This window comes from Pinus tabuliformis, chromosome 3_1, assembly GCF_031772625.1.
Source record: "Pinus tabuliformis cultivar Carrire ecotype Pingquan chromosome 3_1, CPIR1, whole genome shotgun sequence".
Classification (NCBI taxonomy): Eukaryota; Viridiplantae; Streptophyta; class Pinopsida; order Pinales; family Pinaceae; genus Pinus; species Pinus tabuliformis.
In genome coordinates, this window is record NC_142301.1 from 783,607,487 (window position 1) to 783,679,575 (window position 72,089).

General features: G+C 35.8%; 1 long non-coding RNA gene across 1 annotated transcript; it reads right to left on the reverse strand.

The window, feature by feature from the left end:
* Window positions 1–17,728: 17,728 nt before the first annotated feature.
* Window positions 17,729–18,335, reverse strand: LOC149189741 (uncharacterized). The gene is made up of 2 exons (XR_016255925.1): window positions 18,199–18,335; window positions 17,729–18,070 (listed from the first exon to the last, which is right to left on the reverse strand). It is a non-coding gene; the product is annotated as an uncharacterized LOC149189741 (long non-coding RNA).
* Between the last annotated feature and the right edge of the window lie 53,754 nt (window positions 18,336–72,089).

A 72,089-nucleotide genomic window follows, 5' to 3' on the forward strand; every position in this document is an offset into this window, starting at 1 on the left:
ACTCAATTTTTTGGCCATCTAGTTTTTTTCAATTATGCCTAGGGGTACTAGCTACTATTACAATTTTAATTCCTATTTCTAGCATTCGTATTACTTTTCTTCTTGTTTGGCTTTCCAAACAAAGAAGGATATCCAAAAACATTCTTGCTGCATGAAGATTTTCCATTCTGAGGCTAGTTTTCTTTTAATTTCCTGTGGGGTATCTACATTGAATTAGACCGACTCAGGGTGAGAGTATAAATCTCAGTTTATCATTTTCTTCACCCAGTTTGGATCTACTTGCCATTTTTTAGCTGCTTTCATGGAGTGAGAAGAACTTATGCATCTCTGGAATTGATGGTCTCCGTATGTCTTCTGGGATTGGGTTATTGAATATACATTCAGGAATGACAGAGTTTTTACTTTTTCTATGTAACCCAGTCCATATCTTGGACTGCCTGGGGGCCTGAAGTAACTGAAGATAGCTTGCAATCTTAGATCTAAAGTCTCTAGTGGCGAAAATGTATCATCAATATATAGAAGCAGATGTATGCACATTTAGGATGTGGACAAAGATCAACAGAGGTATATGTAGGTGGTGGAGTATTAGTTATGGGATTATGATTTTGGTGCTCGAACTAGACTGTTTGGGGAGATTCACCATATCAGGTTGTCAGATCCTGGAGAGAAATGAGTTGAGTGCAATCAGGATATTTAACAGAATACATAATAGATCCTAAATATTGGGCTAATTTTTATAGAGAAATATGTACACAGTGTGGTTGAGGTGTTACAAATGTAAGTGAAATGACTATAGAGGAGCTTGACTTTTGAATATTTGCAGAAGTGATGGCTTTTTGCTTAGGCAATTTCAGCACATCTGTAAGCCAACGTTCAACAAATGAAAGATTTTCCCATTTGATCATCTGATTCTCCATTTTCCAATTCAATGGATCAGTGAGGATAAAAGTGCTAGATTGGGATTCTTTGTTGGGAGTATGCAAAATAGATGGAAACATACTTTTGGTATGTCGAAATCAACCACGGTTTTGGATAGAAATGTTTGTTCTTCGTTCTCTTAAGTCAAAACCAGTGGTTTTAATTCGTAACTTAAGAATATCACCCAGGTGCTCATCAAATGCATATACTGAAAATTTCAGGAAGAAATCAAATCATACATGGCCATTAGATAATGGAGCAACTACTCCCCCATGAGAGAATCAAATAATTTATTGTGAGTGAGGCCTTAGATTGTACATAGGACATAAGCATTGATTCCCCTATGGGAAAGAGTTGAAATTCCTACTTTGACACTCCCAAGGTGTAGATATTGGGTTTTGTATTTCTTTGCTTCAGCCTGTATTTGCTTTGGATCTAAAAGAGAAATGGTCTGGGTTATGTCATAGTTTTGTTGAACTTGTGAAACAAATACTACTTGCAGAAATAGGAGAAACTTTCTTCAGCCTTCTTAATGTCTTTGAAAGAAACAAATCTTTGGCTAGAATCCATTATAAATATAGAGATTGACTAGTAGGAATTTTATAAGCCAAACATAAAGCTTAAACTGTTATGAGGTTGAAGCCTACCTGGGCTATTATAGACTTTGCCTATTATAATAAGATCTAGTATGCAAATTAATATAAATAAGAAATATGTACCCGAGAAACTTTTGTGATTTGTGGCTCTGATACCAAATTGAACAGAGGCTCCCTCAGAGAGGAAATGAAGGATCCTATGGAAAAGTAATCTAAAGAGTCTATCAAATCCCTGCTTTTAGGATGATTCCTGCGTGAATTGTCAGGGAAGTCATGATATGGAAAGATGCCTTAAGCTCTTTCAAAGAACTATAAATAAGGGGGATGTATTCATTCTCCTCATGGAGAGTCGAAGTCAGTCATGAGTTTGTCTATGCTCTACAACTGCGCTTCGTGTGATCTGCGTGCAATAGAAGCAAACTCATAGTCATTCTAGTTTAGAGTTCGACAAGTCTGCACATATGCATGCGAGCACATGTGTGAACCTAAAGTGGTGGGGCTCTTAGGGTGTTTTGAGTCTGTTGAAGTCTTTAAATTTGTTGAGATATGTAGTATTTAGCCATTCAACTCTGTTAATAAAGGAATTATTTCTGAGATCGTGTCTGTGGTATGTTATTCTATGTCTTACTTCTGCATAAAATTTGTTTTGAATTTGCTTAGAGGCCTAGATCACTAGTTGCGCTGAGTCCCGTAGAGGCAAAAAGGTAGAGTAAAGGGAGGTTGCAGAGTGTTAGGCTTGCATGAAGGTTCATGTAAAGGTTTTCAAGAGTTTATAAAGTGTAGAAGATTGTTAAAGGATCAAGCTCATTTCCTCTCTATGGGAGCCTATATTCAATTTGGTATCAGAGCCAGAGATCAGAAAAGTTTCCCGAGTGCAAATCTCTTCTTTCTATTAATATGCATACTATATCTTATTATAATATGCAGAGTCTATAACAGACCATGTAGCCTTAGATCTCTTAACAACTTTAACTTTTTGTTTGGCTGATAAAATCAGCGGTTCCTGGGTCCCTTCCCTTTATTGCTAAGCCCCCGTTTGTTTTTGTCCCCTCCTTGGTTTCCTTCTCCTATCTTGGTTTTGTTAATTTGTTTTTCTGTGTTCTCCTTATTTTTATATGTTTGTTTTGTTGTTTTGATTTTAGTTTATTTTGATTTTTGATTTTATTGTAAATTTTTATTTTATTTTATTATTGATATTATTATGATTTATTTATTTTATTATATATATAAATATATTTGAATGAGTATAGTTAAATCTTATATTATATTAAAAGCATGAATAAGTATTAATATTTGTCAAAGTCCTTTTTTTTTCTCGTTAAAACTATTCTATTATATACATATATAGAAAACAGTTACATCATTACAAATCATAAAGAACTAGCTGCCTGGAAGTAATGGCAGCTTGGAACCGCTGAGACTGCAATGTCCGAGGACTTAACCAGACCAAAAATAAACCAACCCTCATAGGGGCGCCAGTGGAGCAACAGACTAATCCCGCGCAGGGGAAACAAACACTTCCCAACCACAGAAAAAAGATTCCAGAACCCAAACATAGACAATTTGCCATCAGCATTGGCATAGAGACAGTAACACATAACCAAAACATAATCAAAACAGCAAGAGAGGCCGAATGCCCTAACAGATGTGTCGCAGAGACCTGGAACGAAGGCGCAGCTATTCTTCAAGTTCCTCCTCCACCACCCAGCACCACCTGTATTCCGCCACCTCCGCTGCAGTTGGAGCGGTTTCCATATTGACATCTTCTTTTTGGCTGATCATCGCCTCCTGAGCCAGAGGGCTTTTTGAGACATTCCCTGGATCTGCAGAGGGCGTCTTCATGGCTTTCTTTGAGCCGTCAGCTGGCTGCTTCCCTCGACTGTCTTTAGTATCGCTTCCATCAGGGGACTCTTCGATGAAGAGAACCGACACATGGGCGTTGATCTGGGGATAGTTCAAAGAACTGTTGAAATTGAAAATGGCAGAGCCGAAGGCGGGCGAGGAAGCAGAATCAGGAGCGCTAGAATCCAGGAATTGACTGGACTGAAGGGGGTTGGCTTCAAGGGTGCGATGGCAATGGCAATGGCAGCAATGGGGAGAAATTTCATCTACAGGAGGACGCGAAGATCCTCCATGAGAGGTGCCTCGATGGCTAAGCATTCGCTGTCGAGGTCGAACCATGATTGCAGGGCCCAAATGTATAGAGCGCAGAGTGAAATTGAGAACCAAAATAGTCCCGGGGAGACCACGAACAGGCGGTGGGTTAGCCCAGACGGAAAGGCAGCCGCTTGGAGCTGCTCGCAGCTCCAGAGGTTGCATAAACATACCCTGAGGTTGAACAATGAACAGACCATAAACAGGCGCAGTGAAGCCCAACCCACCACTGCATTTATCATACCTGCCTGCGCCTCGAAACCCGTCCGCCATTACTGCAACCTTCATGGGAGCCGAGGAGCCGGACCCTGGCTTGCGTACAAGGGTGGACGGAGCATTTAAGCTCCCCTGGTATATGTCAAACAGACCACTCCCGCGCGGCTGAAAACAGGCCTGCTCCCATGTGTGTTCCTCTCTGCTGCGCATGGCTGGCAGGTGGCCGCATTTAAACGCGCATCCCATCCCTTCAATCACCCGCATACGGGGATTAATATTTGTCAAATTCATCTATGAATATTAGATAAATAAAAATTATAAATTAATTAAGTGCTTATTTTAATTATTTATTTGGATCCTATAATATTTTTTACTGTTAAAAAATTACCGTTACATCTCTGATATAAATAGGTGATCTATTGATCTTGCTCTCCAACTTTGTCCTGATGATGAACCTTGGTAGAGGTTCAAAACACGTCAACCATAAGATATCTATGTGATTTCTCTCGAAGATTTTTGCTAAAATCCCTAGTAGCCAATCTATGTATTTATAATGGATTCTAGCCAGAGATCTATTTCTTTCAAAGACATTAAGAAGGTTGAAGAAAGTTCTACATCTACATTAAAATCTATGTTTGAGTCCTATCATTTCTCATTTGTAAATGACGCTAATATAGAAATAGTTGAGGCTCAACCTTACGCTGCTTGGAAACTTCCTCCTATTTCTACAAATAGTATCTATATTGATCTGATAAAATGGTAAAATATTTCATTTTAGAATGTTGGGTTATAGACGTGCCCAAATTACCTAAGCGAAAAGCTGCCACTTCTACAAATGTTCAAGAGTCAAGCTCCTACGCAATCATTTCATTTACATTTGTAACACCTCAACAATTATCCCAATCTTTAGGATCTGTTTTGTATTATGTTAAATGTCCTGATTGCACTCAACTTATTTCTCTCCTGAGTTTGACAGCCCAATGTAGCGAATCTCCCCAAACAATTCAGTTTGAGCACCAAAATCATAATCCCACAACTAATATTCACCATCTACATCTACCTTTGTTGATCCCTCTCCACATCCTAAATGTGCAAACATATGCTTCTATATATTGATGGTACATTATATGCTCTCTAGAGACTTTAGATCTAAGGTTGCAAGAGATATTTAGTTATTGTAGACCCCCAGGCAGTCCAAGATATGTGTTGGGTTACTTAGAACAAGTTGACTCTGTCATTCCTGAATGTAGATTCAGTAATGCAATCCCATGAGACATAAGGAGACCATCAATTCTAGAGATGCATAAGTTCTTCTCACTCATGAAAGGAGCCATAAATGGCAAGTAGATCCAAATTGGATGAAGAAAATGATAAACTGGGATTCATACACTCACCCTGAGTCGGTTCAATTCAATGTAACAACCCCATAGGAAATTAAAAGCAAACTGGCCTCAGAATGACAAAGCTTCATGCAGCAAGAAAACTGTTGGATATCCTTCTTTCGTTGGAAATACAAATGCTAGAAACATGGAAGAAATCTGAAGCAGAAGCTAGTACCTCCATTTAGAGGTATAATACTAGAAGAAGAAGAAAAGCAGTCCAAAACCCTTCCTCTAGTACTCAAAGAAGAAAGCCAACTACCCGACACTAACAAAAGAATTCAAACAGTTTTAGAGCAAATTAATTGGACAAACCTTGCTCTAAGAGGTATGGAAACTCATGTTTATACCACAAATTCTTATGCTAAAAAGCAACATACATACAATCTGCAAGTGTCTGTGAATTCAGTAGTCTCCTCCATGAATACCTTAAATTTAAAGGTCACAAAAATCAAAGAAGTTGAAGAGATAAAAAATATGGTTATAATAGATGTAACCACTACTAAAAGATTTAGAGAAGAGCTAACAAAAGGATTGTGTTGGGTCCCTATAATACTAGTGATTACCCCATTAATATTGTAGTTATACCCCTTACTTATATTGTTGTGCCCCTATTACCCCCCATATTGTTATTTCTGTGCCCCATAGAAGCCCCCTATTGTTATTTGTGTGGCTTTATATTATTATTGTTAGGTCGGCTGGATTATATTGTGACTCCTTAGACTCCTATATATAGAAAGGAGGTTTTGTCATTTGTATCATCCAAGAATTGTTCATTTATGTAATGTAAAGGAGGTTGCCCCCTCGAAGAGGCTGAATTCTAAGGCGTGGATCTCTCTTTTCTATCTTTTTGTGAGCTGGTTTCATAACATTTGGTATCAGAGCTTGGATTCTAGGGTTTCGCTGCTCCAAACAGGTCATCGTGGAATTTTCGCTATAACTTTTTTTCTGTGACGTTTCAGAAGTTGCAAAAAAAACCCATTTGAGAAGAATTGGCGCTGAACCTTGGGTCCGAATTTCAGAGCTTTTTGCGCGATATTTTCGGAGATATGATCTGAGGAAGTTGGCCTTTCTGCAGACTCCTGAATTACATTCAAAACAGGTGACCTGGGGAAAATCGTCATAACTCTCTCTCTGAGGATCGGATTGAAATTTCATAAAAAGGTACAGAAAGAGGACGGACTGTAGTTGCTTGTATGTGTGTTTCAGATTCAAAGGTTGAAACAGTGACTCGTGGCACGTCGTACAAGTTCGCTCTACTGAACCAGTCTAAAAGCAAGTCACTGTGGGAGATTTCACATAACTCTTACTTGGAGAATCCAATTTGGCTCAGACTTGTGGCATTGGAAAGAGGACACAGAAGGCTACTACAGGTAGCAATTTCAAAACTGGATGATCCAAAATTACAGAGATACATCAGATTCAATATCAGGCTTCTATAAAGTGAAAAAAGGTGTGTAGTTTTTTTTTAAATTTTTATGTAAGCTTGGTTTAACGGAATTCAAAGGGCATAGTAAAGCATTATTATCGGTAACTGATGCCCTGAGGAAAGAAAATGCAAACACCTAGTAAGGAACCTGAAAGCTCTAGCATGACTCATGAAGAAGAGGAAGAAATGCTACACGATATATCAAAATTACAAGAACAAGTGCAACAAATGTCACGCTCACAAAAGCTAACAGAAGCTAAGATAAGTGGCGTGGAATCTAAGATAAATGGCGTGGAATCTAAGATAAAGGGCATGGAAACTAAGGTGGAGGATTCGATGGTAAATTTGAAGATAGATTTGAAGACAGACATGGAAGAATTGAAGAACTTGCTACAAGAAAGGGTCACTAATGGTGAAAAGGTAGTAAAGGAAACTCATGATGAGAACAAAAGAAATGCTAATCATGATTCCATAGACTCTAATGTTGGATCGAAGACTCACCATGTTCCAAAAATCGATATGAGGAAGTTTGATGGCAAGGATCCCGCCACATGGATATTACAGATGGAGCAATTCTTCGATCTCAATAATGTGCAAAACACACAAAAGGTACGTATGGCAACTTTATATTTGGAACCAAATCAGTTTGTATGGTATCAATGGCTTTGTTCTCGTAAACAATTTATCACTTGGGCAATTTTTACGGAAGAATTGATAGCACATTATGAGGATACAAAAAGCAACACTTTTTTTAGCCAATTGATAAGTCTCAAACAAAAGGGTTCAATAATGGAGCACATTGAGGAGTTCCAAAAATTGAACATAAGGGTGAAAGATATTCCAGAGGAGCATAGGATTGATGTGTTCATAGGGTCTTTAAAGGATAATATCCAACATGATGTGCGCCTTTGGGAACCTGATTCATTAGAGAAGGCATTCAGGTTAGCAAGAAAAATGGAAAGCAAAATTATGGCAACTAGGAAGCATAACACTCACAACTATAAAGATGGAAGTGTTGTTGCCCATAGTCTTCCACAACCTACAAGGTTGACACCACAACAATTGGAAGAAAAGGAGCAAGAAAGGTCAAAAGGAGAGGATATATTCCAGGAACAAAGCCTAGATGAAGAACAAATAAATCCGACCATATCTTGTAATGCATTGGCGGGAATTACCACTCCTCAAACCATCAAGATAGAAGGACAAATCAAGAAGAAAAAGGTAATAGTGTTGATTGATTCAGGAAGCACCCACAATTTTATTCATTGTAGGGTAGCAAAAGAATTGAATTGCTTCCTATATCCAACACCAGAGTGTCAAGTGATGATTGCAAATGGAGGAACAATAAATTGCTCTGGAAAGTGCCATAATATCAAGCTATCCATGGGAGAATATGTATTGACTAGCTGGTTTCATAACAGATTGGAAACAACTTTCCTTGCAGTAGGGAAAATTGTTACAAACATTTATGAGAATAGAAAAAAAAAACGTACATTAGTAACTCATGTCCTTCTAAGGAGACAACCTTTGCCACCACATTCATATAGGCCACCAACACCAGATCTGTATGGCAAAAGAAAACTTCATGAAGTTCAATCTTTTGCAAATGAATATTATTATGAGTGTAATATTGACAATCTATCTGTAGGACAAATCAGACGAATGATTGATAGAATGTTTGTGTCCTATAGAATAATGTGTATGAAAGGTAAAACAAAAGTAGAAGCATGTAAATTAATAATCCAATGTTACATAGGAACAATAGAAAAATGGCGGGAAACATAATATTCTCCTGCAATGATTGAGAAGATGGAAAAATAAGTCTTAAAAGACGACGCTGGTGATATAGTTCTAAAAGAAGATGGCTATGCTCATAATAACATGATAGGTGCTATAACTACACTTATATTAGAGAATTTGTGTGGGACAAAACAAGAAATAGTAGAAAAACATTCAATTATCCTCATGAATATGAAGTGCAAGAAAATGTTACATTATGAAAATTTCCATAAAGAATGGACACAGAGAATATATGAAGTAAAGGACAACAAAATTCCATTATGGAAACAGGTATATCTTGCTGCCTTACCTAGTAAATTTGTGGGATATCTGAAAGCACAAGACATTTTCAAGCAATCATTTGAATTATATACATGGGAAGAGATATATTGTATGGTTACAAGTTCTTTAGTTGGATTGTGTACAAATATGAAAGTCAATAAATCAAGCCAAAAGATGTGTATATTTCCAGATAATAAATCCATCTATGAGATGTATGGCCAATCCATTGAATATCCTATCAGAAGAAGTAAAAAGGCCAAAAAAATCATGAAGAAAATTCAAAAAACAAGGAGCAAATCAAGATCATTTTCTCAAAAAGGAGATCCGAGAAGGAGAAGGAAATTCAAGACAATCCCAAGGATCCACTATTACAATTATACATATATAAATTTAAATGAAATAAAATAAAGGCCATAAAAACTTCATTTGTTGGCTATGTGGGACACCAGGGCATACAACAAATATGTTCCCACAAGGAGAAGCCTCCAAGAGAGGTAAAGGAAAAAGATCACAAGAAAATTTTAAAAGAAAAATGAAAGGGCTAAAAGTTCACAACAAATCTCTATTGTTCATTGTAATTGGCGCGGCTCAAAAGAAAAGAAGTCCATACTTTAAATGAAGGATGTTATGATTCTAGCCCAAAAACCTCATATTTTGATACTGAACAAGAAGCTTTGTTGGTCACTAATCTTTGTTCTTTCACAAATCAATACGTTTGCAATTGCAACAATGAAAGCATCACTAACAATAGTGGAGAGGATGACACAAATGAAGATCTAGTACCTGCTGAAAAATTAAAGTTTGTATGGTCGAGACAAAAGAAGATGGAGATGCCCAAATGCTAGCATAGATCAAAGCACTGCTTGAGGGAGACACGAAAGCAACACTCTTGGATTCATTCCTGAAGACAATGGGAAAATCTTGTAAGTCCTTAGAATTTCATAGCACCCAAATTAGAAAGCCGAATTTTGTTGATGCAAGTTTTGAAAGAGATACAAAATCATTCATACAGGCATAACATAAATGAGAGGACACAACCCCTTATAATAAATGATTGTGGTAAGGAAATAACTTTTTTGAAAAGAGTAGAAGCAAAACTTAGGGTGAAAACAAACACCTAAGAACAAATTTGCCACACATATGCATGGGCTGGGTAAGAAATAAAGGATCTTAAAACTCAGCTTAGACAACTTGATCAAGTACCTCCTCCATTAGAAGACTATGAAGAAAATCCAAATATTAACATGTTTGAAGCTCAACACATTGAAAGACTAAATGCAATGAGCATACTTTCTATTCAACATCAAAAGTATCATGTCCTCATTAAATTAAGAATCAAGGGACAAAGTTTTAAACTAAAATCTCTAATAGAGTCAAGCTCTGGCTTGAATATCTTCGATAAAAAAATCATTCCTAGTGTCTATTGGGTTCACTCAAACCATTCTGTGATTGGCCTAAGAAATAAATCAATGCAAGTGGACTATGAAGTACCCAAAGCAACTCTGTGCTTTGATCATTATTGCCCAAATATGAAATTGATGCTAGCGGACATCCCATTAGCCTGCATTTTAGGAACACCATTCCTTGTAGCAGTAGAACCCCATAGGTCTACCAGGGGAAAAGATGGGAAAGAAAGATATTTTATCACAATTCCATCTATAATGGGAATGAACAAAACCGGAGTTGGGACCAAAATTATCCTTCCATTTGTATCCACTCCACAACTAGCAACAATGGTCCAAATGGAAAAAACCATAAAAAAGAAACAACATAAAGTTCAAGAGTTTAAAAAATTTAAGACCAATTCAAAAGTTAGGGAGCAATTGCAAAAAGAGGAAATCAAAGAAAAAATACAAGACTTGCAAAGACAATTTGAAGATCAAATTTGCTTTGAAATTCGAACTACATTTTGGAAAAGAAAAAAGCATTTAATTGAAATTCCATATAAGTCTCCGTATGAAGGGAAACCATGCAAAAGCATAGCCATCCCAATGAATGTTGAATATCGAGCACTCTGTCAAGAAGAAATAAGGGCACTCTTACAAAAAGGATTGATAAGGAAATCTAAGAACCTATTAGGGGATTTTTGAGGTCTAAAATGGGCCTCCTAAGAAAAACGTACAACCAAAATAAACTTTATAAGAACTAATAAGATTCAAGATGATGATGTCAACCATGGGGGATGATTCACCATTTTTGGAGTAAAAAAGTACAAAGATTAAAAAATAATAAAATAATAAAACTAATTTTTCAACTCGTATTTTCAACTTATCTCCCTAAGTTTTTACTCAAATTTCGAGCGGGAGTACTCGTTGGATGCAAAATTTAATTCCTCATCCAAGGAGTACCCATGTTGCATATTTTCGATGGACCCTACTACATGAAAAATGAGAAATACATGAAAAAACATGATTGCAATCACGTTTTTCATGTATTTCTCAATTTTCGTGTAGTAGGGTCCATCAAAAGTATGCAACATGGGTACTCCTTGGATGAGGAATCAAATTATGCATCCAATGAGTGTTTCCACTCGAAATTTGAGTAAACCCATATGGAAAAAAGTTGAAAATATGACTTGAAAAAATAGTTTTGTCTTTTTTTCCTCTAAAATTTGATGATGTAATCTAATCTTATTTTATTATTTCCATTATTATTTTATAATTTCCTTAGGAGGCCCATTTTAGACCTCAAAAATCCCCTAATGCTTGGAACTGCTATGGATTTTATGTAAATAAACATTTAGAACAAGTTGGAGGTGTGCCTTGGCTTGTTATAAACTATAAGCCATTAAATCAGGTTGTAAAAGATGATACATATCCCATTCCTTACAAATCGAGTATTGTAAATAGAAATGTTGTAGCCAAACTATTTTCCAAGTTTGATTTGAAATCAGAATTTTGGCAAGTAGCTATCAAAGAAGAGGACAAGTTCAAGACTGCATTTAATGTTTCGGCAGAGTGGAATGTGATGCCCTTCATACTAAAGCATGCACCTGAAAATTTTTAGAAAGTAATGGATAGTGTACTAAAACTCTACTTTGATAGAATTATTGTATATATGATATTCTTGTTTTCTCAGATTCTATTGAAAAACATTTTAAACATTTGCAACTTCCCTATGCATTAAACCTCAAACAATAAATCAGCAATGAGAAACATGCACTCCTACCCCGTGCATATCATTATAATGCATGCACATAAATAGGAGGAGCCACATGTCTTTCTCACATAGCCTTGTTTCCATTAACAAATCCATCATTACATTTTAGGTTGGATGTTCACTATTGTCCAAATCATTGTACCTAGCAAGGACCTCTCATCCATGATACAACTTTAGAACCTGTACCAATGGGGAGGTGCCATTTGTTCCATTATGACCCATCCTTTGGTTATCTAGCCCACTATCTCCCTATCGAAAATTTGACCAGAAAATAAACCACATAGATCCATCTAACTCTGGATCTATCATGCACCGAGAGAGATCAAATCCCTTGATGTGAAAACCTTCTTTTTGGAGTGTAGAATTTGAGGAAATGTTTGCACCCTGAGGGATCCGATCCCTCATAGTTCATGATAGATCCAGTGTTAGATGGATCTAGGTTGATTCCATCAGAGGGCAATAATGTCATATTTATAGATTATCATTATTATGTATATGTTTGAGATAAAATTCGTATTTTGAAATTTACATTATGTTTTCTTTACCTGACATGACCATACAATTATGTTCTTTAATTTGGTCTATGTTGTTTTCCTTGAATGGTTTGTACGTCTATGTTTGGATTTTTGAGTGGATTGTGTGTATCTATGTTTGGATGCTTTGAGTAGCTTTTGTGTTTGGATTTGGATGGTAATGTTTGTAAATGTTACAGTTTTTGTGTTATATTTCTATATGTGTATGTAATTATCTATTAGTAATTAATTGGTGATGAAGAAGGAAGACAATCTTGTCAATAGCTCACAGGAGGATTCATACTGCACATCTATTTAATTTAATTTTAGGTATCATTTTTTTTGACAATTAATTAATTATTAATAGCGTCCCTCCAGGTATTACTAAATATATTTGAAGAGTAGTTTTAATTTTAAATTTTCTCAGTTACCTAAATCTGTTGAGATGATAGATATTGTTAATAACTTGAATAATGAAAAATGATGAAATAAAATTTTTGAATGCAAAGTGACAATGTAATAGTGTTGAATGGCAAAAAATGTGAATAATAAAAATGTAGTCAATTAAAAATAGTCTTCATTGTGATCAATATCAAACTATTTTATTCTACTATTCTTATTGTCACCCATGTTAGTTTATTATATGAAAAGTGTAATTGAAATCGTAAACCATTCAAATCTTTAACTCAATCTATTGTAGTAAGCATCTTACATTTTCTCTCTTGCTCTCCAATATTAATAGATTGAATTACTATAACACAAAAATAAATGCACATTGTCAATAATTTTTTTGTGCTTACACTAAAATCAATCACATTGTTAATTCAATCACTTTAAAATTAATGTACCATCATACATCCAGTTACATCAAATCAAAAATCAACATCTACACTAAAATCAATGCATCTAATGCAAGCAATCAAGTATGATTAGAAAAAAACATCTACACTAAAATCAATGCATCTAACACAAGCAATCAAATAGGATTAGAAATCAACATCTACACGGAAATTAATGCATCTAGTGCAAGCAATCAAATATAATAAAAAATCAACATCTACACTGAAATCAATACATCTAGTGAAAACACTCAAATATAATTAGAAAATCAACATCTACACTGAAATCAATGCATTTAATGCAAGAAATCAAATAGAATTAGAAAATATCTACATTAAAATCAATGCATCTAGTGCAAGCAATCAAATAGGATTAGAAATCAACATTTACACTTAAATCAATGCATCTAGTGCAAGCAATCAAATATCATTAGAAATCAACATCTACATTGAAATCAGTGCATCTAGTGCAAGCAATCAAATAGAATTATAAATCACCATCTACAATGAAATTAATGCATCTAGTGAAAGCAATCAAATAGGATTATAAATAACCATCTACACTGAAATCAATGCATCTAGTGCAAGCAATCAAATAGAATTAGAAAACATCTACATTGAAATCAATGCATCTAGTGAAAGCAATCAAATAAGATTAGAAATCAACATCAACATTGAAATTAGTGCATCTAGTGCAAGCAATCAAATATCATTATAAATCAACATCTACACTGAGATCAATGCATCTAGTGCAAGAAATCAAATAGGATTATAAATCACCATGTATGCTAAAACCAATGCATCTAGTGCAAGGAATCTTCTTCCCTCTCCCCCACTCTCCCCGTCTATATCTATATCTTCCTCCATATATCCTTCTTTGTCTCTCTATCTCACCCTCAAATATACATACACTCTCCCCATCTCTCCCTTGTCATTCTCTCTCTCTCTATGTCTTTCTTCTTCCTCCCTCTCTCCCCTTCCAAATCCATCTCTTTGTCCCTCCCTCTCTCCTCCTCTCTCTCGTCCTTCCTCTTTATCCCTTTCTCTCCCCCCATCTCTCCCTCTCTCTCTCTCTCTTTTCCCTCCAACCCTATCACTTTCTCCCTCCCTCTCTCCTTCTATCTCTCCTCCTCTCTCCCCCTCCATCTTTGCATACCCCTCTCCCTCTTAGCCTTCTCTCCCTCTCTCACTCCTCTCCCTCTCTCCCTCTCTCTTCATTCCTCCTCTCCCCTCTAATTTAGTTTATCTCCTTTAGTGCAAGCAATCAAATAGGATTATAAATCACCATCTACTCAATGCATCTAGTGCAAGAAATGTTCTTTCCTCACTCCCCACTCCATCTATATCTATATCTCCCTCCATCTTTCCTTCTTTGTCTCTCTATCTCACCCACCCCCCAAACACACATGCTCTCTCTCTCCATATTTATCTATCTATCCTCCCCTCTATCTCTCTCTTCTTCCCTCTCTTCACCTTCCATCTATATCTCTATCTCCCTCTGTCTCTCTTTTGTCTTTCTATATCACCCCCAAAACATACACACTCTTTCTCCATATCTATCTATCTCTCCCTCCCTCTTCCTCTCCCTTACTCTCTCTCTCTCCCTCTCTCCCCCCTTCTATATTTCTTCCCTCCTACTCTCCTCTCTCCCTCTCTCTCCATCTCCCTTATCACTCCCTCTCACTCTCTTCACCTTTCTCTCCATGTGTCTTTCTTCTTACCTTCCTCTCTCCTTCTCCCTCTTATGTCCTCATTGTCTTCCTTCCTCTTTCTCCCTTTCTCTCCCACCTCCCTCTCTATCTTCACCCTCCAACTTTGTCACTATTCCCTCCCTTTCTCTTTCTCCCCCCCACCCTTCTCTCCATCTCTCCTTCTTTGTCTCTCTATCTCACCCCCAATCATAAACATTCTCCCTCCATCTCTTCCACTTCCTCATTGTCTTCCTTCCTCTCTCTCCCTTCCTCTCCCACCTCCCTCTATCTCTCTCTCTCTATCTCCACCCTCCAACTTTGTCACTATTCCCTCCCTCTCTGCTTCTCCCCCTTCTCTCTGTCTCTCCTTCTTTGTCTCTCTATCTCACCCCCAATCATAAACATTCTCTCTCCATCTCTTCTCTCTCCCTCTCTATCTCTCTCTCTATATCTTCACCCTCCAACTTTGTCACTATTTCCTCCCTCTCTGATTCTCCCCCTTCTCTCCATCTCTCCTTCTTTATCTCTCTATCTCACCCCAATCATAAACATTCTCTCTCCATCTCTTCCTTGTCACTCGCTCTCTCCACCTCTATCACTCTATGTCCTTGTTCTTCCCTCCCATATATATCTAGAGTTAATGTATATCATGATATATTAATATATATTATAATATAAAAAATTAATATTATATTATATTTAATATTGTATTAATTAAAATTTATTAAATTGAATAATATTAATATTACATTGAATATTATTTCTATCACTTTATGTATTTGTTTTTACCTCCCATATATATCTAGAGTTAATGTATATCATGATATATTAATATATATTATAATATAAAAAATTAATATTATATTATATTTAATATTGTATTAATTAAAATTTATTAAATTGAATAATATTAATATTACATTGAATATTAATATTATATTAGCTTTAATGATGTTTTTTACATGGCATGATAACAAAATTTATAATAAAACTACTTCAAATGAATATTTTCAAATTTGTACCAACATCTTTCGGCAAAAATCACATAGAAAAATCCTAATAGGCCAACAGTGTGATAGGCCAACAGTGTGATGAGGCTGATAGGCCAACAGTGTGAATGAGGCTGATAGGCCAACAGTGTGAATGAGGCTGGATGGTTCATCTTCAGGACAAGATGATCTTCAAGATGGTTCATGATCTTCAAGATGAGAAACATGATCTTCAAGATGGTTCATGATCTTCAAGATGAAGAACGAATCCACGCAATGCAATAAATAGATGTAGGTTTAATAGTTAGTTTGACTAAGGGAAAAAAATTAAAAAAAGTTTTGACAAAAAAGGTAAGGGAATCTAACTCTAAATTAAAAATTATTTTTGATATTATAAACTAATAAATTACAATAAGTTGATTAATAAAAACTTATTAAATTGTTGAAAGTAAATTTATGATCCATTCAAATTCAAAATTCAATGTATATGATAAAAGAACTATTGAAATTTTAGTGTAATTTTTTTATTTTTTTTATCTATCTAAAAACGAGATAATTGTATTGTAGTTTTCTTTATTATCTACATGCTTATTTTCATTATTATTATTTATTGGATTTTTTTAAATATTTACATTATTATTATTTATTGGATTTTTTTATCCTAATAATTGTCTTGTAGTTTTCTTTATTATCTATATGCTTATTTTCATTATTATTATTTATTGGATTTTTTTATCTTATTTTCATTATAATATAAATATTTATTTTCATTATTATTATTTATTGGATTTTTTTATCCTATTTTCATTATAACATAAATATTTTCATTATAGCATAAATATTATTTAAATTTTTAATTTTTTATTATAAAAAATTATTTAGTTTTAGACATTAGCTAAAATTTAAATAAAAAATTATTTAGCTTTTTTTTTAATTTTTATATTAGACATTAGCTAGTATGGAGATACTTTAGTATCTAACTTTGAGTATGGCATTAGTATCTAACTTTGAGTATGTGACATACTCAAACATTAAGGTCAGTAGAGTCAGAAGAGTAGGATCATGATCATGCAATTATAAAGGGGAAAACGACATTAAGGTCATGAACATGCAATTATAAACGGAAAAATGACTATGACTAAGATGTAATTTTTTTTGTAAAAAGTAAATTAATAAAATTCTAGAAATTGAATTTAAGAAAAGTTCATAAAATAATTTAACAACCACATTAGAAAAAAATTAACGCTGATTTTAAGCATTTGAACTCTGATTTTAAGCATTTGAAGGCTAGACGGTCCTTAAGGCACAGGCTGTCAAGGCATATATAATCTTCTTTAAGTTTACTAAATCTAGGGTTATTGACATTTAATAAATATAGGTTAGGATTCTTGATATTTAATAAATATAGGTTAGGGTTCGTATGAATCTCGTCCTTTCCCAGCAAAAAGAGTCAAATCAATACCATGAAGCCGGAGATCAGACTGTAATTGCCCGACATTAGTGCCCAACAGCACAACCCCTAAAATATCAACGTTAATTTTGGAAAATCCTTTTGATGCTCCAAGCTATTGGCATCCTTTGAGTCTGTAATCGATTTTACTTCAAAAGAAACAAGAAACGTGCCATATTTCGGCCGAACAAACCCATCCACAAGAACATTCTACAGGAAAAAACAGAAGAAACAAAAACATGCCATATTTCGGCAAAAAGAACCGATCCGCAAAAGGACACTGTAGCGGGAGCAGCACCGGCGGGCAAAACAACCCTGCACGGACCTCCCCCGCAAAGAAAAACGATTTCGATTATTATTATTAATGTGTAGACCTGCCTGCAAGCGCACCCGCAAAAGCAAGGTCCTAAAATAGAAATTTCACACACACAAACCCTCACGAGGCCTCTCAAGGCCATAAATTACAATCAACAAACGCCTATATTTCAATAATCTGACTAATTCGATCTTTCGGATCGGATCCAATGCCAATCCTTACTAAACTGTATACAATGATCAAGACCTGGCTTTCAACCACGATCCATAAAGCCATTGCACAACCTTCACAATCAGTGAGTGAAGAGTCGATCAACTGAAGAATCTCCGTGACATGGATATTGTAGCGCCCGATTCCTCGGCTACACATAACACACAAGTAAAAATCTTAAAGGTAAGCTATCCTTCATTATAAGCGAAGGTCGGGAAAAATAGTTATTTCCTTCCTGTGAAGGAAATAAAAACACAGAGAAGGAGAATCCAAACATACCCTTCACAACAACAGGCAACGCGTTTCGATCAAGGGATCGAACGAGAGAGGTTTTCTTTGTTCGATAACCTTGACATTTAAAGATAGCGATGAAGAAATCAACGGCTGAGATCTACTCCATCTGACGGTTGAGACCGACTTCTTTTGTCGGCGGTTAGCAGACTTCCGCGTGATGACAGCTACGTTTATCAGCCAGTGACTCACCTGCTTTCAAACTATTATTTTTTTTTCCCACTCCATCTGACGGTTGAGACCTACTTCTTTTGTGGGCAGTTAGCAGACTTCCGCGTGATGACAGCTACGTTTATCAGTCAGAGACTCACCAGCTTTCCAACTAGTAATTTCTTTTCCCAAAACAAAGCTCTGGCTGGTTCGACAAATTACTTTCATTTTACCGCTCTGTTTTGATTTTCATTTTTAAACATGTTTTTGGCAAAATGGATCATTAATTAAAATGATTTTTTGGTATATTAGAATTGGATTAAAGAATTTTGATTCTTAAATAAATAAGTAAATAAAATTTAATTTCAATAAAATATTTTCTTTCTAAATCACTATATGATATGAAAAATATTTGAAAAAATTTCCAATTTAAATTAAAAAATAATAAATTTTATCTAATCATTTATTTGACCACTGGTTAAGTATATTTGGCAATGGTAGCGCTTCATTGATAGTTGGGTTTTGATTCGGACGACTAGAGTGCTTAGTTTCGCTGCATTTGAATATTAAACGACCTTACAAGTTACTGGAATTCAGCGTAGTTCATCAACGTTTACCTTAACGTGGTTGTAAAGTTTTACTAACGCTTACCCTAGTTTATCGACATTTAGTAACCGTTACTAAGCGTCAGTTCATCAACGTTAAAATTCAAGAATTTGTTTGTATGTGTTTAAAGGTTTAGATTTTATGAAATATAAAAGAAATAAATAAATAATAGATTTATATTTATTTAATTTATTAATAAATATAAATCAATTTAGATTTTAAATAGAACTATTGGAGAATAAAATGGAGACTAGATTGCAGGTTATAGAAAAACAAAACCAAGATATGAACCAAACATCCCAACAAGGAGATGATGATACTTTCGAGAGTCTTAAAATGAAGGACATGATTAAAGAACTAGAAGAAAAAGTTAATAGCCGCCTCACCCTAAATAGTATGGCAGGTAAATTAGATATCAAACCAATTAAAGATGAAATGAAAAAATTGATAGAATTAGACGATGAGTGTAACAAAAGAGCCTTGAACCTTATAATCATTGGTTTGAAAGAAGAGGTAGACGAGGATACTTTAGCCATAGCCCAAACAGAATAAGGTGAACTCTACTGGCCATAAGTATGACATACTTAGTAAAATCTCAAGTCTAAAAGGAATGAGAATATTTATAAACGAAGATCTCATTCCAGAAGATCAAGCAGAATTAAGAAACAAGGTTCAAAAGTAAAGGAAGCTAGGAAGGAAAGAAAATGGGCAATAATAAGAAATAGAAAAACGGTTATTCAAGATAGAAACCAAAAAGATAATAATAAATAGCAATTCAACATGCTCCAGATTCTTTCTTGGAACTTTCGGGGCTTTCCATGAAACAAAGGCCCCAAGCTAAGTTGGATCTCGAATGATGTTGATATTATTTTGCTTGTTGAAACTTGGGAGCATGAAGAATCTAAGGTCCCTAACATAGATGGCTTTACACTATGGTCTACCTCGGACAAACAATCCTCCCGTAGAGGCGTTGGGGGTTATAACTTGTTACATTAAGAAGAACATCTCTCCCCATGCTAGGATTTATAAAAACGACCCTTACAACCAATATAGTTGGATAGAGATTACTGACATTTATGATAAAAATACATACATAACAATCTGTTATTCCCCCATCAATTCTAACTTCTATAAGAAAAAGAATCTAGATAAAAATAGTCCTTACATTAAAAACATTAATAACATTAAAAACATTAATAGCATTGCAAAACATTAATAGCATTAAAAATATTGTTACTTCTAAGTTCAAAGAAAAAATGTAGTGTGAGAAAGATTTAGCAGCTAAAAGAAAATTAAGATATTATAAGGAGGTCATCAACCCCACCCTAGAAGATCAAAAGTATCTCTTTGTTTTAACTAGCTCAAAAAAGAAAATTAATATAGCCAAGATTAGAACGAATTCTCATGAGCTCCATAGTGAAACGGGTAGTTGGGCAGTTCCTAAAACACCATGGATGGAAAGGTTCTGCCATCTCTGTGAGAATATGAACATCAAGGATGAAAATAACTTCCTCTTAGAGTGCCCCACGTACAACCACATTAGAGCTCAGTTTCAAAATCTCTGTTGCAACACTGACCTTCCTAGCCTTTTACAATGTCAAAATTATAGTGAGCTCGGAAGACTTCTCTCCAAGCTTTTTGAGCATAGAAATAAAATCTTAAATCAAACTAAATAATTGGTTTCTTTAGGTTCGATAGACCAAAACTACCACCATCATCATCATCATCAAATTTAATTTTCAATTGTTTATATATATCTATAAAATAGGTTAAATAAAATTAATATATTGATTGACTTTATATGATTCTTTTATGTTAATATTTACTTAAAATAAAATTTTAAATAAATTTTGAATTTAATTAAGTGTGTTATTATACATTAAAATAAATTATTACATATATAATTATATTTATCAAAATAGTTATATTAATATATTAAAAAATCCATCAAATTTTATAACAATTTATTATAGCAAACTAATTCATAAATAATTTGATTTAAATTTAAAAAACAATTATTTTCAATATCCCTTCAAATAAAAATGCAAGCATCATTGCTTACCTCAAGCTGATTGGACTTACAACGAATCGAACATGAGAAACTTAATCACCTCATTTAATCGAACATGAGATGCTTACTCACCTCATCTTGATGAGACACCTAACGAAAATTCGAAAAATTCGGTATTAGCCCTACAAGAGTAGGTAGGGTCATGATCAATTCAGTGCTCCATGTAATCATCTCAAATGACCAAAACATTGCAAGAAGTAGCATCGTCTATTGGAATTGGAATTGGAATTTGGAATTTTTTTTTGCTCTAAGATACATTTTGTTGTGATGTTTTCAGTTGTTATATTTCTCATTTGTTTCAAATTTTATTTTTTAGAGTGATGTTTTGATAATAAATTAATCCTTTACCAATGAAGATTTGATTAAAAAATTACCCTTCAATAATACAATTATGTTAAAAATTCACATATTTATCGTAAGGAAACAAACAAAATGACCATAACACACAAATGACTTATTGAATCCTGAAACTTGATTTGAAACTAAATGAAACACACACAATAAAATTTCCATAACCTTGACATAAAATGTCCTTGACCTATACTTCAGGCTTGGCTTTTGAGATTATTTTCTAAGTATTCATGTCAAATCAATAGCTTTTTCATGCCTTGTAACAAGGTTTTTTGGGATCAGCGCACACATATTACCTACCATGAATAAGTTCGTTTATCTAACCTTTATATATAGGCATAGCGAATAGAAGGTTATTCTACATATTGTACAAAAAATGTAGTAAAGTGAAGGTTGTAGAGACACCGTTGTCGCAAAATCTAGCAGGCCTTAGAGAGGGAAACCTTAACCCTACAAGGCATAAACTAAACCATGGGACAACAAAAACCCTAACCCTATGAGGCATAAACTAAACCAAGGGACAACAAGGGGTAGCGGCCCAACTGTCACCATTGTTGCTTCTTGGTCTAGTTTATACCTTTTAGGTTTTCGCTCTCCAAAGCTTGCTAGATTTTTTTGTAACAAAGACACTTTAAAATTTTAAGTTTTTATTTAAAAATATCATTTAAGTTAGATGAATGTAATTATATTTTGGATTTTCAATATGTATTTTTCATAAATTTAGGGTTAATTTTACAATGAATTTTTTAAAGAAATAAAGTAATATGTATTTATGGTAATTGTTTGAGAGTATACTAGCAATTGCACTACATGTTGCAAAAGAAATGTCGTAAGGCGGTAGCATAGGAAAGACTAGGAAAGAAGTAAAAATTTTATGCAATTTTGTTTCTTCATTAGCGTTTGTCTAAGAAAAACTTTGAAATTTAAACTTTGCATAAATAAGCTACAACAATTAAGAAGGACGACACTTTAAGGAATCCAATCAATATCTGTTTTTTCAGAAGTATGTTCATTGATAATGTGTGTTTTTTGCAAAATGTCTCTAGTATGTACCTACCAACTGCAAAAACCAATATAGGTGTGTGTTGTCTTGTGGTCCAGGGGCACATAACTGCATGGTGCTATCAATAGGTACATGGAAGGAAAAATGGAACTAAATCCTGGAAGGTACGCATTGAAAGAATTAAAAACACTATAGTTAAAAGCCCAAGCCACAGATTAAAAACATATTGCAATCATCAAAGTCATGAACACATAATCCATGTGAAAGAGATTGCAGTTTACAAACACCTTATCAACAAAGTGAAATGTCAAGATTAATGTTAAAAACAATATCCAAGTACGTAGATTTTCACAGTTCAACATAGTTCAAGTCAGATTTCTGAATTTAAACTATGGCAAATTTTATAATCATATTAGAGACATGGTAGTTTATGTGTAGTATGAGCCTCCAATCAGATTGTTTTATGTTAAAAAACTCTATGTAATAGTTATCATATCTATAGTACTAATTACTCTGATGATTAGTGCACTCTATTAATGGCATAACAACTTATCACAATGACAGGTTGTACTTTGTAAGAGACTACTAATAAGCTTAAATATGGTATATAATTCTAATATTTATGCTAGTGGGCTCAACATTTGATGAGAACAATTTTCTTTGGATTTTGAACTTTCAATGATTGTTGACAATGGGTTGCATTTTTTGCGAGATGTGAATTTGTGCTTAGATTTACTTATAAAAACACTCAAGTTGTACTATTCACAATATACTTATATTTTGCATATATGAAGCCTCTTCTAAGAGAAGGAGTAAATATGCTCTTCATTTAGCTTCACTTGGTGCAATCCAAAAAATTTCAACAACAACATTGCTCTAAACAACTATATGGTGTGAAATGTGACATATAAACTCTATAAATATGATGACAAACAATTCTTTAATCGTCTAACATGTGATCAAATGGCGCAAGAGGGCACACGTGGCACAGGAGGGAGTTCTTCTCATAGGGAATTCCTTACGTCATAAATATAATTAGGTTGGGGAAATAATTTAATATAATGATTTATTTTAAAGTATTTATAATTTATATAATTATTATACAAAATTATATTAAAAATTAAAGTTAGTTTGTATTTTGTAAAAAAATTAAAAACTAAATTAATATATTTAAACTATTTAAGTTGGCTTATTCATATGTATTTTAAATAATAATATAATTTTAAATGATTTCTAATTAATGATTCAAAATTTAAAAATATTTATAATTAGCTTTTATATTGTATTAAAAATTCTTACCTTTGGAAAAATTGAGATGAAAATAAAATTTAAGAATTTGTCAGATTGTCAATTAATGCTTAGACAATTCCTAAATGCAAGTGCATGTGTCTAGTGTCTCCATAGAGATGACATATGAGGATGCGCATATAAATCGAAATATACAGATGTCAAAATTCTAAAAAAATGTTGCATATAAATCAGAAATATACAACTGTCTAAATTCTTAAAAATGGAAGTTTAAGATTCATACATGCATACCACCCTTGTCAAAAGTCATGCTCAATGCTTCAGTGTTTGAATGCTACAAGAAACCTAAACCTTGGAAAATTCCTTGTTATGGCTTCTTCTAGTTTGCTTCTAGCATTTTTACGCTCGCTTCCCACTTTTTCACCTTCAAAAATTCTTACGAAGGGATCAATATTTTTAATTCTCCTGCTAATTTCCAATTTGTAAGTGTTTAGTTGATAATCTATGACAATTTGAGTCCATACAAATGATTCTCATAGTAAACAAACTTCCCTCTTTGTGAATGATTACACTACTGCAAATCATGATGCACATTTTGAGGCAAATTTCAATGTCAAATAGACAAAATTATAAGCAACAACGAAACATATTATTTTATGAAGCAACTAGCTTTCATATTTTCTAATGTTGGACTGTATTTGTGAGTACCCTATCGTTCCCATGGTCCCTTGCAACTAGAGGTGCCAACGACACTGGAGATTTCGCCAAGCACCGATGCTTTATGGCCAATAGAGATCCTCAGAGTAAACCCCACTCGCCAACCAATTTTTTTCCTTACAACCTAGATACCACCAACCTAGTGCCACCACCACTCAAAGTTTCACCAAGACATTGAGAACTTTATAGTATTTAGAATCCTTCCATTTTTCCACCCGCTTATCCTCCTCTTAATATTCATCGTTCGATTCCCCCTGTCACTCAAGGGAATCCACCTTATGATATTCCCCCTATGGGTTCCTGATCCATAAAATGTCATGGATATTCCACTGGACAATTCATCACAATAGATCTAATAGTAATATATTAAAATTCTGAAATTTTACACTATTATAGTTTTATTAAACGTCTAGATCTATAAATTTAAATGTAATTAGTGCACGCATGTGAATGGAAAATTATGCAGAAAAGTATAGAACGAAAAAATAAGCTCACAAACACACACATAGGACACAAGATATGCTATGGGAAACCCTTTTAGGAGAAAACCCAGCTGGAAGGTGAGGTCGCTTTGACACTCTCTTTCTCTATTTGAAAATATGGCTGCAAGTAAAAATAAGTAATTCTTGTGGCCTGTGGGCTACTACAGTGCACAAATCCTCTGTGTGTGGTCTACCTCCTGTCTCTCCTGGCTATCTTTGCTAAAATATGGAACAAAATTCTCTTGAAATAATGAAATATCTCTTCCTCCTAGTGGCTCGGTTATAACACAACCAAATAGCCTAATAGTGATTAATTTTGACTACAACAACTCTTAACTAGAGTTACAATATAGACTCTTCTAGAGTATTTTACATCACAAATGTGGCTAGCCCCTTTTCCATGAATAACAAAGGCTGACATGACATCCTCTTGGACTATAGGTGTGAAAAAAGGAAGGTCAAATTCTGAGTGGCATAACTTTTGCATACAAACTCTGGTTGACGTGATTCTTGTGTCGTTGGAAAGATATTTGTGTGTAGATTAGCATGAAAAGGTGTCACACTAAAGTGATAAACTTCTACCCCCAAATATTTCAGACTTTGTTTTGCCAGATTGGGTCCCGCTAGTAAAAACAGTCCCATGAGTTGATTCCTCCACATTTTCCACTCTAAATGCATTAATATGGATGAAAAAAATATAATGATCCATTCCTGATTACACCTCCCCATTTTGGGAGGCTTTTGGCCCCCAAAATATTTTACTAAATGATGTGAGGAAATTTTTCCTCCACCATCTCTCTGGTGTACCATTTAGATTTTCCTAGAAGTTTTCCTTTCAACCCAATTTGCCAAAGGTCATGCTACCCCGGTCTTATAGTTATGGACCTCTTCTGCAAAACTGTATCTTCGGTCAACTCTGCCTGAGCCTCTGGTTCCAAATACTCCACAGAAGGTAGAACATGCCCCTCTTCCAGATCTAGCATAGAAGGCTCATGGAGTTTCAAATTCTCTACATTCACAATTAAGTAAATGTGCATATATGACGGTAAACTGAGGCGATAGGAATTATCACCCACCTTTTCTAGTATCTTAAAGGGACCATATCTAAGAGCCTTGATTTTCTTACCAGGCCCCTGCAGCCTCTCCTTGTTCAACTGTAGCCATACTCTGTTTCCCACCTCGAATGTTTTCTCTTTTTTTGTTGATCATGTTTGGCCTTATACTTCTCTTACGACTTCTGCAATGTTTCATATACCTGTAGATGGATATACCTTATCTTTTCTATAATTTTTTAGCCCTCAAAGCATCTCATGTAAGATATTCCCTCACTCCTCCTTGTTTCCCATATGCAATATCCAAAGGTGATGGTGGAAAAATCCAAAACAAGTCTTAGATAGGGACTATCCTATAAAAAAATGGACTGCTCTATTATAAGAATGTTGTATATATACCAGATTTTCATCTCGGGTCTTCGGATGCTTCTAGTTGTATCCCTTCAGAAGATGCACCAAATTCATGTTGACTACTTTTATCTGCCCATCTGTCTGTGGATGGAATGTTGTAGATCTCTTCAAATTTGTGTCCATCTTCTCCCACAACGTAATCTAGAATGCAATGAGAAATATTATATCCCTGTTTGAAATGATGCTCCTTGGTATCCCAAAGTGCACCCAGACCTTTCCAAAGAAAAAGTTTGTTGCTTCTTGTCCACTTATGGTCTTTTTACAGGGCATGAGAACACATATATTGTTGAACCTATCAACTACCACGAACAAATAGTCATGTCCCTTCCCGGTTGTCGGTAAAGCTCCCACAAAGTCCATGGAAATGCTTTCCCAAGGACGAGTAGGTACCGGTAAGGGATGATATATACTTTGTTTCATGTTGCTAGGCTTGCTGGCAAAACGAAGCATGCTTCCTCTTATGAACATAGTTACCTGCTCTTGCATATTGGGCTAATACACATACCTCTGTAAGTTAGCCATGATCTTCCCTGCAACCTTGGAGGTGTGAGCCTATATGATCAACTACAATCACTCACCTTTAGGTACATATAGCTTATCTGGCCTGTAGAGTAACCCATCCTAGAGATAGTAGTCAACGATGCTATCATCATCACACACATGACTCTAACTCTACAACTTCTAATACACCTCCTTGAATTCCTCATCCTTTAGATATGCCTCTTTGTATGCATCATGGGTGAATGGATCCATGTGAATACGAGTCCCCAAAGCTATGATATTTGATGTGGGTGGTCTGGACATCATCTTGACCAACTTGTTTGTGTTTCCCTTCTTATATTTGATCACCAAATTAAATTGTTGTAAAAACCCCAACCAATTGTAATGCCTAGTTTGTTGTAGCTTACTATGGGCTTGCAAGTATTGTATGGTTAATGATCTATGTGGATTACTATCTCCTTTCCTATTAGATAGTTCTTCCACTTCTTCACATCTTTCACCATGACATAGAGCTCCTTATCGTAGGTAGGGTAGTTAAGAACTACCCCATGAAATACTTAAGAATGGTAGCAACACATGCCTTCCTCCCTGCATCAAGACAACTCCCATAACATACCCACTTGCATATGTATCCACTTAAAATGGCCACTATAAGTTTGGTAATGCCAAAATTGGTGCTTGACTGATCTTCTTCTTTAGCTCCTCGAAAGCCTTATGATGAACTTTTCCCCACTAGAAACTCTTGCCACTTGTTGTTATGGCGTGGAGCAGTGATACTACTGCTAAAAATGAGGCTATGAATTTCCTTAGGTACTATGTTGCCCCATTGAAACTCCTAACCTCAAAAACATTAATAGGCATTGACCATTTCATGATGGCCTCCATCTTGGAAGGATCTATCTTTAGTTTTCCTCCACCGATCACATACCCCAAATACAACAAGGGTTGTTGCACAAACTCACACTTCTTGAGATTTGCTAGTAGTTGGTGCTTCTTCAATGTTTCCGTCACTTGCATCAAATGTGAAATATGCTTCTCCTAGGTAGCACTATATACCGATATATCATCCAAATAGATGACAAAAAAATAAATCTATAAAAGGGCGCAATACATCATTCATTAATCTCATAAATGTAGTTGGTGCATTGCATAGGCCAAATGACATAACTAATCACTCATACAAACCTTGCCTAGTTCTGAAGGCAGTCTTCCATGTATCTTCTCATTTGACTCGAACTTGGTAATAACTAGACTTCAAGTCCAGCTTGGTGAAGTATTTTGCTTTCTGCAATTGATCGAAAAGATCATCTATCATGGGAAAGGGGTATTTGTTCTTGAGCCTTATTTTGTTTAATGCCCTATAATCTATACACATCCACCTAGCCCCATCCTTCTTTGGCACAATGATGATGGGTGTCCCACATGGTGATGTACTCGGTCGAATGACACCTTGTTCCAGCAACTGTTGCAAGTATTTCTTCACCTCACTTGCTTCTATAACAGACTACTTGTATAGTCCAATATTTGGCAACGGGGAGTCTGGAAATAGTTGGATCTCATGTTCCACTTCTTTCTTAGGTGGTAACCCTTGAGGCTCTTGGAACACATCCTTGTCTTCCTGTAAAAACTTCTCCAATTTTTGTTTTTATTTTTTAGTAAACCCATCCATGGATGCCTTGCCTTTGATTGACTCCTCTACAGGCTGACTTTATCTTAAAAATGATAAAACATACTTCTTGTTGGAACTGATCAATTTCTTAGCTTGGTTGGAACTTACCAGTGAAATTTTCGACTTTCCTTTGTGTGTGTTGATGATGAATGATTTTCAATCCTTGATGATCCAATAATGATTGGATCTCCTCATGAATATTGAGTCTCGCATGTACATGTATGGACTCCCAAAAATGACTCCACATACATAAAGGGGAACCACATCTAGATCTACTTCATCAATAAAATCAACACTGATAAAAAATCTAATTTTACATTTTTTTTTTACCTTCACCTTTGCATCCTTATTTACCCACCCCAATGGATATGGGTTTGTATGATCATGAACTTCCAGTCCCAACTTCTTGACCAACTTTGCTGCAATGATATTCGCTTGTGATCCTGAGTCAAATAAAGCATTAATCTTTGTCTTCTTGACTTGTATCTTTATATGGAAGAGTTTGGTCATTTATTTCTCTTCTTGTTGTTGAAGGCTACTTAGATTCACCTCCTTTTGCACTGACGTACAAACGATCTTCTCATCCACATCTGAACTACTTTTGTAACAACCTCGGTGAAAATTCCATGTAATAAAAGTTAATAAAGGGCAAAAATAATAACCATGGTTGATGGGACACTTATTCCAAGTTGAATGTTTGGCAAGACATCCTAGGGGGGTGTTCATTTGGTTGTTTATAGCTAAGGAAATTGGCAAAGGAAATGACTAAGGATTTGGAAAGGTGTTACACATCATTTTGTCACTGTACCTGTACTCCTTGCTCCTTGATCCTGGAGGACCTCTACAGTGAACCCCGTATGCTTTGCCTTCATGGATAAACTCCCATTATGTCCCTTTTCATGAGCAGATCATTTCCCTTTTGCACCATTTCCCCTGAAACTTCTGTTTTTCCCAGTTTACAAGACCGACGCTAATGACCTTTGTCTCCCCTGCGTCGATGTGCAGAGATTAGCACTATTCCCCGCGCCGGTCAGTGCGACTGAGCTATGTTCCTATCGCGCTAGTCTTGTTATGGAAAGTTTTTTAAATTAGAGCCGAAGCTTCCAGCTCTAGAAGCTCCGTAACAGAAGTCTGGTAAATGGTTTGGCCGGATGGGGTCGAGGATGACAGTTTGGGCTCCTTTCCCCTATAATGATGGAACTACCTCAAAGGATAAGTCCTTCTCCCATTAGAAGAGGATCCATCTCCCATCCATATTTCCTATATAAACCTCCCTTCTTCCTAAGCACAAGCTAGTCCTAGTTACAAAATTAGAGTTTTGGCTGAGTGTGAGTATACTATTTTAGACAAGCAAGCTATTACTAGTTGTAGCCATCTAGTTGTGTGAGGGAGAAATGTGTTTGGTTTGGAGTGAAGCCTAAAGGGAAGAGTCTTTAAACTATTGTTGTTTGAAGCCATCATGAAGTGCTAGCAGAAGTGTGTGGGAACCTAGTCTTGCCAGAGGAAGACTGCAACATCAAGACAAATGGTTGTAATCTATCTTTGATATTAATATATGCAACTATTGATTGATTTCTACATGTTCTGTAATATTACATATTCGTGTCTTAATACTTCTTGACTTATTAAGTAGGTTGAATTGAAATTTGTCTATTATTATGTTTGTGTGCTGTTGTTGTTTACTTGTTTCAGGAGCTTGAAGAAGGAAGCGAGAGATTGCTGGAGTGAGAAAGCGAGGACATCATCAAGCGGGATAAGTGACCAAGAGGTAGGCCCTCTTGATTGATTTTAACCTAAGGAAATCTTCCAGAGGATGTATCTGTTGTGGCTAGACCCATTATCGGGCTAGAGGAATTCGTTCGTGTCCACACTTATAATTTTAATTCACCACAAATTGGCGACTCTGTTGGGGAGATCCCATATTTTGTTTGTTTTGTATTTCATGAATTTGTGAGAACTTTGCTAGTTTCACGTTTTCCCTTTGGTTCCATTTCTTTTCTCCTGCTTACTGGCCTAAGTCTAAAATAAGTCTAAAATTCTTAGTAGCAGATCTGGTCCCTATTTGATTTTTTTTTTTTCCTTAGTTACCTCGGCCAGCGTGTTTAATCCGCTGACAGTTGTGCTGACCAGCATGAATTGCTAAGGAACAGTCGGGCCGACCAGCCTCTAGCGCTTGTTGTCAGTTAGGCAGTCGCGCTGATGCTTGTGAGTGAAGATTAGGGCTTAACCCCAATCTTTGCCAGTGTGTTCTACTCTTGTGTTTTTGACCCCGTAAGCCTTTTAGACCATTTTCTCCTTGACTAGAAAGCTTCATTTAGCTTGCTTTGTGTGCTTGCTTGGTTTAACCCACCCTCTAATGTGTTAAGTCTGGCCTTGTGTGAAGTTCTTTTTCATTTTTTATTTGAATCCCTCGATCAGTGCTAGTTGTCAGATAGGCAATCGCGCCGATCAGGCCATTCGTGCGAGTTGTAGTACTGGTTAGTCATGCCAGTCATGCCAATTGGCACTAGTTGTAGTACTATTCAGTCACGCCGGTCTCTGAGTTAAGAAAAAATCAGAATTTATCCCATTCCAGTGTGAGTGTGTCTTGACCCTCAAACTCTCTTCTTCCGCTAGAGGTGACTAGGATGCTTTGTTTTCAATTGAATGAGTGAAAGAGTCTCGTTTGTTCTCTTATTTCAAGTGTCTTTTTTCTCTTTCCAAGCATAGATTACATTGCTTGGTTTCTCGATGGAAGCATTTATGTGTTTGGTTTGTTTGATTCACGGAAGAAGTTTATTTTAGTTTCATTTATAATGCTTTGGATTTGATTAATGCTTGTTTGTTCGGAATTGTGACGATTTTCATTTAAAGTGCTTTATGTGAAAGATTCATTTTTCATTTTATGAAAATGACAAAATCATTCTAGTTTACTTAAGTGAAAACATTGCATTAGTAGCATTATTGAGAAGCAGGAATTGCATCATCATAAGTGTTGGAAATGAAATGAAACTTCTTATGTTATTATAGGAAAATTAAGTGCATTTGAGAGATTTATTAGTGAAAAATTTCATTCTTTGATTGTTGCATTAATTTTTTGTTCTCTATCTCTCAATTAGTGATAAATTTCATCGAAGACAAAGATCTCTTTTCTCATATAGCTGCATAAAGGAGTTTTTAGATGACAACGGTAGGACTTTGTAATTGAAACCTAATTCAAGATCAACCGTTAAAATTTATTGAATTAACCTAAGGAAGCATTAAAACTTAACACTTACATTTAGTTGTCTAGGCTAGAGACGTGTTTCGACGTCTTTAAACCTAGCAGTTGTTGTTAACTTCAACATTAGACAATGCTAGTACGGATTTTTTCTCCCCGTACCGTTGAGTAAATAATGGGATACCCCTCTAGGCTGCAATCCTTTATCCATAGGAATCCGAATCGGCTGCCTTGCAAACGTGATACACTGAACGCAACATTTAGGGAGATTGCCTGCTCATACTTCTCAATTCAACGGGAGGTATTCTGCAGTTCACGGTTGCCTGGTAATCTTGTTTACCTAGATCATCTAGAGTGATCATTTGATCTTTTGACTCATTAAACTTAAAAGATCGTTTGAGCATTTGTCCTTTTGAGCTCATTTCCAATTGAAAGCAATAGAGTCACCTTTCATCCTTTTCTTGACTCTTAAAATATGAAAAGGAAAAGTTTTGTTTCAGTGTATTAAAATTAACTTCCCATCAAATATTCCTAGTAAAAGTTATCTTCCCTAGTAATTCTTTAAAATTTGATTCCAATGGCAACATTCCCAGAGTCTACCAGTTAAAGGTTCCTCTCGGATGGGAATTCTAGTCCATTTCCTTCTTTTGGAAATGCTGATGCTCCTTATATGGAAACATTGTCCCTCCCTGGATTAACCATTGGTTTGCCTGTTTGGTTATTTTTGACCTCGGTGGTCATGAGTGTCCCAACTATTGTCCAAACGTCTCCTTCATTTAAATCACATCACGATGATTCTAAGGTTGACCCCTCGCCTTCTTCCCTCATTTATTCACCCTCCTCTTCCACTTCGCCTAGTGACAGTTTCAAATATAGTAACCAAGAGGCTAAGAAGAAGAAGAAGAAGTCAGATAAGAGAGAGGCCAACCATGTAGTTGTTACTCCAAATGCACCTCCCGCAAACAAACCTTCTGCTCCACCATGGAAGGTCAAATTCCCTTGCAGGCTATGTAAGGGTGACCATCTCCTTCGAGACTGTCCTGGCATTCCCAGATTCTTAGAGGTATGGTCTTAAAACCTGAACCGACCATCCCCATCGGCCTCTGGAGATCATGTCAATGCTACACCCTCGGCTAGTGATGGTAAGAAGAAAGGGAAGATTAGATTCCCCTGTAGGTTATGTGAAGGAGAGAATCTTCTTCACCTTTGTCCTCTTATGGATAAAGCTTCCAATGTTTTGGAAAACTTGACAGCTCCTCAACCCCAAATTCCTGTTGCTTATCGAAGGCTTTCTTCTGACCATCTCCCTATTGGTAAAGAGATTGACTCAGATTCATCTCTGACCCCTTTTTCTTCCTGAGCATGAATCTTTCGTGTCTGTTCTCGACCAACCATTGGTCGAAAAGAGTGTCGACTTAGCTCCGCCCTCAGTTGTTCACTCTGTTCCAGAAGAGAGTGGTGATCATACTACTCATGTTCTTCTCGTCTCCTCAGATTCTCATGAATCGAAGAGTGACCCTCCCATCCCAGTTGTTTAGGAGAGTCCTTCTCCTATTCTTGTACAACATGGGGGCAATCATATGATACCCCCACCAAGTAGTTTTGTCGTCTCTTTCGATTGGGGTCCATTGACTGCTTTCCGCCTCCCATCTTATGTGCCTTTCCAGATCATAGTACAAGCCTATAATATGGTAGTACATGGCACTATATTAGATGAAGGTGCGTCTATTAGCATCATGTCTTCTACTACTTGGAAAGATTTGGGCTCCCCACAGCTTGTGCCTATCACTTAGAATCTGTTGGCTTTCAACAGAGGAACCAGTCAACCCTTAGGGGTCCTTCCAAAGTTCCCTATTACTTTGGAAGGGAAGACTGTCTATATAGATATGATGGTAGTCCAAGGTCCTTTAGATTTCAATCTTCTCCTTGGATGCTACTATGTTTATGTCATGGGAGCTCTTGTTTCCTCACTTTTCCGTGTGGTTTATTTTCCGCATAAAGGGAGAATAGTGACCATTGATCAATTGTCATTCATTGGTCACCAGGTGCCTCCTTTGCAACCATCATCCCCTATTGGCTCTTGTTTGCAAGTAGTACCTTCCCCACCACAGGTTAATTATGTGGTTACCCATTCCGTCTCCACATCTGCTAATGATCACACAGATGGTATAGTACATTATGTATTGGGGGCATTGGAACCTGATCTGTCTATGGTACCAACTGACATGTATTCCTCCCAAAGCGTGGTTATTTTGTCTAGTGAAGACCTCTTGAGAGCCATGTTATCATATGGTTCATGAATAGATGCATGAGGATAATTCTTTTTCTGTGTCAACCTCATTAAAAAATGAAACAAAAAGTCCTTGAGCATAGTTTTTGTCTTGTGTCAAGCTCATTAAAAAATGAAACAAGGGTTTAGAGCATAGTTCCTTGTCTTGTGTCAAGCTCGTTAAAAATTGAAACAAGGGTCTTGAGGATAGTTCTTTTACTGTATCAACCTCATTAAAAAAATGAAGCAACTCCCTTTTCAAATCGAGTCTTTGATTAAGATCTCGTAAAATCCCAGTCGAGTCTTTCCAAGATCTCGCAAGTGAACCTTCATTCCATTCACCTAGTTGAATAACATGAAGCTTGAGGGGCATGTACCTCGTTTGAGTCATTATGCTGGGGGCATGCGAACTTATAGCAAGCAAATTTTTTCGTTTCAAGCTTTTGTAAACATGAAACCGAATCCAAGTAGAGTTCTCCATGGTTCAAGCTTGTGTAAAAATGAACCCATACCCAATTTACATCTCGTGTTTGCCACTTTTATCAGCTAATTTCTGCTAGATGAGCCTTGGTTGTTTCATTCCATCGCCAACATCTCTTTGGCTGATCATGTGCTTTCACTTGGTTGTATTTCCTTTCCTTAGGGACCGCAACAATGAGTGGTTTTATTAGCCAGCCTCTTGACCATTACATGTTTTGAGCAGTTCCACCATTCGCGAAACCAGTTGCTACCCTTTATACCACTCATTCCTCCAGGAAGAGTCTCCTTTAGGCTCTTTCTAACTCATAAAAAATGAAAAGATTGCCGAGTATTTTTCCCTTTTGACTCGTTGAAGAGAATAAAAACGGGGGGTCCACTTTCATCTCTTTTCCAACCCTTTAAAAGCGAAAAACTGGCCGAGCCCTTATTGTTTCAAACTCGTTAATGGATACGAAACGTCGTGTGCCCAGTATAAGTTTACCCCTCTTTTGGGCTAGGAGGCACTATTTACAGAAAAGGTACTCCTTGACTAAAATGGTCAAGCGGTTCTCTCAAGTATTATTTTCTACCTTTTCGGGCTCAAGAGACACAAATGTACGAAAAGGGACTATGTGGAGTTTTCTTTTACGTGTATTTTTCAAACTCTCTAAACATGAAAAAGATACTGAGTTACACCTTTGTCGGACTCGTTAAAATTTTAAACAACATCAGATTCGTCATCATGATGAACATGAGCTTCTCCTTCCTAGGGCTCGTTAAACTTACTAGGTCGGATTTGTCCTAAGGATGAAATTACAGTGCAAGTATATGCTATCCCCTTCAAGCTTGCAATTAAAAAATACTTGGGATGCTTGCTAGAAATGGTGGGGAAAAATTTGGAAATCTATCAGTCATGTTAGTAGCTCACTCTTGAACATGACACTCTTTGCCTCGTTTTGGGTTGGGACATCCACTTCTGTATCATTGACCTTCCTAGGTTTGGGCCATTCGTTTTTGCCTTCCATTTGATCTCTGCCACGCCATCATGACCACCGATCCCATGGATCCAAAAGTTTCCAAACTTCTAGTTGTGTCGCCGATATGTTCAAGAGTTATCCTTCTGCAGTTACACTTACCTCTGATTCTCTGTATCATCCAAAATCATTTTTCATCATCTTGTCTCGTGTCGATGATGTGGGATTCATTATGGCCCTCCTTTGACACAGTCGCTTTCCATCGACTTCAACTCATTATCCGGGAAGTTGATCGAGAGACTCCCTTCCAGTACCTTAGAGCTTGCATGCCTTAATGGCAAGTTCTTCGCACTTGACGACAAGTTCACATCATTGGCTTTCGATCAAATGATTTCATGGGCGTTTGTCTCCAGTTCCTATATTCACATTCCGCGAATTGTGTTGATAGTACCTTGAGGGCCATTGTCATTATTGGTGGTTTCTCTTGCGCTTGTTAATAATTTACATCATTGACTGGTAATCAAGTGACTTTCTAGCATGTTCGACATCAACACATCTATTCACATGCTAGAATCTGTACTTTGATCGGGTCGTGTTGGAGCGTAAGACCCTGGACTCAGATCACACAAGTCTGGGTTGCGAAGTGGTGTGACATGGTTTATGATGGTATGCATGTCTCTTTCAGATGGTTGGCTGTGACTAGACCATGAGTTATTGATCTGATAATGAGATCTTAAACAATTATTAAGGTATTACAGACTCATGTACATGGATTTTCCTATGTTACTTTATGTAATGGATCGATAAGATTGAAAAATACATAGACAATGAAGCAGTTAAAGAATCATAATAGACAACACACATAAAAAAAACAAGTTTAATAAGGAGTTCACCCAATACTCCTGGGCTACATCTCTTGGTCTAGCCTTCAGTGGCGACCTCTCTATTATGTCTTCAGAACAGAGTTTTACAAAAGTATGAGCTCAACTTGAGTCTCAACACACAACAGATACAACAGCAAGAGTTTTTCTTGAACCTCTCAAGCCTCTTTGAGTACACAAACTCTCTCAATCACTCTCTATCTTTGTCTTTGCTCTGTCTCAACACTGCCTGTCTCTGTCTTCTGTTTTCTATAGCTTTAAAGCCAATCAACGCTGCCTGTTCATTTCCTCTTCTTGGCTTTCTGTCTCTCAGCCTATGTCCACTCGAATCCCTCTTCTAGCATTAAACAATCATTGCATAACGCATTTAGGGGAGGTGGCCACCTATTCCGCAACGTAAGAGTGCCTCGAGCCTTTGGAATCCTTGAAACATTATCTCTCTGTTTACACAAAGAAATACTTTCAAAACTGTGAAAATCCGCCAAAACACTATTTTTCGAACTTCAAATCTTCATAATTCCACCCTATTCTCCTATCGGGTCCACCTGTAAGTCGCTATCGCATGTCTCATGTGCTCGTGCCATGGTTTCCCCTTTGTATTAAAAAATACACTAAAACAATGGAAAATCCCGTAGAAATGGCCTAAGGCGGATTTGAAATATTATACATTTTCATTTCCGAACCCTTTTGGGTCTGGTTTACATCGCATCGGCACTTCCCTTTGTATTTCATTTAATAAATGAAATACACTAAATACACAGAAATCCGTCATTTGACGGATCTCAAATCATATCAAATAGCGTTTATATTTCCATCAGGTCTGGCTGATTGCATCGCGCATATATATATATATATATATATATATATATATATATATATATATATATATATATATATATATATATATATCTATATATATATATATATATATATATATATATATATATATATATATATATATATATATATATATATATATATATATATATATATATATATATATATATATATGTATAAGCCCCACTCCATTGTGTTCACCAATTGCGATATCGCGATGCGATTGATCGCAATCGCATATCGCGATAACCCCGGGCCATTGTAAGCGCTCCTTCGTATTTGCTAACTGTGATTCTGTGATGCAACGTGGGTCGTCGATCTACGCGCTTGATCGATGGTCCTCGTTGACTCCGCCAATCGCCATTGCAAGTTCCACATGGTCTCCGCCGATAACCTCCGATAGCCTTTGCCAATTGCAATTTGCCGATCAGATCTGGACCGTTGATCGGCCAGATCTAACAGCTACTGTGCATTCACTGTTCAAGCCACCGATAGCTCTGTTTTCACTATTTTCTTGTGTTTTTCACCTCCTGATAGTGTTTTTCCACCATTTTGAAGGTTCCCCTTATGCGATAGTTTTGATATTTTAAGCGATTTTAAGAAGATTTCGAAGACTTAGGGAGTATTCTAGGATCCATTTGGATCACGCCTTCCCATTGAAAAAAGGATTTTGGACCACCAAAAGTTGGTTTTCAAGAATTAATCAAGTGAGGATACAACTTCCTCACTTGTCCAATTTCCATCCATTGTGCACTGCTTGGTTTTGAACCTTTGAGTCCAATTCTTAAGTACTCAACATCCCCTCTTCGCATGGTTCTCACCTTCCTATCCAGAACTGTATCTTCCTGCAACTCATTGAGATATTCAGGCAACAGATCATCAATAGAAGGCAATTGACTTTTCTCTTCGAGATCTTCAATTAATGAAGGTTCAAACAGTCTTATATTTTTTGCATTTACCACTGAATAGATGTGCATGTACACTAGCAAATCAAGGCGGAAAGAATTTTCACCAATTTTCTCAAGTATCTTGAAAGGCCCATACCTTATTGGCTTCAGCTTCTTTCCTTCACCTTGCATTCTATCTTTGCTAATATACAGCTAGACTTGATCACCAACTTGGAAGCTATGATCCATCCGATGCTTATCATGCCTTGCCTTGTACTTGGCTTGGCTCTTTTCCAGCTGTTCCTGCACTGCCTGGTGAATTTCTTGGATCTGTTCAATGAACCTGGTTGCTTTGTCCACATCACTGTTTCCATCAATTGTTATGTCTTTTTCAAAGACAAAATCCAAGGGAGACCTTGGTATAAAACTAAAACAAGTCTCAAAAGGAGATCTCTGTGTAGAAGAATGCTTGACATGGTTGTAAGCATGTTGCACATAACATAACTGTTCATCTTAAAGCTTGGGATGCTTGCTGCAATAACCACTGAGCAACTGGATCACTATCTTGTTGACCACCTCTGTTTGGCCATTTGTTTGTGGATGAAAGGTTGTGCTTTTCTTCAGTCTGGTGTTCATCAATTCCCACATACTTGACCAAAACTTCCTAACAAATTGGGAATCTCGATCAGATACTATGGAAGTGGGTAACCCAAAATGCACCCAGACATGCTGAAAGAACAACTTTGCTATTTTCTCAGTTGTAATCTGCTTATTACAAGGTATTAAAATACACATTTCGTTGAACCTGTCCACAATAACATATAAATAGTAATGACTTTTTCTAGATTTTGGCAATCCCCCAACAAAGTCCATGGAGACACTTTCCCAGGGATGGGAAGGAACTGGAAGTGGAGTGTACAAGCCTAGTTTTCTATTGTTGGGATTGCTTTTAGCACACATGGTACACCCTTTAATATATCTAGAAATTGTTTCATGCATTTTTGGCCAATAGCAGAATGTTTGTAGCTGTGCAACTGTTTTACTTACACCAAAGTGACCTGATACCAGAGAAGTATGTGCTTCCCGAACTATGTTAACTCTTTCAATTTTTGGAATGCATAACTTTCCCAAATGATACAAGAGTTGGTCCTTAACATAATAATCTAATTCTTCTACCTTTTTGCCATGACATAAAGTTGCATATACATCTTTAAAATATATATCTTGAGCATATTGTTCAATGTAGCTTTCATGCATTACTTAGTTATGCTTAAGTATAGTAGATGCATTTATGATTGGTCTGGACAACATATTTTCAACTTTATTGTGTATGCCCTTCTTATATCTGATGACTAGATGAAACTGTTGTAGGAAACCCATCCACCTATAGTGTCTTGATTGCTGCAATTTAGTTTTTGAGTGCAAATATTGAAGTGGTTGATGATCAATATGTATAATTGTTTCTTTGCCCATTAAGTAATGTTTCCACTTTTTTACACTCTATACTAATGCATACAATTCTTTATCATATGTGGGATAATTAACTACTGCAGAATTAAATGTCTCAAAATGGTAGCATATGGGTTTACCATGTTGCATCAACACTGCTCCCATGGCATAGTCACTGGCATCTGTTTCAATCTTGAATGGTCTTTGAAGTTCTGGCAATGCTAGCACTAGTGTTGTACTAATTTTTTCTTTCAAGGTGTCGAAGGCTTTGTGCTGTTTGCCTCCCCATTGAAACACCTTGTTCAATCCTGTTAAAGCATGTAAGGGAGTTGCAATTAAGGAAAAGTTAGCAATACACTTTCTCCAATACTGTGTTGGTCCTAGGAAGCTTCTAACTTCTGCATCAGATTTGGGTTTAGGCCAATTTACAATGATTGCAACCTTAGAGGGATTTATCTTCAATTCACCACCCCCTACAATATGACCCAAATAATTTAAAGATGTTTTGCCAAATTCACATTTTGATAACTTAACATAGAGATTTTCTTTTTTCAAAACATCTAGAGTCTGCTTTACATGTTTCAAATGTTCTTCCCATGTTTTACTGAAAACAAGAATGTCATCTAAATATACAATTACAAAATCATTAATAAAATCCCTGAGTACATCATTCATAACTCTCATGAAAGTGGCAGGAGCATTAGTTAAGCCAAAAGGCATAACTAGCCATTCATACAGCCCTTGCTTAGTTTTGAAAGCAGTCTTCCATGCATATTGTTTTGCTACTCTGACCTGATGGTAGCCACTACGCAAGTCCAACTTGGAAAAGTAAACAGCTTCTTTTAGCTGATCCAATAGATCATCAATGTGAGGAAGGGGATAATGATTCTTGATTGTTATTTTATTCAGTGCTCTGTAATCAATGCACATCCTCCACGAACCATCTTTCTTCCTCACCAATACAATTGGAGATCCGCATGGTGTTGTGCTTGGTCTTATGAACCCTTTCTCGAGCAGCTCTTGTACCTTCTTCTTGATCTCTGTATTCTATAAAGTGGATAACTTGTACATTTCGATGTTAGGCAATGGAGCATCTTGTTGCAAATGAATATCATGTACAATTTCCCTTTTGGGTGGCAGACCTTTAGGTTCTTGAAATAGGATATCATATTCTGAAATAACTTTTTCTAAATCAGCTTTATGTTTAGCATCACAACCATCAAATACATTGATTTTATCAGGTTTCTTTTCCTTTACAACCATCAGTAAAAATTGCTTGCATGAATTTACAATTATTTTCATCTGCCTTGAGTTTATGAGAGCATAATTATTCTTGAGTTTATGAGCTCTTACAATATATTATATTCCGTCTTTAACGAATTGATACTTATTTTCAACTCTATAGAAAATGGATTTTCTATCATACAAGTAAGGAATTCCTAAAACAATACCACATATATCCAAGGGAATTACATCTAACTCAACCTCATCTACAAATGTTGAACCAATGGAAAATCTAAGTTTACATTGTCTAGTCACTTGTAGCTTTGCTTTATCACATACCCAACCTAATGGATATGGCTTCTTGTGAGGTGTGGTTAGTAATCCCAGCTTCTTTACAATTGCTTCAGAAATTAAGTTTACTTGTGAGCCACTATCAAATAAAGTATCAATCTTTTGATGCTTGGAAATAACTCTAATATGAAAAAGCTCATGCCTTTTCCTCTCATTTTCTTCACTATCAACAGTTTGTGTAGAATTACTAGTAGATGCTTCAAAATTTTTACCTTTTATACCTGTAGCTATGATTGTTGTTTCATCACCTGAGTTTGACCCCAAATCCTTCTGTATAGCAGTAGCAACCTTCTTCTTCTTGCCATTGAACTTCTTGGGTTTCAGCTCCGAATGCAAAGACCAACAATGTTCATCATCATGTCCGTCCTTCTTGCAGTGAGTGCATGAAGGTTTGTTTTTCTGTACAACATTTTCCTTCCTCTCTTTCCATTTTTGCTTCCTCTTTTCCTTGTTCTTTCTTGCAGTGGGTTTTGATGATCCTCCAATCTCTAGGTTCACATTCTTGCCTCTAGCCTCTAGATGTGTAGCCTAAACAGATACCTCATATATGCTAGAAGGGTTAAACATGAAAATGGTGTGCCTGAAATAACTACGAAGACCACCTATATACTTCAGCAAAGTTTCAAGTGAGTCTAAACAAATGCCTAGAATTAAAGCTCTTTTTCTAAATTCCTGGGTATAGCTTTGTACACTTTGCCCCTTAATTGGCGAAGAGTTTGCCAACTCATCATAGCTTGCTGCATATAAGCTAGTGGATATAATTATTTTTTAATGGCAGAAACAAATTCACTCCAGGCAAAAAGAAATTTACCATGCTTCTTCAAATCAGCTTGTGTCCTGCCTTCCCACCATGCCAAGGTAGTTCCTCCAAGGCGAAGGCCGGCCAACTGAATTTTACTCCTTTCTGAATCAATGTTTTGCACCCTGCAATACACACCAATCTGTCTAATCCAGTTATCTAGATTTTATGCATTTAATTCTCCATCATATATTGGAAAATCAAATTTTACATATGACTTAATCAAAGATGTTTTCTTCTTTTTATTCTTAGGGCTATTAGGAGGTATTGATGTAGAAGGCTTTTCTCCTTTCCCTTTGCCTTCTAGGGGATCTAGAGAAGGTTTTTCAACTCCTTTGTCTTGTTTGGAGGTTGAAGTACTTTCACCTTGACTTTTCTTGAATTCTCAATACATCTCTTCTACCATGGCTCTCATGGTCATGAAACTGTCCCTAAACTAAGATTCAGATTCCAATGGAATCTCTTCTACCATTTTCCTCCTAGGATAGACTCTTCTAATTTCTGGGTTAGCCTCTACTAGTTCTCCTTTTCCTAATTTGAGCTTTGACCTAGTTAGCATTCAACAATCCAGCACAAGCTTGTCTAACCTTAGCAAACCTAAAGCTCTGATACCACTTGACCTGATAATGAGATCTTAAACAATTATTAAGGTATTACAGACTCATGTACATGGATTTTCCTATGTTACTTTATGCAATGGATTGATAAGATTGTGAAATACATAGACAATGAAGCAGTTAAAGAAGCATAATAGAAAACACACATAAACACAAGTTAAATAAGGATTTCACCCAATACTCCTGGGCTACATCTCCTGGTCTAGCCTTCAGTGGTGACCTCTCTATTATGTCTTCAGAACTAAGTTTTACAAAATTATGAGCTCAACTTGAGTCTCAACGCACAACAGATACAACAACAATAGTTTTTCTTGAACCTCTCAAGCCTCTCTGAGTACATAGACTCTCTCAATCACTCCCTGTCTCTATCTTTTCTTTGTCTCAATACTGCCTGCCTCTGTCTTCTGTTTTCTATGGCTTTAAAGCCAATCAACGCTGCATGTTCACTTCCTCTTCTCGGCTTTTTGTCTCTCGACCTCTGTCCGCTCGAATCCCTCTTCTATAGTTAAACAATCATTGCATAACGCCTTCAAGGGAGGTGGCCACCTATTCCACAACATAAGAGTGCCTCGGGCCTTTGGAATCCCTGAAATAGCTGCTCTCTGTTTACACAGAGAAATACTTTCAAAACTATGACAATCTGCCAAAACACTATTTTTCGGACTTCAAATCTTCATAATTGCGCCCTATTCTCCTATCAGGTCCGCCTGTAAGTCACTATCGCATGTCGCATGTGCTCGTGCCATGGTTTCCCCTTTGTATTCAAAAATGCACTAAAACATTGGAAAATCCTGTAGAAATGTCCTGGGGTGGATTTGAAATATTATACATTTTCATTCCTAAACCCTTTTGGGTCTGGTTTAAATCGCATCGGTGCTTCCCTTTGTATTTCGTTTAATAAACAAAATACATTAAATACACAGAAATCCACCATTCACTACAACAAAACCAGCGATTAGCGTCCCTTTTTACTTCTTTTTTTGCATCTAGAGCCCATTTTTGGTGCTATTTGCATCCATTTATCAAATATGGTGCAAAACTTGACACAAAATTTGCATCAAGTTTTGCATCAAATCTTACACCAAGTTTAGCACCAGGTATTGCAATAGGTTTTGCACCACGTTTTGCACCAAATTTTATGCCAAGTTTTATGTCATCCTTTGCACCAGGTTTTGTTCCAGGTTTTGCATCAATTTTGGCATCTATTTTTGTTTGACATACCTTTGCATCCTCATTTGCATCCACTTTTTGCACCTACACTTGCATCAACTTTTGCATCGACTTTTGCATCCTTTTTTGCATCCTTTTTAAAATCATTTTTTGCATCCATTTTTTCATCCATTTGTGCATCACTTTTGCGCCACGTTTTACATCGAGTTTTGTGTCTAGATTTGCATATAATTTTGCATCTACTTTTGTTGCATCCACTTTTCCATCTTGTTTGGCATCCATATTTACATCCTCTTTTGCATCTATTATTGTACCCACTATTGCATCTAAAATTTTTGTGCCACAATTGGCGCCTAGTTTGGCACCTCCTTTTGCACCCACTTTTGATTATAATTTTGCATCCACGTTTGCATCCTCATTTGCATCTAGGTTTTCATCAACTACTACATCTATTTTTGCATCCCTTTTTGTATCCAATTTTGGACCAGGATTTGCATCGGGTTTTGTGTCTCGTTTTGCATCTACTTTTTCATCGACTTCTATTGCATCCACTTTTGCATACAATTTTGCATCCACTGTTACACCCATTTTAAATTTCACTTTTTGCATCCATTTTTACATCTTCATTTGAATCATACTTTGATTCTTTTTTTTCATCTATCATTACATCCACTTTTGTTATGCCATAATTTGCACCATGTTTTGCACTCACTATTGTATCCACGTTTGCTTCCAATTTTGCATCCATGTTCACATCCTCTTTTGCATCAAATATTGCATCTATTTTTGCATCCACTTTTGTGTCAGGTTTATGCATTGGGTTTTGCATCACGTTTTGTATCTACTTTTGCATCTACTTCCATTGTATCCATTTTTTTCATCCAATTTTGTTTTGCCTGTTGCATCAATGTTTGCTTCCACTTTTACATCCATTTTTGCATCTTATTTTGCATATTTTTTGTCTATTGTTACATCCACTTTTGTTGCACCATATCTTGCGCCTACCATTGCAACCACATTTGCTTCCACGTTTGCATCCACATTTGCATCCTCTTTTGTGTTCAAGTTTGCATCAGATATTGTGTATGTTTTTGCATCCCATATTGTATCCACTTTTTTTCATCCATTTTTGCATCTACTTTTGTGTCTGTTGTTGCATCCACATTTGTTTCACCACAGTTTGTGCCAAGTTTTACACCTACCATTGGACCCATGTTTGCTTCCACTTTTGCCTTCATGTTTGCATCCAAGTTTGCATTGACAACTACATCTACTTTTGCATCCACTTTTGTGTTAGGTTTTTCATGTTGTTGTGCATCTACTTATGTTGTATCCACTTTTCATCCAATTTTACTTCTATTGTTGCCCCCATTTCTATGTTCGCTTTTGCATCCATTTTCCAACACTCATCATATTTTCTGCATTGATGATATTCCTTATGGCATTGACAATTATGAACAATTGATGACAATGTCAATAATATTGACAATGATGAAAATGAAGATGATGGCGATGACATGAATTGTGATTATGATGATAAAGACGATAGTGGTTACAATGACATTAATGATGATGATGGCAATGATTATGATGATGACGACGCTAATGACCTTGGCGAATCTTCCCAATTTTAGATGTTGTCATTGTCATAATCATAAGCATTATCTTTGGTGTCATCATCATCATTTTCATCTAGGTCATCATCAAAAACAATAATGGCATGAATGATGATGATGATTACAACAATGTTGATAGAAATTACATTAATGATGATGATATGGATGATAAAAATGACAATGACGATGATAATGGTGGTGATGATGATGATCATCGATCATCTCTCAAAAATAGAGTTGTTATTTCTCTTACGTATATCAATGTGTCCTAAACAACCCTTTTCTAGCACTGATCACATTTTTTGGGTTGATGATATTTCTTACAGCGTCTATAATTATAAACAATTGCAAACAATGTCCATAATGATGATGATGATGGAGCTGATGATTATGGCATGAATGGTGATTATGATGATAATGTAATGATGGCAATAACGATGACAAGGATGATGGTGATGATGATGACAATGATTATGATAATGATAATGAACAATTACTAGTTTCACTACCATCTTCTGGATACATATTACTATCATACTTTTTAAATTTTCTGTCTCTCTTGAGGTATCTTACTATAATGGTGTTGTCAACACTAGAAAGATATCTTGTTGTAATGGTGGTTCTAATGTTAGCACTAGCAAAGTTTTTGTTAAATTTTGGTTAAAAAAATCGATTTATGCAATTATTTTGACAATCTATGTAAAAAAGTAAATAACATCCAATTATTTTGACTGTAGTCCCATTGATTATCATGAATTCACCAGTCTGAAGACCATCTTCTACATACATATTATTATTAAACTTTTTGCATTATATCCCTCTTATATCTTGTTGTAATGGCAATATTAGCACTAAAAAAAATCTTGTTGTAATGGTGATGTTAGTATTAGCACTAAAAAAATCACTAAATTTTGGTAAAAAAAAGTTTATCATTTATTTATTTTTAATTTGGGAAATTTTTGTTTCTATTTTTTTTGTTTTTAATTCTATTTTTATGCAGTAATATTTTTTTTGGTTGAATTTTGGTAGTAACTAGTTTTTGGTCGAATCATATGTATTAACCATGTTCTTTATGCTACAAGTCTAATTGTTGGGACAAAATTGCTCTTTCAAATAAGTTGCAAAAGCTATTTTACATCCATTGTTGCACCCATGTTTACACCCACTTTTACATCCCTTTTTGCATCCTATTTTTCATCTTCATTTGCTTCTTTTTTTGCATCTATCATTACATCTACTTTTGTTGTGACAAAATTTGTTCCATGTTTTGCACATACTGTTGTACCCACGTTTGCTTCCAATTTTGCATCCATCTTCACATCCTCTTTTGCATAAAATATTTCATCTATTTTTGCATCCACTTTTGTGTTGGGTTTTGCATCTCATTTTGTATCTTCTTTTGCATGTACTTCCATTTCATCCATATTTTGCATCCAATTTTGTTTCTCATGTTGCACCCGTGTTTGCATCCACTTTTACATCCCTTATAGCATCTTGTCTTGCATCTAAGTTTGCATATTTTTTTGTGTCTATTATTACATCCACCTTTTTTGTGCTATTATTTGTGCCATATCTTATGCCTATCATTGCAACCCACATTTTCTTCCACTATTGCATCCATATTTGCATCCTCTTTTGTGTCCAAGTTTGCATCAAATATTGTTTATGTTTTTTGCATCCCATTTCGAATTTACTTTTACATCCACTTTTGATTTGTCTAGTTTTGCAACTAATTTTGTGTTCACTATTGCACCCATGTTTGGCCCATGTTTACATCCCTTTTTTCATCCAAGTTTTCCTCCTTTTTGCATTCAAGTTTGTGTCCCTTTTTTTTTACATTCATTGGAGTATCCACATTTGTTTCACCACAATTCATGCTAAGTTTTATGCCTACTATTGTGCCCATGTTTTCTTCCACTTTTTCATCCATGTTTGAGTCCTATTTTGTGTTCAAGTTTGTATGAACTATTGCATCTACTTTTTCATCCACTTTTGTTCAATTTTTCTGTCTTGTTCTGCATCTACTTATGTTGTGTCCACTCTTCATCCAAATTTACGTCTATTTTTACCCCCATTTTTTTGTTTACTTTTGCATCCATTTTCCAACGCACATCATATATTTTGCATTGATTATATTTCTTATGACATTGAAAATTATGAACAACTGATGACAATGTCAATAATTATAACGATGATGACGATGACATGAATTGCGATTGTTATGATAATGACAATGATGATAAAGACGATGGGAGTTACAATGACAATGATGATGATGCTAATGACCTTGGCCATTCCTCCCAATTTTTAAATGTTATCATGGTAAAAATCATAATAATTATCTTTGGCGTCATCTTCCAAGTCATCATCATCTGATCATCATTATCATTATTTCCATCTTGGTCATAATCAAGAACAATAATGGCATGAATGATGATTATGATGTTCATGATGAAGATGACAAAAATTATGATAAAACTTATATTAGTTATGATGATGGGGATGATGACAATTATAATGACGATGATAATGGTAGTGATGTTGATGATCATCAATCATTTCTAAAAAATAAAGTGGTTATTTTTCTTTCATATATCATGTGTCCTAAGGTTGGTGATATTTCTTATGATACCTATAATTATGAACAATTGACAACAATATACAAAATCATGATGATGATGATGATCATGAAGAAGACATGAATGGTGATTATGATGATAATGAAATGATGACAATAATGATCAAATTGATGGTGGTGATGATGGCAATAATGAAGATGATGACCCTCCCTCTAAACTAGCGAGGTACTCATAATGAGACAAAAAAGTACTCTCAAGTTGAAATATTCATATAAGAAGGGATCTAGATTGATAAGCATCAATGGTGATTTACATCATCATAGCCAAAATTTTCAAAATAGTAAGGCCTTGACTAACAAGTTTATCTCTCCATTAGATCAGAGCACAATGTTGGGAGGCATAAATTTGGACACCACTGCCTTTCAAGGCACTTACCCCACCAAGATGTTTACCAGGTATGTCCTCACATGATCATTTCCTAATCCACTATCATAATATTTGACACCAGAAAATGTCAATCCTCATGACTATTCTTATCTTGGATTAATGTACTTGACTTATGGCAATTAGTCCTAGTCAATGTCCAAATTCTCAAAGAATATTGGTCCCAGATGTTTATCCAATCCACCATTATCCCTACTAGTGCCTTTACTAGGCTTACGATTGTTAATCCTAGCCATAGTACATGACACATGGATAACATGGTGTCTACCCTCACTCCCTCTCAACCAGGGAGGAAACATCCACAAGCATAAGATTTTCTCAAGAATACCCATCATTTTCGTAGAGAATAACATCATTAATTTGTTTTCATCACATGACGACTTTATGATTAAGCATTCATAGATTTGTGGCAAAATATTTCCCCTTTTGTATTTGTGATGAAATACAATAAAAAAGTGAAAGCCAAAATCATTAAACATACACTATATTGATTTATCTAAGTCTAAACTCTAAGGTTGAAGTGAAAATTCATGTAAATCTTATATCTATGAGTTGTGCCAAACTTATGAAAACCTTATTCCCTAAGTCCTATATATAAGAAAATGAAAAAGAAAGAAAAATAAGGGCCAATAAATGGTAACTCATGTATTCACTCCCTCTTTGGAAAATATATGAATATATACACTCCTAGTCACACTTCATCACATGTATGTGATGGTTAAATCATGAATTCTTCTTTTCTCCTTGCATTTTCACTTCATCATTTAAGCACCTAATTGAGGATCTAAGGAATGTTTGTTTCTTAAGGCTTTCATGTCTACTCTTGGTTTACTTATGTCACACTACTGTCAATTTATGTGACGGAGTGAAATACATAAGTTTGTGGAGTTATTATAGAGGTGTATTGAGTTCGTAACCACACACACATGTATTACATCTCATTGATCCACATGTGTGGGTTGGAGACTCATTTCTTGACAACTTTAATGGAGACTACTTTGTGGCTTTAATGGTATAGCTTACAAAATATCTTGTTAAACATTTCGATTCATTCTTTCTTTTCCTCGAGACACTTATAATATTGAAGTCACTCCCAACAATCCATGGAGATGGGGAGTATAAATTACTTGTGCTAGAAATAGAATTGAGAAATAGAGGTTTTCCATTTGCGATATTGGAGTCATAGACATTGGATACATGGTAGTAGTCCTCAATGTCAATTAACTAAAATTGTATTGTCATAATGCGAAAAGAGGTAAACATATTGGTAACCTTGATGTCTTAATCATTTCAAATAATAACCATTCCACCCAAGTATCTCTAAGCATCAATCACTATCACTTGGAAATTCCTCCCCCATTTTCTAATTATATGAAGTTGAACCTCACTTAATATTTTTGCTTCTTATATCAACATTATTTATGGGTGCTTTGCATACCATTTTTCTTTTAGGAGTTTGTTTTCGCTTACTATTGACGCCCCTCATGTTCCAAGACTATTTTCATCAAAAATTTACATAGAAAGAAAGTATAAAGTGACTAAAAAGAAACATGTCTCAATATTTAAGTGCTTGGACAATTCCACTTCATGACTCCTATATTTCCTTAACCTGGGACCAAATGGTGAACTTGATGGCCTTAAGGGAAATTGATCAATGAAAATCTAAAAAGGAGGTGATTTTTGACTTTATCACATACAATTTAATATACTAAAAAAAATATCCATAACAATTTCATCAATCAATGAATCATTAAAAAAATTATCCAAAACAATTTCATCAAGCAAAGAATCATTGCATTATAAAATACAATCTATAAACATTTTGGGAAAGTTTTGCTAAAACATGCTTAAAAATCAGCGTATTTAATATTAATATTTAACAATAATATGGACAATAACACATTTTGATAAATTAAATAACATATTATCAAGCCTAAAAAATGTCACTAACTGAAAACTACAAAGCATGCAACTAATGGAAGTGACCACTCAAGGCCACCACAAGACAATTAATCTATTAAGACCAAGATTAATGGGGACAAAGATCTATAAAGGACAAAGGAAAACCTATTTTAACTTTATTGTTTTATTAGCCTGGTTCAAGATGAACATTTAAAGATATCATGAAGAACATAATTAGTTTTATTGTATTAAGAAAACCCAAGCACATTCTATAACTTAGCAAGAAAGAGATGTATAACACCCATCTCAGCAACACGACACATGACATTAAGTTACTTTACTATATATAATTTAAACTCCTATCATAAAATCACAAATTTAGCATGAATGGAATGTTTAAAATCCATTTTTATAAAAACAAAATATAATTTTTCTTATAGAAAAATATACCAAAAACTAAATATATTTTTCTAGAAAAAAAAAATACTAAAACTAAATATATATTTAAAAAAAAACTAAAACATAAGCAAACTAGAATTTGAATTTGACATTCTTGGTCACTTTCGGAAACATATGGTGGAATGTAATCTCTTTATCCTCATCTTTAGCTTTTTCCTAAAAAATAAAAGCATACAAAAGTGGGAAAGAGCCATAAAGCATGGGGAAGCTTTTTCCTAAGCACAAAAGCATCTAAAAAGTGGAAAATTCCTTTTTTATATGAGGAAACATTATTCACCCAAAATATTTTTCCCAAATTGAACTAATGAGGAATTTTGGAAATCTTCATAGCCTCCACTTTCCTATATATTAGAGGCTTGGCCATTGAAAAAATGATGGGAATTTTGTATTGTCACGCTCTTGAGATCTGTCTTGAGAGGGAGAGTTTTGGAGCTATGAGTTGGGGGAGGTGATGTTGCAACTATATCTGATTGTTGTAACTTTCCTCCAACTCCTTTATTCATATAGATCAGTTGTTCTTCCTTCCATATGTTTCTATTCATTCTTTACTTCTTCTATTTAACTAATGTATGCATGGGTTTTTGGTTTATATTTATTTATTCAATAATATTTATATGTTTTTTATAGTTTTGATTATTAAGATATTATGTTGTGAAGGTTGCTTTATTCTCTCTCTTATGTGTAGGACCAAGCTTTGGAGCTAGCTAGGAGCGCTTCTTGGCTATACGAAAAACTCCAAGAAGACCTGCATGCGAGGACTCACAAGAATTCATTCTCTTTTTCTTAATCTATACTCTACATCTTGATCTACTAAGAATCCTAAGCCTTAGAACAACCTTTCTCTTAATTGGTTTGTCCTAGGTTTCTCAGATAAACTGAGAGGGTTTTGTTTTCATCTAACCATGCATTAAATCCTACAGCAAAATGATATTTAGAAAATTTAATATATTTCACTATGTAAATGAACTTAGTAAAATGAACCCATAGAGGTGGTCATAAATGGAAATAAAAGTAAAACTCTAAACAAGAAGCCAAAAGTGGATTTAACCATGGATGAAAAATTGGGAGTAGAATTGGATGTTAAACTAGCCATCAAAACAATATGCAAACAATGACAGAAAAAGATTTTTAAAGTAAAATTAAAAAAGGGTGCAACACTAGACACAAAGAAGGGAACAAAATAGGGCATATGAAAGGATACCAAATTGGGTGCAAACAAGGATGCAAAAATGGACACCAAAATGAGGATGCATAGAATGGTGTAAAATTAGGATGCAAAAAGGATGTAAGAAAAGACACAAAACAAGATGCAAAATGGGACTAAAAAATGGTGAAACCAAGGATGTCAAAGATGATGCATAACTAGATGAAAATTCCAACTAAAGTCTAGGTGCAAAATGAAATGCAAATGTGGACACAAAATGTGGCAGAAAAAAGGATGCAAATTTGGAAGCCAAAAAGGATGAAAAACTAGATACCAAAAAGGATGCAAATTTGGACATAAAAAATGATGCAAAATTGGACACAAAAGAAGAAAAAATGGTGCAAAAATGGGCATAAAAATGGCTCAATTTTGGATGCAAATTGAGATGCAACATTGGATGTAAAATGATGCAACAAATCATTCAAAACTTGGTGCAAAAACAAATGCAAAAGTAGACGAAAAAATGGCTCAAAAGTGAACGTAACAATAGACACAAAATGGGATGCAAAGGTGGATGCAATATATGGTTCAACATAGGATGCAAATTTAGATGCTCAAAAGGATGAAAAATTGGATGCAAGAAATGGTGTTAAAAATGATGCTAAATTGGATGCAACAAATGATGCAAAATTAAATACAAAATATGGTGCAAAATAGGATGCAAAAAAGGGAGATAAATAAAATGCAAAAGTGGATGCAAAAAATGGTGCAAAAATGCATGTGAAATTTGGCACTAAATCAGATTCAACATATGGTGCAAAATTGGATGGAAAATATGGTGTAAAAAAAGGCACAAAAATTGGCACAAAAATAGATGTAAAAATAAGTACAAAATTAGAAGCAAAAGATGGCATAAGACCAGATGCAAAAATTGGCACAAATTGGATTTAAAAAAAGGCGCTAAATAAGATGTCAAAGATGGTGTAAAAATCGATGCAAATTATGACACAAAAATAGAAGCAAAGAATTCCACAAAAGAGGAAGCAAAAAATGATGCAAAAATAGATGCAAAAAAAGGCACAAAACTAGAAGCAAAACCTGTTGTAAAACCAAATGAAAATCTTGGTGCAAAATATGATGCAGAAAATGATGGAAAATTTGGCGTAAAAAAGATGCAAAATTTGGTGCAAAAAAGGGCGCTTTAAAAATTGTACAATAGAGCCAGATTTAGCGCCAGGTTGCTCATCCCAATTGAGAAAAAAATGCACTAGAATCTGGTGCTAAATCTGGCGCAAATTGCCTGTTTTGTTGTAGTGATTTGATGGATCTCAAATCATATCAAATAGTGTTTACATTCCCATTGGGTTCGGCTGATCGCATCACGCATATATATGTATAAGCCTCGCTCCATTGTGTTCGCCGATTGCGATATCGTGATAACCAAAGGCCGTTGTAAGCGCTCCTTTGTATTTGCCGACTGCAATTCTGTGATGCAATGTGGGCCATCGATCTGTGCACTTGATCGATGGTCCTCGTTAACTCCGCTGATCGCCATCACAAGTTCCACATGGTCTCCGCCAATAACCTTTGATAGCCTTTATCGATTGCGATTTGCCGATCAGATCTGGACCTTTGATCGGCCAGATCTGACAACTACTGTGCATTCACTGTTCAAGCATCCAATAGCTCTGTTTTCACTGTTTTCTTATGTTTTTCGCCTCCTGATAGTGTTTTCCTACCATTTTGAAGGTTCCCCTTATGCGATAGTTTTGATATTTTAAGCGATTTTAAGAAGATTTCGAAGACTTAGAGAGTATTCTAGGATCCATTTGGATCAGTTATCATATGCGATCCTTCTCATTATTGGATGGCTGCGACCATACCTTGGTTTCATTATGATCCTCTTTGACAGATGGCTGTGGCTATACCTGGATCCATTTACATGATCATTCTCTGGATGGCTGCATCCATGCCACAATTCATGTATCATTTGACAGAGATCTCAGTTTATGTATATGTATCTATACTTTCTTGTAGGTTTTCCGACAGCAGACCGGTTCCCCACACTGATTTATAAAGAATTTCATCCCTCATTTCGGTTCGGCCTTCATGCGTTAGGGGGCATCTGTTACACAACATTTCGCCACTGTACCTGTACTCCCCTTTCCTTGATCCTAGAGGACCTCTGCAATGAACCCCATATGCTTTGCCTTCATGGAGAAACTCCCATTATGTCCCTCTTCATGAGCAGATCATTTCCCTTTTGCACCATTTCTCTTGAAACTTCTATTTTGCCGACCGAAGCTAATGATCTTTGTCTCCCTTGCACTGATGTGTAGAGATTAGCACTATTCCCTGCGCCGGTCAGTGCAACTAAGTTGTGTTCCTGTCATGCTGGTCCTATTATGGAAAGTTTTTTAAATTAGAGCTGAAGCTTCCAACTCTAGAAGCTCCGTAATGGAAGTCTGGTAAATGGTTTGGCCGGATGGGGTCGAGGATGATAGCTTGGGTTCCTTCCCCTTATAAGGATGGAACTGCCTCAAGGGATAAGTCATTCTCCCATTAGAAGAAGATCCATCTCCCATCCATATTTCCTATATAAACCTCCCTTCTTCCCAAGCACAAGGTAGTCCTAGTTACAGAATTAGAGTTTTGGTTGAGTATGAGTATACTATTTTAGACAAGAAAGCTATTACTAGTTGTAGCCATCTAGTTGTGTAAGGGAGAAATGTGTTTGGTTTGGAGTGAAGCCTAAAGGGAAGAGTCTTTAAACTATTGTTGTTTGAAGCCATCATGAAGTGCTAGTAGAAGTGTGTGGGAACCTAGTTTTGTCAGAGGAAGACTGCAACGTCAAGACAAATGGTTGTAATCTCTCTTTGATATTAATATATGCGACTATCGATTGATTTCCTACATGTTTTGTAATATTACATATTTGTGTCTTAATACTTCTTGACTTATTAAGTAGGTTGAATTGCAATTTGTCTATTATTATGTTTGCGTGCTGTTGTTGTTTACTTGTTTCAGGAGCTTGAAGAAGGAAGCGAGAGATTGTTGGAGTGAGCAAGTGAGGACATCATCAAGTAAGATAAGCAACCAAGAGGCAGGTCCTCTTGATTGATTCTAACCTAAGGAAATCTTCCATAGGATGTATTTGTTGTGGCTAGACCCATTATCGTGCTAGAGGAATTCGTTCGTGTCCGCACTTATAATTTTACTTCCCCACAAAAGGCAAAATGACATTTTGGCACATTTATTTATGAAAATAATGGAAATTAGGAGAAAAAGGAGGTGAAAGGTCATAGGTTGCATGTGAGGAGGAAATTGAAGGAAAATAATGGAAAATAAAGAAAATAGAGGCCTCATTCATAAAAAGGATTATGAGGATCAGTTGGTAACCTTTTGTCAATTTAGTTTTGGAGCGCTCTCATTATTCTCTCTCTCTCTCTCTTACTCTTGGATACTTATAGTTTTCTTGGAGAATTTTGGCATTGGAGCAAGAAAGGCAAAAAAGGCAAGAGGAAGCAAATATTAAGCATGGAAACGCAGGATCAAGTAGCTACAATAAGATTCATTGCAGGTATCAAATCACATGTGTATTTTCCTTGCTATATTTGGCATGCATAATATTGCGTGTGGTTCTTTGTTGTTGTGGCATGGGTTTTTCCAGGTGTAACAGTGTTTTCAGCCTAGCCTTTCCATTTCTGGATAAACATGGTGTCATGGGGTTCTCATGTTTTGGTTGAGCTGGACTATTGGAAGGATTCAAAGCTGAGTGAGGTGGATCTATGAAATGATAGAACACATGGCTTAGTAACCCCTGAGCTGGACTATGGGTTGTGGTAAAGTTGGATTTTGTGTTGCCTCGGATGGCTTAGGAATCCTTTCCAGTGAATGGCAAGATATACGGTAAATCCAGGAGGTGGTTTGTTCTCCGTTAGGCCTAGTAATCTCAGGTTTGGGATATGTGGTAAAGCCTGGAGAATGGGTCTTGGTTTAGGGCCTAGTGATCTGGGTTTGGATTGCGGTAAAGCCTGAGAGACTGGGAGGTAGGAAAAATCCTCACCATGTAGGTGGAGAAATCCGGTGGCATCCATGATTGTTTGGCCTAGTGATCGGGTGGAGATCACAGTCAATCCTATTATGATATGTTCATTGTGTTGACCTAGTGATCTGGGACGGATTACCATAAAGATCAGTTTCTATTGATGATGGTGAGGTGGTTTAGCCTCCTTATGCCCTGGTTGGTTCTTTTGGTTTGAGTCCCACATTCATGCTTGGAATATGACACAGGGGTGAATGATTGAAGAGATATTTAGCTCAACCATTCCATGGTCGGGTGGAACATGGAAGTCCCATCCTAGGTTTGGTTTTTGCATCATTAATGAAATGTTATTTATCCTTTTATTTATGTGAGTAGTTTGATGGATTATATGTGCTCTATATGGTTGTACTTTCATGAGTATTTCTATCGTTATTATGCTAGTTATATGTGTGTGTTATGACAACAACTATGTTTTTGGTTCTCACCATGCTTTTACTTGTGAATGAATCAATAACGTATCTATGGCCTAATAGATGATAATGCAAAAAATGGCATGAGGGAAAAATGGTTCATTGTGATTCTCAAATAAGTATGAGATCCATACACTTAATTCTGTTGTTTACACCTGTAGGTTACATGTTGATGATATGTTTGATGAAATGCCTGTCATGGCTAGTAGGGATCTGATTAAGGTCTTGTTCGACATATTTTTTTGCATCATTGTTTGCATTCTCTTTTACTATTCTTGAGTTATCATTCCATTATAGGCAGTGACCTGTGCTCTGGGCCTGAAAAAGTGGCTCAAATCCTGGGGTCGCTGGCATAACACTGACAAATTTAGTCTTTGGTCACTGACAAGCAAGCTTGTTAGAGAAAATTTGAATTTATGTACACTCTCTTGCCTATAGCATGGAGCGAATGATGCCTAAGATGTCGAGAACATCAATGGGACCCAGGGACAGGATATCTAAGTGGTTGACATGTCTCCTGAGGGTTCTGTTGCTGATATTGATAGGTTGGTTTATGTGTTCCGTCGACTCCACTTCCTTAAGGTGACATAGGAGATTGAATCCAATCATAGTAGCCTCTCAGTGCATGTTTACCTGGTTGGCATGGTTACTTGGGTAGATGTGGGAGGAGGATATTACAAATTTCAACTTGGTTTCTTGAATCCACAACCATGAGATTCTTATTCTTGTTATATTTCTTCTTGTTCTTTGGGTTTAGCTCTAAATGCAACTTCCAACACTTCTCCTCTGGCAATGTTGCAGTGGTTGCTAGGATCTTTGCACTAGTGTGTTGTGGTTGTCATCCTTTTATCTTTTCCCCCTTTTACTTCTTCTTCCCCTCCTTAGAAGCTTCTTTTAGCTCCTTCTACTTCGATCCACTTGATTGCACTCTTTTTCAGGCTTATGTTCTCTAGGTACTATGCCTGCAAACAAGCCTCATCCACCGATTTGGGCTTGAACAACATCACTTGCTCTCGTAGATGGTGGCGTAGACCCCCCAAATACTTAAGGAGTAAATTTGGTTCTTTGAAGAGATACCCAACATTATAGGCATCTTCCTAAATTTTGTGGTGTACTCTTGCATGCTATGGCCCGACTTTTGCATGAAGTAATGCCACTGGATCCACTAGTCCTTCACGTACCCAATGGGATAAAATTGTGACCTAATGAGGGTTTTGAAATCTTCCCGCTTGATCACTGGAGGTTCTCCCTCCAACCTTAGGGTTTTCATATGGCTTTCCCACCAAGCTAGTGCATGACCCTTTAATTTTAGCGACACAAATGAGATCTTCTATCCTTCCTAAATTAGATGAACACTGAAATAAACTTACAGTTGCTGCAACCAATGGTTCAGCTTTAGAGCATCGATATCGCCATGATATGGATTGATATCAAATTTTGATTCCATTTTAAATAGGGATTGATTCACAACCCTCGAACTAGGTTGATCTTTTTCAGATTCTCTTTGGTTCTCCATTTCTCCCTGATCTTCTGATCCCCGATCTGATCTGTCCTCTGCATTTGAACCCCCATCTTATCCAAATATCCCCAACCTTTTATTCAAGGCTGCCACGAGGAGGCTTACATTGTGGTTGATATCTGCAACTTGTTGTTCTAGCCACGTAAACCTTACCTCTACAAGATCACGAGGTTCGTTTACATATTTGTTGCCCATGATTAGGGTTTTATGATTTTCGGCCCCGCTGATCTAGATCCCTGCAATCTCCACAAAATACCCAAAGAAACCTTCTTTGATATCCAATGATCTATAAACTGCCGTGGATATTCCATTGGATAGTTCGTCACAACAAATCTAATAATAATATATTAAAATTTTGAATTTTTACACTATTACAATTGTGTTAAACTTTTAGTTTTGTAAATTTAATTGTAATTAGTGCATGCATGCGAATGAAAAATTATGCAAAAAAGTAGAGAATGAAAAAATAATCTCACACACACACACATAGGACACAAGATAAGCTCTAGGAAACCCTTTTGGGATAAAACCCAACTAGAAGGTGAGGCCGCTTTGCTTTCTTTCTCTATCTGAAAACATGGCTGCAAGTACAAACAAGTGATATATGTGGCTTGTGGGCTACTACTGTGCACATATCCTCTCTTTGTGCTCCACCTCCTATCTCTGTTGTCTATCTTTGCTCAACTATGGAACAAAATTCTCTCGAAAGAATGGAATGTCTCTTCCTCCTAGTGGCTCGGTTATAACAAAACTTGATAGCCTACTAGTGGTTAATTTTGACTACATGAACTCTTAAATAGAGTTACAATATAGAATATTTTAGATTATTTTACACCACAACACGTGGCTATCCCCTTTTCCATGAATAATGGGGGCTGACGCTGCATGCTCCCGAACTATAGGTGTGAAAAAGGAAGGTCAACTTCTAAGTGGCATAACTTTTGCATACAGACTCTGATTGACGCGATTCTTGTGATGTTGGAAATATCTCTATGTGTAGAATAACATGAAAAGGTGTCACACTAAATCAAAAAAAATTTACCCCCAAAAACGTCATTTTATGCCTCAAAATGCTCCCTAAAGGTTTCAGACTCTGTTTTGCCAAATTGGGTCTCGCCGGTAAAAATGGTCCCATGAGTTGATTCCTCCATGTTTTCCACTCTGAATGCATCGATATGGATAATAAATAATATAATTATCCAATCTATATCATTTACTATGACAAATTCCCCCCAACGGAAGGTGAAATAGATGCATATATGTTTCTTAGGCTACACCCCAGGAATTTCATAGAAGAGCATCTTTGTTTAGAGCCCCTGCTTAACATTTTTGTAGAGTAATGCTTGGAGAGGGAAGCTTTCCTTCTTTTGTAACAATTACATTTGATAGTCATTCATCTGTGTCTTGTAGAGTAGGTAGAGGTTTTAATATTTTGTAAATGGCGTATTGATGGTAGACGTCATCCTTCAATGTCTTCTTGAGAATAACCTTTGAGAAAATATCATTTAAATCCATTCTCTGACTTTTCTACCATGATCAAGCTTGTCGATTCTCATATCTTGTAAATATTCAGTGAATTAAAAGGAGGTTAGTATATGAGAGAGGCATGAGAGGAAACATTAATGTTTTCCTACTCCTTGCAGTATTACTCCATGCTCCATGCATAAATGGATGTGACAGACCCTTTGGCATGATCGTCCAGTTGACTTTTTTGCAAGAAAGAGAAAACACTTACTTTAATTAAAAGGAAGTTGCAAATTACATAAGTTTGGATCTTGTTCCTCATGAATCCTATAACAAGCCTATATGCCATGTGTGTCCTATCTTGTCTTTTTAGACATAATTATTGGTATCTACCAGATTCTAATTATATGGGGAAAAGAACCCTTTTAATCCCTTACAAGTCTTCCATGGGCCACTTTGAGTTCAACAGATCAACATATCAAAAAAGTACAGAAAAATAAAAAAGAAGGAAAAGGTGGAGTCCATATCATACCAGTGCAACAATGACCATAACAAAAAGGTTCAGAAAAAATAAAAAACAGGGCAAAGGTGGAGTCCATATCATCCAACTAACTTGCAAGCAGTCAAATGTACATGACCAATCGAGCCATGACTTACTTGGCACCAAGAGCTTCTTGTCATGTAGTTTGTCATTCTTGGCAAGAAAACTGTCACGTAGAATAGTTTCCACAGGTAAAACCATGACAAGCCCAATCCAAATGGAACACAACTTGATATAAAGTATTCATAACATTTTCAAAAATAACTATCCATCAAAAATACGTTTTGTAAACTTTAGAACACATCAGGTAAGATGGTTATAAAAAATTTTAAACGTCAAATACGAGAAAAATACCCTATGATGGGCATTTTACCCATTAAATTCCAACGCTGGTGCGGGGGGGGGGGCGCAGTTTAGGTCTGACCAATAAATACATTTGACCATGGAGAAGTCACCCACCTAGAGGTGAAGATCATGGAAATCTTTGGGAGTTCCATGCAAAGGTTGTGAAAGTAGGGTTAATTAACAAAATTAGGGTTCATTGGAGAATTTATGGCATTCAAACATAGGTGTTATTTGAAAGTGAGATGTAACACAAACATTATAAATGTGTCTAAGAAGTTGCAGGTTCTAGCCCACCTAGGTTTGGAAGAAAACATAAGTCTAAATGAAATGCTAGAGATGGAATATCTCGCGAGTAGGTTGATTTCCGAATTCTCATAAAAGGTGGAAGCGGGGATCAGAAGCCCTTGATGGAAGAGGGGATCAAATTTCATTTTCTTAAAATATGATATTTAGATTTTGATACTAGGTTAGCATGATGGGATATTCTTCTAGTTTGGTAAGACTTCTAGGTTCCCTTTATTAGAAAATGTATTTGGGAATGTCTTTACTATATTTTATGATCTTAATTTATTTTAGCATGGTTTCAGAAATATGGATGTGCTATGGGTGTGTTTTAGTATATAAATAATAAATATAAATTAAGAAAACAAATAAATTATATAATAGTATAAGGGTAATAATTTATAGTAAAGAAACTAATTTATTAATAAAAAAGTTAAAAGAAGATATTTTTTTAAAGAAATAAAATAAACTAGAAATTAAAAAATATTAAAAAGTGCATGATTAATTATTTAAGTGGAATTTATATATGGAACTTTTTAAATGGATCATGAAGAACAAATTTATTTAATAATGATAGAGAAAGCAACGTGGGCAATTTGATGGAAAGGCTTACAAGCTAGCATAGGTACTTGATTCATGGCTCAATGGACTCTTAGTGGTGAACATTGAAAGGTTATTTGAGAGGAGAATCCTCCTTTACACATGGTTGTAGTTACTAATTGTGTTTTGGTTGGAGCTACTAGTAGAAGTTCAATGGTTCTAAATCCACATGTATTATAAGTGACTTTTGATTTTTACAAATTTTAGGTAAGGATCTCATGAGTAGCTCATCATGTTTATTATGCTTTTAAAAATGAAACAACATTTAATTTTTATTGGTTTAATATATGAAAATTATTTGGTTTTATGTATGCATACTAGATTTACTTTGAGGCATTACATGTATATTGGTAGGACTATAGATAAATATGGGGTTGGGAGAGTCTATGAAAATAAGAAGAGGTTTTGACTTTTTACACCATAGACTATGAAAGGTATTCCTTTCAAGTGCACTAGATGCCATAGTTATGGACATCTAGTAGCCAAATGTTCTTATACAAGTTATAATAAGTTTTAAGCCCAAAAGAGGTGGCCAAGATGTGTGGAGGAAGATTTGAAGGGACTGACTCAAAACTCTAGGTTGAGGGTTAACATAGCTTAATGATTGTCCACATAAAGCACCTTTGTAAGTTGAACATCAATCCTCAAACATAGGCCAACATAATAACATGATAAAAGAAATAATTGATGATATATATGAAAGCTCACTTTAATAGGGCAAGTCCTTATAAAGAAAATGCTTTGAAATTGTGACTTTTGGGGCTGAGGATTTATATGTAGAAAAGAAAGGAGTTGAACCTTTGAGTGATTTTCTAACTAAATTCTTAGGAATTAAAAACCCAACCTTCCACCTCTCATACCTATTTTTGGGATATTTGATGAGATGCTGAGATATGTGAACTTTGTAGTTGAGTCTTCTGCAAACTTGTGTATGGAACAAAAAATTATGTAGGTACATAAATATCTAATTTCCAAGGAAATATCAAAATATAGCCACATACCAAGAAGCAACAATACACTTAATTTATCTATGAAGGTGTTGAGGGGTTTGAAATTATTAGACGAGAAAGGTCAAAATGCTGCTCACAGTGGAATGAAATCATATATGTCACTGGCTAAAAAACAAGCAAGTTCATAAATCAAATGTGGTAAACAATTGTCTTTGATAAGGGATCTTAAATAAAGTACCCCTAAATATGTTCTAAAATAAGTTTTTGACCTTAAATTTTTCAAGGATGACCAATCCCTAAAAAGATTTGGCCCTAAAAACACTAATAGAGACAACAAATCCATTTGTTAATTTGTTGCAAGAAATGATCACTGATGAGAGAAAATCACTTAAGAACTTTCAAGAATACTTGGTAGCTAAGAACTTAGATTTATTGATGCTATAGGGAGATCAATGGGGAACATTACTGGGTGGAAGAAATCTCATTTTACCCTTTTTAATTCATGGACTTCTACAATTGGACTAGGGGCTTCCTTATTCTCTCTAAATCTTGGAAAACAAATTATTATATTAAATGTATATATACCCTATCTGTACATGGTGGACTATCCAGACAAGCTATTCTAAATGGATTAGATCCATAGTGGTTTAGTTATGGTGGGTGGGAGGAGGAGGTTTAAATTTTATCTTGGGAGATTCAAAAGTATGGGGAGAAATAGGTTATTTTATTAAAAGTGTTGAAAATGCAGCAAGAAATTCCTAATTTAATTTCACCTTAATTAAATTAGGAGAAAATCGAATTTCAATTTCAGTAAAATACTTGGAGGAATTTAAACGAAGTGATATGGCACTTATCATTAAGCTAAATCAATTAATTCAAGTAGGAGACACTTGAGTTATGTTTAGTTATGATTGATTGCTAATTTCTAGCAATCTGTTTCAATTAATTTGAGTTGTTGTGAATTTAACTAGTTCTAACTGATTAAGAACTAGTGGAAGATCCAGTAGTGGGGTGTGTTCACCTATGATCAACCAGTTAACTCATCAATGAACTCAGAATAAGTGATGCATGTAGATAACTCGAGTTACCCAGTTGAGATTGGTGTTTAAGGGCAATGTAATATAAGTTATAGATAATTCCAAATTGTATAGGTGGTGCATGTAGTCAGAGAAGGGCCTACAGGGATTCTGCTGTTCAAAATTGGGATTTCCATAATTAATGGGGGGCTAATTCCTTGAGAAAAAACACAAGGAAATAGGGACTTGGGCAGGCTTGGATTTGGTTAAGTATTGACTAGAGGTAGCTTGTGAAGCAGTGAGATAGATTATACTAGTGAAAAGGTGTCTCGAGCTTGAGAAAGCGATATATTTATTCTCTATTTTTTGACTAATTCAATACAAATAGGAAGGGATTTTGAGCAACTGCTTTCCCCTAGAAAACCATTGTGCAATGTGTGATTGAATCTTGTCTCATGTATGTGTTGTGATTTCACAATCATTTATTGTTTTCTGCAGTTGACCATAGTAGATTCAAGTATTTTGATTTAGTTAAATTTCATAAGTAGTTTGAATCTACAATGAATTTCTACATGGTATCAAAGTAGAAATCACAATAGAAGAGATAATTTGAAGTTATATTTGCAGGTGAATCGAATTTGCAGGATAAATTCTTCAGAGCTAGAAATATGGCTTTCTATGGACTGAGACACTAATATGCCCTTGAGGGTAGTTCAAACTATATTTCATAGAAGGAAAGGATGGAGGTTGTGTTGGAAGATAATAGGTTGAAGGAATTTGTTGATATTGATATTCCTAAACCTCTAATAGATCTAGCATATTTGAAGAAGTGTGTAGCAAAGGAGAGGAGGATCATATTGGAGGGAGTTTGAGATAATATTGTCTCAAATATCCATGGTAAGGAGATTCCATATGCAATGGAAAGCCTTGGTAGACTTGTTTCAAAACAACAGTGACTACAGGAAGCTAGCACTGAAGGACAAGCTTCAGAAGATCAAGATGAAAAAGGGAAACACAATACCACAATACCTAGGCAAGTTCACCCAAGGCTAGGATGAACTTGGAAGTGTTGGTATTATGGTTGTAGAAGATTATATGATAAGACTAGCACTTCTAGGCCTTCCCAAGCGCTGGCACGTCTACTAGGATTCGGTAAATGGGAGGGAGAAGCTACCAAATTGGGAGTGATTGTGGTCCGACTTGGTGCAATAAGAAATAAGGCTGAACAATAGAGATGGAATCTAATCCAAGCATGATGGTGAGGAAAATTGTTCCTTGGCTGGAAAGGCAAAGAAAGGGAAAGGGAATAAATACCAATCCAAAGTAGAATCTGGTCAGGCGGGCAAGAAGAAATAGTTTTCAAAAATTAAGTGCTTTCACTGACATGAATTGGGACATTATGCCACAAAGTGTCTGTTATAGCTTTTTATATCACATGTCTCACAAGTGCTTCAGAAGATATAGAAGCCTCCTAGAGATAGCCTCTGGGTTGATTGGAGACGAGTTCCTAGGGAATCCGAGAGGAGTGATTTTGAAGGTTATCTTAAAGGTTTCTGCTGCACTCCATATGTCACGTAATTTAAAAAGAAATAACTCGAGGGATTGGTTCAATAGTCCTTCATAAAGATAAACTCAAGAAAATACACAGATCTAAATACTCAGGGGGTAAATATGGAAAATCTCAAAGAGGAATTTCTTGGTTCTAGTGGCCAACACACAACAATAGGCAACTTAACATTTTTGTTGTAGTAGAGTTGAATAGGAGGAAGGAAAGGAGGGAAATTGATGCAGAGGACTAGACATAGCACACAATCCTAGGCAATAATATCCATCAGACATATGGAAGGGTGAGGAGATGAAAATGCAGAAATAGTGGAGCGCTAATTAAGGTTCCAAGCTCTATGCATCATGAATACATTTGTCACCAAATAACATTAATTAAATTTGTGCACATTACAGGTACACAAGTAAATTTGTAGTTAACATAGGTATCGTTACTACTTGAGTCGAAAATAAAGTGCTTTCACTGTCACGAATTGGGACATTATGCCATGAAGTGTCCACATAAGAAGGTGGGTAAGAAGCCCTCAAGAGGTGTGGCAGGTGAAGCTTTGGATTCACAGTTCAAACTTGATTTCACCCTCATCACTTGTATGGTGAGATCAATGATGGTTAGTGTGTGTTATCTAGAGCAAAGAATTTTTCAGTGACTTGGAGGAGAAGGATCCCCATATGCACATAGAGATGGGAGATGATGGAAGGTATAGTGCAACCGATATTGTTATAGTTACTTTTCAAAGGGAGTCTAGCTCCCCTCTCAAATTAAAATATGCCATGTATGTTCCAAGTATAAAGAAAAATTTACTTTCAGTTGCTATGTTGGAAGACCGTGGCTATGATGTGATATTTAGCAAAGAGAAGGCTTTCCTTAGACACAACACCGCAAGACAAGTGAAGAAGATCGGGCTAGTGAAGAACCTATAAAAATTGGATGTAGAAGATTGTGTAGAATTGAGCACAAAAGCAGAGAAGGTGTAGAGCCGAGACATCGGTGAATTATGGTATATGAAACTTAGCCATTTTCACCATGGAGCTTTGAAGATCATGCAATATATTTCTACAGGACTTCCCAAAGGTGCACTAGAGCAGTGAGATACATGCAAAGGGTGTACATTATGGAAGTATACCAAAGACACCTTTCATGATCAGGATAGTAGAGAACATGCAGTCCTTGAAAGGATTCACTCAGATGTGTGTGGAACTTTCTCGACAACCTGCACGAAAAAGCACATGTATTATGTTATATTTGTAGATGATTTCTCACAGAAGTGCTGGATCCTCTTCATGTAGAAGAAAGACCATACATTCTCCAAATTTGTTGAATTTAAAGAACTTGTTGAGAAAGACACTGGCAAGAAAGTGAAGGTTCTCAAGAGTGATAACAGTGGAGAATATGTGTCGAATGAGTTTAATAACTTTTGTGCAAAGGAAGGAATCCGATTGGAGTTAATAAAACCCCATAACCCACAACAAAATGGGGTGGCTGAGAGGAAGAACAAAAGTATGATGGGAGTTTCATGCACCATGTTGCATGACCAAAGCCTACCATTGCACTTGTGGCCTGAAGCATGCAACACAATTGTTTATTTGTAGAACAAGATTCCTCATTAGATTCTTGGGATGAGTACACTAGAGGAAGTTTTTTTAGGGAAGAAACCATATGTGTCACACTTCAGGATCTTTGGATCATCAGTTTACTATCATGTTTCTAAGGATACGAGGAAAAAGCTAGAACCTACAACTGGTTTGGGTATATTTGTGGGGTACATAGAAACACCTCACAATTATCGATTGTACATGCCATCTTTCAGAATAATAGTTATTAGGAGAGATGTGAATTTTGATTAGGAGAAGGCAATGAGGTGTTCCCTTGGGAGGGAGATTTGGTTACATTAAAATCATGAGCTTTTGGCTCTAAAGAAAGAACCTTAAAAAGTTGTGGAGTATCCACAAGCAGAGGAGTAGAGAGTGGAGACACCCACTCAAGTGGAGACATCTAGAGATGGAAGGAAGCACACCAGAGAAGCTGAAAAATTATTAATTGATGTTAGAGATAATGTGGGAGCACCCACATCACAACGCAGGTGGGGGAGGTCACCAGATCAGTACACTGGATACATGGCTTTGATAAGCGAGCTTGTAGAGGCTGAGCCATCGTCATTCGAGGAAGCAGTGAAACAACCAATATGGATTGATGCCATGGTAGAGGAATATGATTCCATTATCAGAAACAATGTTTGGGAAGTGGTCCCAAGACCATAGGACAAGTTAGTGGTAGGTTCTAGGTGGATCTACAAGGTGAAATAAGCTGTAGATGGAAGTATTGAGAAACACAAGGCCAGATTTGTGGCCAAGGGGTTCTCTTAGATGGAGGGAATTGACTATGTGGAGATATTTGCTCTAGTAGTAAGGTACTCTTCAATCATATCAATTCTAGCACTTTCAACGCAAATGGGATGAAAGATACATCATATGGGTGTCAAAAAAACATTCCTTAATGGAGTGATTGAGGAAGAGGTGTACATTGAGAAACCAAAAGGATTTGATACCTTCAAGAGAGAGTCTCATTGTGTGGATTGAAGAAAACACCTTACGCTTGGTAAACCGAGATCAAAAACTATTTCACGGGGTTGGGATTCACCAAAAGTGAAGCAGATGCAAACCTTTACCATATTCTTGTTGAAGGTAAATTATTGATTATAGTATTATATGCCGATGATTTAATTTTAACTGATGATGAGAAGCTGATAAAATATTGCAAAGAGGATACAGAAAGAGAATTCGAGATGAAGGACATGGGGCTCATGAATTATTTCCTTGGTTTGGAAATTTGGCAAGGAGATGGGGAACTGTTTGTCTCTCAAGGAAAGTATGCCAACGAGATACTGAAGAAGTTTCACATGGAGAGCAATAAACCCATGGAGACTCCTCTAACAGGGAATTGGAGGAAGGAAGATGTTACTTCAGGTGAGGTAGTAGAGGCTACCATTTACAAGAAGCTTGTGGGTTCACTTATGTATTTGGCGAACACACGACCAGACATGTGTTATGCAGTTAACTAGCTTAGTCAAGAAATGGTTAAGCCAACCAAACTGTATTAGAAGGAAACAAAGCATGTGTTAAGATACCTGAAAGGCACTACTTGGTTTGGTATTTGGTACATATAGACAGAGGGAGTGAAGCGTCAAGGATTCATAGATGCAGATTTGGCAGGGAGTCCATCAGATAGGAAGATCACGTGAGGAGGAATTTTCAGTGTTGGGTCAACAACAATTTCTTGGTACACCAGGAAATAGAGATCTGTAGAAGCAGAGTACATGGCTACAAGTTAAGCAACATCTGAGACTATCTGGATGAGAAAGATTCTTGTTGGGTTATTTGGTTAGCAGATGGATCCTACAATGATTTACTATGACAACCAAAGATGTATCAAACTCTTTGAGAATCCATTTTTTCATGATCGTTCCAAGCATATCGACATTCAATATCACCATCTACGAGATTTTGTGCAAAGGTGGATCATGTTATTGGAGTACATTCCTATAGAGGAACATGATGCTGATATTTTGACAAAGGAAATGTTAAGAGGAAAATTTGAGCTCCATAGAGGTAGGATCGGGGTATCAAATAATCCCTTTCTTGCTAATAGGGAGTGTTGAAAATGGAGCAAGAAATTCCTGATTTAATTTTGCCTTAATTAAATTAGGAGAAAACTGAATTTCAATTTCAGTAAAATACTTGGAGGAATTAACCTGAAGTGCTATGACACTTATCATTTAGCTAAATCAGTCAATTCAAGTAGAAGACATCTTGAGTTATGTTTAGTTATGATTTATTTCTAATTTCTAGCAATATGTTTCAGTTCATTTGATTTATTGTGAGTTTAACTAGTTCTAACTGATTAAGAACTAGTGGAAGGTCTAGTAGTGGGGTGTGTTCACCTGTGATCAACTCGTTAACTCATCAATTAACCCAAAATAATTGATTCATGCAAATAAATCGAATTACCCAGTTGACATTGGAGTCAAGGGTAATGTACTATCAGTTATAGACAATTCCAAACTGTACATGTGGTGCATGCAGTCAGAGAAGGGCCTATAGGGATTGCACATTTTAGAATTGGGAATTCCCTATTTAATAGGGGGCTAATTCCTTGAGAAACAACACAAGGAAATAGGGACTTGGGCAGGCTTGGATTTGGTTAATTATTGACCAGAGGTAACTTGCGAAGCAATGAGATAGATTATACTAGTGTAGAGGTTGCTCGAACTTGAGCAAGCATTCTATTTCTTCTCTATTTTTTGACTAATGCAATACAGATAATAATAGGTTTTGAGAAATTTCTTTCCCCTAGAAAATCATTGTGCAATGTGTGACTAAATCTTGTCTCATGTATGTGTTGTGATGTCATGATCATTAATTGTTTTCTACAGTTGAGTAGAGTAGAATCAAGTCTTTTGATTTAGTTAAATTTCATAAGAATTTTGAATCTACAAGGAATTTCTACAAAAAGGTTGGAAGATTCAAGCTCATTGGATATTGGACTTGTTAAGTTATCTCCAACATGGATGAAAAAAGATAACAAGAGAGACATGCATCACAAAGAGGTTAGATTGTTTCTTGATATTTGAAGCATTCCTTGATAAAATCATTTGAATCAAACAATGGGTCTCTTTTGGGTGGGGGAGTCTGACCATAATTCAATAACACTAGAAGTGGCCCCGCTACCCTAAGAGAAACTAGCCAACCCTTTTAAGTTGAACCTAGAATGGTTGAAGAGGGAAAAATACCTAAACACGATCTAAGAGGTATGGAAACCCTATGTAGAGACTTAGGAAAATATGCTCCCATACAATTTCACCAAAACTTGGAAAAAACCAAAAAAGGCAGTTGTGTAATGAGAAAAAGGGAAAAGCTGGAAAGATGAAAAAACACTTAGAGAAGTGGAAGAAAAATTAGCATTACACTATAATAGTGAGGGTTTTGGATAATAACCATGGAATAGAAATTGGGCACAAAATTACTCGAAGACAAGAGGAGACATATCCTTTTGGAAAAAGAGAGAACAAGTTTTATGGCTCCAGGAAGGTGATGAAAACACACAATATTTTTGTAAGTATACAAATTGTAGGAAGTGTGTTAATTTTTTTATGGAAAATCAAGAAGGAATATTGCACGTGGACTACAAATTTTAAGGATATAGCCTGAAAAGGAGTCAACCACTTCATATCTCTCTTTGAATAGGACTCTCAAGCCACAATAACAGAGTTAATAACATTGCCAAACTCATTTCCAAGATTTGTCAATCCTGAGAACAATTAGGCTTTGATGGAGGTAGTTGGGAAACAAGAATTTTATTTGATCCTATAGAGTTTTCAAAAGAAAAAAATCCCTAATGTTTTTTTTCTTAAGGTGTTATGATTTTATAGAATAATATTTAAGAAGGGTAGTTGAGGCTACAAGAATAATAAGAAAACACTTGGAGTCTTCAACACAACTTTAATAGTTGCATTAATACTGAAAGATGATAACCCTACTTCATTTGAAAATAAATGCAAACTTCATTATGTAATTTCATATATAAAATAATCTCAAAGGTGATTGCAAGAAGATTAAAAAGCGCTTTGTCAAGGCAAATTTAAAATGAAAATTTTAGAGTTTTATAGGGAAGACAAATTATTGAGGTTATAGGGGTTGCTCAAGAAGGACTCAAGTAAATAAAAGTCAGAAACCAAATATCAATGATGGTTCAAATGGACTTATCAGAAGTATATGATAGGGTAAGCTAGCTATTCCTTATACTGATCCTCATACATGTGAGTTATTATCATCAATTTTGTTATGATAAATGGGGTAGCTTCTCCTTTCTTCAATCCAAGAAGAGGAATTATATAGGGGTTCCCTTTATCCCCACTCCTTTTCCTATTAGTTGCTGAAGGTTTGAGTAAGTTATAAAAAGAGGCATTTGCTAATGGTAGTTTCAAAGGGGTTAATATTGGAATATCTCGTAACATCATACACCTATTGTATATTGATGATAACTAATTTTCTATGAGGGATCTATACAGGTGTTGAGAAGTTTAAATAAATCATAAGGGATTCTTCTATAGGGCAACATGCATGAAAATTAACCTAGGAAAGTCTATGATTTCCATTTGTGGTATTTCTAAGTGGGATAAAAATTTCATCAAACAAATGTTGCCTTAACAACTAGTAGATCTAGATCTTTGTTTGAAGTATCTAGGATTCCATTTGAAGCTAAATATGTACAAAAAAATGTAATTGGCAATGATCGACTACTAAAGTGGACAAAAACACTAGATACATGGTGTAATTGGTGGCTATCTAGAGGGGGGAAGCTTAGACCTAGTAAAATAAATATTAATAGTGATTCTACTTTATTGCAATTCTATTGCATGGATTCTAAAAAGTGTTCTAAGAGGTACAAGACAATTATGTTATAGATTCATCTGAATAATGGATCAAGGGAAATAAGAGTTTGTTTTGGATTAATGGAAAAAGTTAACTCTACCAAAAGAAAATGGAGGCGAGGGACAAGAGAACCATTTTCTCTTCTCTAGTGGCACTTGCAACAAGAAATGGTTGGAGATTGATTCAAGGATTAGAGATATGGGTATAGGTTGCAAAAGCCAAATATTTTGCCCCATATTTTGCAAAGGAATGGGTAAGTAATCTTGTAAAATTATTTCAAAGTGATTTAATAATTTAGAAGGTGGCCAACTTTGACTTTTAATTGGTTGGAAACCGGTTAATGTGTCAAGTTGGTAAAGGACATATAATACAAATTGGTCTTGATCCATGCACTGGTAGCAAAGGATTGATATGATACCTCCCTAATTGATACACAATATAAGAAGTAAAGGCCTCTATATGCTTAGACAAATTGTGAATTAGTACACGTCAATTATATGGCACAGAAAATGGCTAACCTAAAGGGAGATCAAACTTGGGGAAGAGGAGTTAGTCACATGGAAGAGATACAAAAACATTTTAAAAGAAAAAAAATGTTGGGATAAAACAGGAGGATGATCAATTGAATTGGAATCTAAATCCATCTAGAGACTATGAACTAAAAATAGGATATAAAGAAATTGTTAAGGAAGGAGGGGATGAACAAGACATATGGTGGTGGAAAATTATATTGAAATTAAAGAGCCCATCAAAATATAAAACCTTAATGTGCTTTATCTTAAACAAAAGGGATCCCACTCAATACATATTGCAAAAGAGAAATTTTTTTGGACTTAGTTGGTGTAGAAATTGTAACCAAGTAGAAGAAATAAACACACATATTATCATGACCTATGCATATATATAGGAGGTTTGGAAGGAAGTGGAAGACATGATTAGGTTAAAAAATGTCTAGGTAGGAGATGAGATTGAAGAGGCTTTAGAATCTAATATGCTAATAAGGATACAAAAATGATTGAATCTCTCCCCTTAAACATAGCTTAGGGAGTATAGTTGGAAAGGAATTTGAAGCTCTTCAAGGACAAAGAAACATTACCTCTAAAATGAATTGTGAAAAGACTAAACATTTTAAAT